This window comes from Anser cygnoides, chromosome 2 (assembly GCF_040182565.1).
Source record: "Anser cygnoides isolate HZ-2024a breed goose chromosome 2, Taihu_goose_T2T_genome, whole genome shotgun sequence".
NCBI lineage: Eukaryota > Metazoa > Chordata > Aves > Anseriformes > Anatidae > Anser > Anser cygnoides.
In genome coordinates, this window is record NC_089874.1 from 97565596 (window position 1) to 97637684 (window position 72089).

The following is a 72089-nucleotide window of genomic DNA, read 5'->3' on the forward strand; positions in this document are numbered from 1 at the left end:
CAGGCAAGGTATTAAGGGCAAGATTTTGAAGAAAGTGACTGTAAGTTCCAAGTTCCAAAGCATTTCATAAGGGTGACCGAATGTAAGGAGCATGGTCACTAGTTTTCTTGTCACTAGTATAGTTACTAGTAGCATGGTAATAGCAATAGCAATAGTTTAGTCTCTAGTAGTACCAGAGTTACTAGCATTCATTCAAGAGTAGACTACTACTTCCCTGTATGACATACCTTGCCTGAAATACATTGTGACACTACCAAAACTAACTAGATTGATATGGTGTAAATTAGTACAGCAATTAGCCATTCCATATTATATATTTAATGAGAACTAGCTGTTTACAGATTCAACAGATCCCTTACAAAGAGATATTAAAGGGCAAAAGAAATTGAAAAAAAAAAAAAAGTGTCAAGCTGCCTTTTCAATCTTTATGGCTCAGTTGTAACCTACAGTCCTAGCCAGAGAAAATGGGGCAGTGGTCTAGGCCAAGCCCCCTTCTCTAAATCCCTCTTGAAATACAGCAATGGAGCACAACTAGGCTCACTTCTGTCCCTAAAGCAAAAGGTCTGTATGCTTCTTGCAAAAGCATTAAGAGTGGATAGTGCCAGTGCATATGTTTATATACAATAGTTTTCTAACATTCAAAGAACAAATGCAAATGTAAAATATGCTGTGATGTTATTCTCAGAGAAAAGTACTCCTGAGTTACACAGCATATGCATTTAAAGATTATTTCAGGAGGATTATCACAGTCTCCTGCAACATCAGGCTGTAAGGTTTTGAGTTTTAGATGTGGCTGACCAGACTGACTTTTACATGATCTCCTTGTCATCACACACCACACTCAAGACTAAATAAATAAATAAATAAGTAAATAAAAAATCCACCCACAAATCAGAAGTAGGTTTTTGTCTCTCTTTTCAAATTTTCACATATATATATATATATTCATGCCATGTGCATGCTGACAGCTGAAACATCAACCACCAAGAAACAGTAAGCAAAGAAAAAGCAGAAAAGCAGTCTGCAAGTAAGTTTGGACCAGCTCTAAAACTGTGGTAATTTAAATGTACTGTCAAAATGCATAGAGATGTCCTGCTTCAAAAGACAATGAGTTAAAAAAAATAGGAACCCCTAACAACTGATGGTGCTTCTTAGTTGAAGGTTCAGATGTGGACCACTGATCTTGGCTGACTTGAGAGCTGACTTTATTGCACTTTTATATGAACCATTGACCCGCTAAAAGGTTGTTAAAGTTATTATTGTTATTATTGTTAATTTGTCTAGCCAGCTACAGTGCTGGAGAAGAGTGATAAAGCCACACCCCAGGTTGGAAAGAGCAGCCTGCAAAACTTGCATTTATTTCTATTCATGAAAGAAGGAGCATATCCCAAGAGGGAGAAGTTCTTTGTCCCCATCTTCTTTAGGAATGACAGTAAGGACATCATTATATTTTCTGATACCATAAAAGCCCTAGAAGATGTGTTGAAACAATACTACTTGTAATAGCCTATTTGTTACGTAACCTTTTCCAGTCATTTTATGACTGTATCTCCCATGCCCTTCACATGAGTCCCTAACTTCAACCATAAGAGTCCAACTGATTGTGATTCAGTGATCAGAAACTCTCTCACCTACCCTTTTCTGGACTTTTTTATTACACAGTAGTACCAAGTGCTACTGAAAATAAATGTGTGTAAGACAACTTGTATGACCTAACATGTGTCTGAATGTTTTGCATATAGCATGAGGCTGTGGTCTACGCTCCTTCACTAGACAATGCTAGGTTTATCTCAGGTATCTTTCACCCCTTCCTGGAACAAATCACACTCTGTCTCCTGATTACAGAAGGAGCTTAGTGAACTTAAACTTGGCACAGGACCTTAAAAGTAGATAAGTCCCACCCATGCTCAATAGTTTTCCTACTCAAATTCTGGATCATGTTCCAGATTCAGTTTGCCAAGGCTGTTACACAGTAGGTTTCATATCCTGAGCACAGTGCTCCAGGGTTTCTATGTCAAACATCTTGAGAAGAGAAGAAAGAGGAACAGCCATACTTCTTTTATTCATACCACACATACAAATAAAGACAAGTGAAGATGATCTTATCATTTTAACAAATGAAAACAGACCTCAGCTACACTAGAGCAAATTAAGAAAACAGTCTTTCCTTTTGATGAAGCAATATACTTTAGGCAAGTTTTTGACGGCATGTTTAAAGTTCTGAGACTGTGCTTACTGATGAAAAGTTATTCAAGATCTTGGGCTCCATTGAGGTAGGTGCTGGACAAACACTGCCAACTCCCTAAGTCAGAAAAGGGACCATGCAGTCTAACATGAAATGAGAATCAACTGCAATACAACTGTACATGGAAAGTGAACAGGAGTTACAGAAGTTCTTCTTTTTAAACATTCTTAAGAATGTTCAAATCATTTTCATTTTGTAAATCTGTTCTGTTTTGCCAGCTTTCACCCAAAAAAATGTCTTTTTTTTTTTTTTGAATGCTATAGTTGATACATCTCTTCTTTTAGTCCTCCTCCATTTTGAAGAGTACATGCATGTACAAGTTTGGTCTTCAGGTACACTAAATGCAATTCCATAATACAATCAGTCCAAACCTATGCATCCTACTAGCATAGCTTCAGTTTTCTTTAGTAAAAAGTTTCATAACCAAAACCAGATTCACTACAGTAGAGGGCCGCCTACATAACAGAAATGAGAATTTTGCAATCTTATTTTTAAAGTATTAGATAACGGCTCCTTTTTGAGGCTTAATGAGTTGATGTAGAGATGACACAAAAAAAGCTTCCTCCAAAGCTACACAGACTTTGTTCATCATGTGTGTGGGGAAGCAATGTGTTTCAGTATCCTCCCTTTCTTTAAAACAAATGTTGAAGGTTTGTTAAATTACATGAAACTTTTTTTTTTTTTTTTCCAGCTTCTTCCTGCCTTCAGTAGAGGAAAAAATGCTAAAAGATGCTGAAAGAAAAAGAAATGTGATTTTATTTGTCTCCACAAATAACAAAGACATGAAAGATTGTCAGGGCAGGGTTTCTTTTATTTATATACCTATCTTACTGAACGGGGTACAAGACAAAGAGATAAAAGAACAAGGTTGTAGTTGACTACATATATTCCTCATAAATCTGTAGAAGGGCTGCTCAAAATTGCAGGTTTTGCACTGCATGTGCTCTGATAAGCATAGCTTCTGTTCATTCTTGCTTCCCTCAGACAGCAGACAGAAAATACGTGGGGAGGACATGCCTATAGCAGAGCAGTTTCACGTCTTGTTTGCCACTACTGAATAGACTAAGCACAAAACGTGAAAAGCAACTTTGAAACAAACAGTCTGGGCTACCCACTTCTACATGCCAGAACCTCATCTGCTCTTCAAGGCAACAAGGTTCTTCTAAAGCCCTCCTTTATCTGAAAACACAACCTGAAAAATGCACTAAAAATTCAAACTGTCCTTGATGTGACTCATTTCATGTCTTGTACCCCTCCCCAGCTATGTAAATCATGGAAGTAGTTCGTAATTTCTGCTATACAAGAAGCTGTGAAGACTAGTCACTAGTAGTATTTAAATTCAGGGTTGCAAAGAATTTGAGTCTCTGCATTAAAGATCAGACTTGAATGTTATCTACTTCCCTGTAGGACAAACCTTGGCTGGAACAAACAGATGCAGTGAAGTATCAGATGCACTAAAATGCTAGGACCCAGAAACATATCAATGGAAATATTCTTTGGTGCAGTCCCAAACTAGTCAATTCATAATTGGAAGACAGAGAGGGGGGAGGGGAGAGGAGGGAAGGGGACCCTCTTCTTCTCTAGTTATGTACAGTACAGACGCAAACAGATTCCACAAAGTATATCTAATTAGCTGAATAATGCTTAGAAAACTGAAAGGCTCCACCAGATGGGCTGCAGGACCCACTGCAGGCTTTGATCAACCCCTGAATAACCAGTGGTAGATTTTCTAGTTTAACCATCAGGTTTATAAAGCTTAATTTTCAGGCATGTCTAAACTAAGGTGAGCAGTATTTCTTTTTAAAATGAAAGCTTAATTTTGGTGTGGAAGGCACCTCACATTCTGTCGCCATTCACTATGAAGTTTTAGAGGAGTCAGGAAAATGAACCCCAGACTTTGCACTGAGAAGTACACCATTAGGAAACTGTGCTGTTACTAATACTGCAATTTAAATGGTAAGATTTGGTGTGACCAAATCTTTTCTCCTATTTCTGAGAAAAAAAAAAATCCTCTAATAATCCGTAAACTGTTTCTTCAGCTGAAGAGTGTTACAGGTCCCTGACTCTTTGATCCAAATATCCAGCCACTTTGTCACTCACATTTAAACAGACAAAATGAACACTCCAATATATCAACACTCCTTTTCTTCCATGAATGTTTCTACTTGTTGTTTTTATGCATTTGTTCTTAGAAAGTATTTACTGATTTGTAAACATTTTTGACAGAAATTAATTTCCACAACTATTAATTAATGTGCTAGAAAGTAATTTCTGATTAATATCAAGTGGCTTTCAGGTGTCACTGGTCATATGTAAGTATGCTGTACTAATAATTTTAAATTTACTATGCAATATACAATTAAAAAGAAATTAAAAAGAAAGATATCAATCTTGGGGCAAAATATGTTCTAGTGAACTTTTGGCAATTAGTCTTAAATTAGTATTTGTTCTTGAACTGTCAGGAGAAAGACAGGTAGATGGAATTAGGTCACCCCTGGGTCCACTAGCAATTGTTATCTGTTTTCCTTTCTTCTTTATTTATTCAGAAAATTTATGCTAATAAATATATATATATTTGTAGTAAACAGACCATAAAATTTATAATTTTACCCTCTTCTAATGTACATCAAAAGTGCACAATGTAACCCAAATACATACAAACAGATGCAGGAGTAATGAAATGCTACTAAAAGCTGTACTTCAGTGGCCTAGGTGTTAACAGGTACAGTATTGCAGTAAGGGTGTCCTTCTTAACAGAAAGATTACCGAGAACTTTTAAGCCTTACATCCAAAGTCCTGAGATCTAAGGAGAAAATAAAACAGACTAATCTTGTTTTCTATTGCTTTAATGTATCACTTTCTGCTAATTGAATTAACAACAGTAAGTTTATCTTCTCTAAGTCTGCCAGCTTTGTTTCCATTTAAAGTGATAAGGCCTCTTGGTTTTGAAAAATTCATTACCTTACAGTTTCAGACATTGAGAAAGTCTTGCAGAACTCACCACCACTGCAACACTAAAAAGCTTTAAAAACTTTGATCTTTATGAGTGACATATTGCCAAGCAAGGCTGAGAAACAACAAGCCTGGCAATCATATGCAAAGCAGAGGTTCAAGCAATGGTCACCCAAAGAAGGGTGGATAGCTGAGTGACGCACTTGTTTTCTTTAGTCACAAAACTCAAGGAAGAAATACAATTTCATAAAGATTTGGTTTTCACACAACTTTAGAAGGAATTTCTGGCAAAGCAATTCTCCTATTCTTTGGGGCTTCATTCAGGCTTTGACATCTTATTATGAATTATTACTTAATATAGCTGTGAATTTCTACTGAGGAAGCAGACTACCCATTCTCAGCACCTCAGGATGCATGCCAAAGCAAGTACGTAAGAAAACACAACTGATGGAGCACTGCCTGTGCACATCATTGTAGGTTTTTTTTTCCCACCATTGATGCTCCACCTAATTCACCTCTGGCTGGGTTACTGCAGAGGAAAAAACATAATTAAACACGCAGTCTATCATGGTAGCAGGGCTAGCTGCATCCCTCTTCCCTCCCTTATTTGTCTGAATATATCTTGCCCTCTCCAAGGATATAATTCTCCAGTCTACCCTCTTTGGATGGACTGCTGCACAGCATGTGCTTGCCTCCCTCCTCTGCCTATGCTCTGAGCTGGCTGGACACAAACAGATCAGATCCAGAAGCTGGACAGGCAGCAGTAGAGTACTGGACTTCCGTTGGTAAGCCCCACTGAGAGACTGGCTCACGTCCACACGGGCAGATACCTCAGCTCCACCTCAGCGTACAGCAGTCTGTGCCTCAGCTCCTACTGTACAGCCTGTTAAGCTGATGTTGGCACGTGAAATTTCTGTTCAGAAATCTATGATCAGCACTAAATAGATCAGACAGACAGACCACCTTATTTAATAATACCTTGACATAGAAGAGTAAATTTTGTATAACAGATCTGAAAAAAAAGAGCTTACATTCAACTCCACCATAATTCAAGCCTTTCTGTTCTTGCAGTGAATAGTACAGCAAGCTTCTTTGGGTGCCTCAGATTATATCTGTACAAGAGCCTGGTTCTTCCCCAAAACGCCCCCCATCATAAATTGCTGCAGCCCTCCTGGTCATCTGGTTTCAAAGTCTAAGATCTACCCTTGGAAATCAGTCTCTGCATACCTCAGAGAAGAGCTAACAGTACACTCAGTTCTAGGTTTTAGGGGGGATAGATACCTAAAATGTGGCTCTGAGTGTCCACCTATCAATAGCATGACTGATGCTAGCAACAGGAATGGATTTCAGTAAGAACACTGTCGTGCTATATATCATAACTAACTTCATATATAAATTGCTTTTGTGAGTCAGAGCTCTTAACTGATTGGCTGCGTTCAAGTATTTCACTGCTCTGGAGGAGGCAGATCTGGTTAGCTGTCTTTAGTCACAGTTCAAACTGACAGTGAGGTGTTGTAGAACAACAAGAGAGTCACAATAAGCTCACCCAGGTAATACTGTAAGCACTTCAGCTAAACGTCAAAGAGACCATTTTGTGTCTTAAATTTAAACTGCAGTTACATATCAGTCAAATTTCACCAGATGCTGCTCCATGAAGGAGATTTTATTTCAGAGGGAAAAAAAGTCCTACAACTTGCCAATGTTTCTAATGACCTAAAGAGCGCAAAGAAAAAGATGAGATGAATTAAAAAAAAAAAAAAAAAGAAGAAAAAAAAGAAACATATGCTAGTGCATTATTGCATATGGTAAGTCCACTGTGCATTGCTGATCCTGCTCAACGTTCAAAGCCATGCACCATGTTTTGCCCATCACTGAGGCCCTAGACAGGACGACTCAGTAGGGGTGGGGTTGGTGGGGTTATCATGGAATAATCACACCCTTGGGTATTGGGTATGCAACCACATCTCAAATCTCATAACACCCCAGAGGTGTGATTATCTGCTGTCATGCTTTAATTCTTAATTAAAACAAGAGCTGCAGCTCAGATAAGATCTGTGAGAGGATTATGGTCACTCTTAGTTAGACAAGGGGGAACATGTATCTTTGGAATTAAAATTCAGGTGCTTGGGTGAACGCTGCAACGCTGAGCTGTTCTTGAATCCAGCTTGTCTAAGTTTTCCCTTTGATATGATTTAACCAGGAGGCAGCACACACAAAAAGCTGCAGTCCCCAGGAACCAAACACTGAGCAGCCCCATAAACTGCACAGAGCTGCCACCATTTGAACATTCTTGCACTTCAGTACCTTCTATATTTTGACTTAAAAAAAGACCTGTAAGCTTAAAGTGTGCTTCTAATGATGCTAAAAAGACTGATTCTTGTTACTAAACATTAATACAAGCCACAGCAGCCATAAAAACACTGGAGGAATGTCATGATGAAATGTGTACTAAAATACTCAACTAGCAAATATAAAGATGGATATACGGCCCGAGGAAAAATGAACATAAAGCACTTTTGTGATTTTTTTTAAACATAATTTTATTTTTAACAAATATTAACCCAACTTAAGGTCTCTTTTAAAGGTTACATTTGCATTTACAAAGAACTTTCAAGCAATTTAACTACAATGAATTTTAACAAGGCAGCTTCCTGTCCTCGCTCCTTAACTATTTTTAAATTTTATGAGACTCTTCTGGCAGAGTTTTGTAGCTGTTAAGATGAAAGCCTGGATGCATGCATACTTTAAAAGTGGAGGAGGAGGAAAAAGAAGAATAAAAAGAAGAAAGGAAAATAATCAATTTGGTATCAAATTTATTCCAAAGCCGAAAAGTGCATTTTTTTTCTGATTGTGAAAGAAGACATGCAGGGAGGTCAAAGGTCAAGCAAAGAGGAGACAGTATTGTGTAGGAACTGTCACGCATCACCACCTATTTTGACATGCACAGGGCCGTTTGTTGTCTGTCGAACATGCAAATTAAGTGCCTGCTGTCATAGCTAGCCGATATCTGAAAGTGGAAAATGAGACCACCTGTAACCAGTGAATGGAGTGATGGACAAGCATTCAGAGCTCGTCATTTCCAACGCCATTCACACCACCTCCGAATTGCATATGACATGTAAAAATCTTTTCTTAATATTCACAACCGGGAAGTTTGGGGAATTATGGAGGCTTCAACTGCTGCATCTAATGGGTTCTCCAAGCAGACAGCTGTGACTGTGAGCTGGCTTGATAATTAGGTGTCCAGGAAGATTTTATGCTATGAATCAGTTAAAAGGGAGAAAAGAAAAAGAAAATAATGGCAAGCAAAACTCGCTGGAATGGAAATCATATTAACCCTTGCATGCCTTCCTCAGCACTTGGCTTTACAACTCCTGTGAAGCAAGATTTGCAGAAATCAGACACATAATGATTTGTCTTCTGTCGCTGAGCAGCACTCTCTTCCTACTCAGAAAATTGCATTCCAGCCCTGTTTGATGCTTTGTTTTCCTGAAGAGATCTTAGAAGCATAAAATCTAAATATGCCATTTCCTATTCTATATGAAAGCAAAGGCAAGACTTAATTTGAATTTCTAGTTAATATGGTGCACAGAATTTTAAGAAACAGATTCATTGTACTAAAGTCATGTCCTGTCATGTGCCTGTACATATGAAAATCAAATAGTTTAGCTAGCTCTTCTGTAATCCTTTGTATGTTATTCCCCACTTTTGTATGCATATCTGTCTTTGTGCATGGGACACCATAAATACTGCACGCAGTGTAATGCCAAGAAAAAAATGGGATCTTTCTCATTTTTACTTCCACTTGATAAATATAGCTACTCTAAAATGTTTAGGATAGGAGAGTATAGATATACCAAGTAGCACAATAAGCTCACAAAGCTTGATATTTTATGCAGGGCCTAACTAACTAATGCCAGTGTTCATTCCTAAATAAAAAAATAATAATAATAATCTCTTCAGTGTGCAACTTCTGTGCTGTGTTCTGAAAGCCATTCTGGCTGGGTTTCCTCACAAACATAAACAAGACATGCATATGTACAGCAGACAGCCAGCATTCATAAGAGTTATTCAACCCGCCGAGGACGTCAGAATTCAGCCATGGAATATTACCCACAAATGTTTCCAAGAATAACCAGAGAGTTTGTGGACCCCTTCCTGCTGCACAAAGATTGCAGCCCTGCTCCAGAGTCTCAGGGCGTGAAGCCAGGTTCTCAAAACCAGAGGCAGGCGAGAGTTACTAGTACAGGCTGCTCTCAGTCATGCAATAGAAAACCCATATTTTAAAATCCGTCTTATTTTTTAAAAAGCATTATATCTTTTTTTAAAATTATTATTATTTGTGTTGTGACAAACTTTAAAAAGTGGTAGCTGTCCCACCATTCCCTATGACCAGTGTTCACTGCTTCTCTGATTTAGGTCTCTGGTGCTACTCTCTTCCCTCCTGTAGGCAGGAAGAGTTTAGAGAAGCTGAAATGGGACTCACTCACCCCTCAGATGGGGCAGGGAGGAGAAATCAGAAAAGGAAGGAACGAAGAGAACTAGTGAATAGAAACCCAAGGAAAAAAGAGCAGGAGAGATACCGGACAAAGATAGATCCTAGCTGCACAATAATCCTACCTGTTCAAAAGCCATCCCTATCCCACCTTGAATAACATGGCTACCCTGTCAATTCTTCTCTGTTCTTGTCCCACTTATGTGCAAGCTTCTTGGAAGCGCTATTTCCCTTAAGTTTCCATATGCTCTATAGAAAAGAACAAGACAAGCATTTCAAGGAGTCCTGTTTCCCAGTCACATGCCAACAACCCCCTTTGATGGTTTACATCTCGAAGACTGTTGGGAAACAAAGCCGGATAGCCTGAATCTGATACCAGTTTGTACTACACTGCCAGGCACAGCTGAGAAATCTCCAAATGCAAACCTAAATACAACCCTGAAATGCTATCATTCTGTTTCCTTGTTGCCCCAAAACCCCCTTAGTTTGCTGCTGGGCAGACTGAAATGGAAAAGACAAAAAGCTGGCAAGCTCCTCCATCCCTCACACCCACTCCAGAGAATGAGCTTGTTTCTCTGTGCCTGAAATCAACATCCACAGGAGGCTTGAAGAAGGCAGCAGGAGGGTGGTGTCTTGCTAATCAAATTCTAATCTACACACAATAGAAAATCTAAAACACCAACAGTTAAAACCATCCAAAGGCCACATCTCCAAAGTCCAGAGTGCTTGGCAACAATGTCAGATTAAGGATTTCTTCTTCAAAACACCTCACAATTACTATCCACTTGCAACACACAAACATGCCCCAGCAGTGCCTTCACAGCTGCCAGACTGTCAGTGTGACCTGGGTTGAAAATATCCCTCCTCTTTGAGCATATTCCAGCCTCTTATCTTATTGAACTCACTGTAAAATGATGAGAAGAATAAGCATAAGCCTCACTGACTGTTTTCTGATGTGTCCCTGAGCCAGCTCACTGCCTGCAACATCTGTGCTGGCACAAGCAGGGCAGCAGCACACTGCCATGCAAAAACAAAAACCTGCAGATCCAAGCAGGACTTAAACTGGCATTGTTGCTGAAGGACTCTGCTTCATAGATCTGCAATCTGGGGCACACTGTTCGTCTGCCTACTAGGGAGATAAGTTGGAGGCCAGAAAGTTGGGCTCCACTTCCCAGCGTGGCCCTACGTAGTCAGTTCACCCCCAGGAGCATGGGAATACCAGGGCCCTCATGCTCTTAATGACAGATAGTCACTAATAAAAAGTCTTATATGCATTTTACTTTTTTCTATTTTACAAATTAAAGCTTTGCTTTCTACATACAAGGTAGTAAAATATGACTATAACATTCAACATTTGCCAATGTATTCCTCAATGTGTCTTGCTCCAAGTTTCAAGTAAGAGCTAATCATTTTCAGACATGGTAAAACTGGCAGTCAGGTAACACCAGGTCAGTATATCCATTACACAAGAAGTCAGAGAGAGACCAAGGTCTGTCAGAAAGCTGTTATACAGGCAAAGAGGGAGATGTGACCATCACCTTCCTTCAAGTCAAACCAAGGAGGGACTTGTACACTGCAGTCGGGTGACAGCAGTGAGACAACCAAGTCTCATTCAGGCCAGACTTCTTAGCCAACCAACACATTTCTTAAATTTTAATTTCAGGTGAATGGCTTCAAACAGGTCACAAGTTGTCACTAAATGCTTTTCCAGTACACATCTAAGTATCAGAGGAAAGGGCGTGATTTTTTAAAGAGAATTCTAATCATTTCCTAACTATGTATTGCAATTCCAGGAACCCAAAACAATCAGATCTGAAATGTCTGCCTGCATGCTGCCACATGTTGCCACTCTTCCCATGCAATAAGCAACATGCCAAGCAGAACACCTGATCTGCATAACGGCACAGGTAATAATGGTAGAGTATTTGTGGAAAAAGGTCTTATGGACACAATTTACAATTATGTAAATCCTACTACTCACTGGGACAAGTCACAGTCCTTGGAGCAGATCCAGAAAAAATAGTACATGGGGTGAAGTGTTATATAGCCCAACCTTGTCTGACTTAGGCATGCCCAGGTCAGCATAAGCCACCAAATACTCATCACTTCTGAAAATTTATCTGCTACTTGCATTTCTTCAGTAAGTATTTTACCACCTAATCTGGGGCTTGTGTTTCTGCACATTCCTTCTTGTGGAGGCTTTATTTGGTTTTCTTAACTTATTTCATGTGCCTGACTTGAACAGTCATCTGGCTGGCATGAAGACAATCCATGGGCCCAGAAGTTCCTTTATTCTAGAAAGATTTGCAATATAGGTCGGGCAGACAAATACAGCCCTTCACTTTTTATGATGCTTCTACAGAAAGGTACTTATTCTGTCAAAAGTATCTGTCACTGAGGAGCAGCAGGACTGAAAAAGACACAGTAGATGACAAACTGAACTTAGGGAACTCTAGGTTCAACCTTAAATGAAATGAGACAATTTGTCTTTCTATACAAACAGAATTTACCGAAATACAAGACATGTCTACCACTCAAACACAAGTCCCACTTAACCCTAATACTAATAGCTAAGCGTGACTTAAAGTGGTGTAGATACTTTGAATTGTCTCTTTTCTAAAGGCAAATTTTCATCCTAATTAAAAAAAATAAAATAATAAAAACTCTCAAGAGATCTCCAGTAAAATTTCCAGGCTACATTACCTATTATACATTATATTATCTTTAATATGCATTTACACCACTATCTGTATTAAGGAAAGTTACTTTAAGCTTGCTTTGGTACACACAATAATTAAAATACGCAGTTACTCTTAATATTTAGAGCATCAGCAGAAAATTTTATTCCTACATTAATTTTTCTGCTTATATTATTCATTTTCCAAATAAATATACTGAAGCTTTCTGTAAAAATTTTCTAATGGTTTGTGCTGTAAGAAGGAAAAAGAAAAGGACAAATATGCTTTTCTACTCACATTCCAGATAAACTTAACTTCTCACATCATTTTTAATTGATGGTTTTATAAGTATTTCTTCATGTGACTTTATCTCTCTCTTTTAGAAATACTCTCACTACAATCTACATATTTCTGATACATACAAAAGCAAATGAGAAGAAAACAGCGTGACTATAAAATACACTATCAGAGGAAGTAAATAGCAACAAGCTAAATAGCAGCAACAAAAAAGTGAGCACCATGCATTGTGATGAAGTCCTCAAACTGGAGTTTTATGATGGCAGCTTAAAGTTTCTTACATGCCCTTGTGTTGCAGCCCTGAATGAGCCAGGGACAGCTGCACCAATTCTCCACAATTAGTCAAGGTCAGACAGTGGAAAGGGAGGACATTCACTATTTGTCAAGAGAACAATGGCAGGAGGCTCAGCCTTTCTCAGCGAGGAATGACTGTTCACTGCATTCATTCAATCAGTGGTGAAATTATGCCTGGCTTTTTTTTTTTTTTTTTTTTTTTGTATAGTAGAGAGGGGCAACCTTTCTAGACAATCGAAGTGTAAGAACTAACAAGGCAAAGCAACAGCACAAAAACAAGCTTGTTTTAAGTACTGAAAGCATATGTTCTTGACACAAATTAATGTTTTGACACTTGCAGAGATGAAGGCAGTAATTTCCACAAGCTTCAAGTAAAAATACTAAACCCACTTAAACCTGTTACTTTATTATCGATCACTGGAGTTGCAGATTTAAAGAAATGGTGTTTTGTTTTAGTTTTTGTTTTAAAGACATGTTTTTCATAAACCTGCAAAAATATTCAGAAAGAAAAGAGTTACATTTTGGGCAAAGACTTTCCCTTAATGTAAGTAACCAACTAAAGGTGGAAAACTTGCAAAACAATCCAAAATAGCTGTCATTAGCAGGAGGGAAAACAAGAAAAGTTAAACATTTTTATTAACAATGAAATTTTATTTTAGTGTGTAATTCTTTGCACATGGGGCTGCCTTTCGAGTTTCTTTATGGTACTGCACAAATACAGAAGAGCCAAAATGTAGTTATAAATAATGGATATGAAGTAGTAGTTTTGATATAAAACTCTCATGGTACTGCACTGGAATAAACAGCTTTACTTGTGTAAATCCTGTCACTTGCATGAACAAGTGCAGGGTGCAGAATGTGCTTCAACTGTTACATGGAGACTATACTGAGACCACCTTTTTTAAAACTGCGATGTGAATTTAGATATATTAAAAATTATCCATATTCATTGTAAACAGTATTTAAGCAAGTTCATTGTCGTACTGAATGCTAATATGCTTTTAAATGTTTTGTCATATTTGCATTCTTCAAAGGCAAACAATTTTTAGATACTTACGGCAGGAATTCTTACAATTAAGGAGTTTGAAAGCATTACTGTGAGTTTGTGTAATTAAAAACATCAAAGGGTAAATACTGTTTTTCTGGACACCACCTGAAAAAAATAGATTGCATTAGCTCTAGAAGAAAGGAATTTCTCCTTCAGGTAGTTTTTGCAGCTACTAAGGCTGCACGAGCCACACCTGTACTTGCACACTACCATAAAAGAGGAAAAGATGGAAATCCATGAACCATTGTAGTATCAACTTCTGCGGATTACTTCTACTATGACCCCAGCCATACTTACCTCTTTTGTTGTTGCTCCCCTGCAGACACATCAGGATGTTTGAAAACATTAAAAAAAAAAAAAAAAAAAAAAAAAGCTCACCATCTGTTTGGTGGTTTTTCCTCCAAAAAATCTTTCCCCCCTGTGACCCAAAGATGCATCAACCCTGCAGTTAAGGATCCATCTGCCCCAGCTGAAAAACTGATTCTAGAAAGATTCTGTAACGGAAGGAAATGGGAGAGACTTTACCTTTACTTAACTTCACAGCCCAAATATTCTACATTCGTGATAAGGCTTTACTGAATTACATCTGAAAAAAATGGGTATTTTAATACATTTACTTTAGAACATCCCTTTTCACCTGAAGCAATTCCAAGAAATCCTTTAAACTAGTATGAATTGAATTCTTCATATATCTAATAAAGACTATGAATAGACTGCATGAACTGTGGCTGTTAATTGAGACAAGAAACAAGTGTACTACCTTCTAATTCTGAATCTTTAACAGCACTTTGTTATTGCATTGTTTACAAAGCAAGGCATCCTTGACTGGTTTCTTTATCATATTTCCTAGGTCAACTGAATGAATTAGAACAAGAGAATGTCAGAGTATAAAGTACCTTTTCATGCCATTTGGATAGATTCAGGCAAAATTACCTCTTTTCCAGCCTTGTGGATCTGCAGGAAGTTAATGCTTTTTTCTTCATGTTTAGCAGCCCCTTCCAGTCTGTCTTTCTGTAGAAAGAAGCCCTGCAAGGTAAATGAAATCTGCAAATGGGAGTAAACATTGAGGACATCTTTAAGCTGCTTGTCATACACCTTCTGTATTGATAAGTATGGTTACTGCTTCCTGTGATGAGACTTTGAACTTTAATTTTGTTCGTTTTAATCTTCCTCTCCCCCAACCTAAAGCAAAAGCTTTGCACCATCCTCCCCACATTAGCTGCTATCTATTTGCTAGAAGGTGAAAACAGCCCCCCATGTTTGAAAACAGTGCTGATCAACAGGAAATATCTGTCTCTTCTAACACTGAAAAAAAAAAAAAAAAGGGGAAATGTATTAGAATAAGAAAGACACCATTTCTTAACCTATTCCAGTCTTTTCACTAAATCTATCATAAATCAAACCAACCAAAAAAAAAAACAGCTTGGGAATTATTGGATCTGAGAAAAAACTTATTCAAATGAATTCTTCTAGCTAAAGGCAACTGTTATTTAACTGCATATTTTGAATTTTTCAGACTGAAAAACTAGATATTTCTATTTCATACTGACTTTTCATATATTTGGAAGGCTGAATTTTGAAACGTCAGAGCACATTAGGCGATAATATTTTGTGGCAATATTGAGAGTTGGTTTTTTTTTTTTTTTTCACAAATGTGTCTACTGCCATATCTGGTATCAGTACCTGACTGGCTTGCAAATTTTTGCACACAGCCCAAAAAAGGAAAAGTATTTCTTGAAACTTTTATCGAGTATAAACTATGCAAGTCATAGCACTTTACATGAAAGTTTTACCCACAGGGAAAAAGAAAAGAATAATGAAACTGATATTAATGTTGAATATCTAATAACTTACAAGCTATTTTTACAACCTTCATTTAAAGTCACCATGTCATCTTTTCTCTAAACACCATTAAATCTAACTAGAAATGCCTCAAATTAGAGTAAAATTCTTCCTGAACACTGAGGGCTGCAGAATGTTCCCAATATATCTATTCAAATATACATGTTGCCTATAAAAAGTAAATAAATCTTTTTATGTGATTGCAAAACATGTCTAAAATGTTTTAATTCATCAGCATAGTTTTATGATAGATGTGTATTCTCTTTAAAACTAGGTCTAAGACTGATGGATGTACAGTTTACCCACACAGTAATAAGAATATACAGTAGCTTCAGGTAGTTTATAAAACAGAAGTCACTGATGGTGAATAAAGTGCTATAAACGACATTCAGCACAGTATCCAACCTGCCATTTGGATAGTACATTTATGGATTTGATAGTGAGTGTCTTTTCTTATGGAGGTTAATAGAGTCACAACTTACGTATTGGCAAAGTTGAACTAATCTATACAGCCTGTCAGGAGAAGGCCAGGTGGAAGGGTAACTTAGAAAATATTGAAATAACTTTCTGCCTACAATAACAAGAAGGCAAGTTAGGAAGAACTAGGATTCTGAGTATTCCAGTTCCCTCCTGACATTGCTCAGTGTGTACTAACTTCTGTCCACATCAACCCTGAGAGCCTGAAACACAGAAAAGTCACAGAATCATAGAATGGTTTGGGTTGGAAGGGACCTTAAATATCATCTAATTCCAACCCACCTGCTATGGGAAGGGACACCTTCCACCAGACAAGGTTGCTCAAAGTCACCTATAAAGACCTGGGTATATAGCAAATTATTTATGAATGGAAATGTATACCGCAAACACACTGTTAAATCTTAATGTACATCTCTATGAACCCAAAATGTCACTGACTGCTGAATTTGTTCATTCTAAATACTATGCTGTACTGAAAACCTATGAAATTAAGCTGTTTGAAAGAGAGCAAACTGATCAGGTACCAAGACTTGATGGACAGACCAAATAAACCACCTTTATTTAAACCTATTAAACTATTTCTAGTTTAACAATATTCAGTACTAAGGGGAAGCACTAAGGCAGGCAAAATGCAATTCCCACAGAATTTATATCACAAAACAAATTATTATGAGAAGAATTAGCATTCTTTAAAGAGAGGGGGAAAAAAAAAAAAAAGGAAGCTGAATCAAAATTGTAACAAAAATCTTTTTTCTGGCTTTCTAAAATCAATGGAATCACAACCACAAGTGTGGTAGAATCCTGAAATTCGATTCTAAACTCTCTCTGAAATTTGTTATGAAACAAGGTCAGAAATTCTACTGTAGAACCAAATAAAAATAGGAATCAAGGTTAGAAATTCTACTGTAGACCCAAATAAAAAATAGAATTATACTATAGATCCGAACATAAACTCTTCTTTTCAAATTACTAAATTGTGAGCATGTATCACTGTACACTAGCAATAATTTCTGTTACTATTAATTTTTGCTGCTATAAATCCTATAAATTGATATACTACTATAAATTGCAGAAATGCAATTTGAATAATTTCACACATATCTGTTTGTTGCCTGGAATAGTTGCAGGAAGAAAAGAACATAAGAGTAAGAACATTTATCAAAGCATCTAATTTAAAATCAGGATTAAAAAAAAAAATTTAGAATGTGCATTTATTAGCTATTACCTCCAATATCTGCTAAAACCAATGACTAAGATAAGACCTCAAGTTCTTGGTATTCAATAAAGGGCCTTGACTTTCAGAGGACAAGTGCTCACTGCTTTCTGAATCATTAAGTAGAAAATTAAGGGCTGTGCTCCTCCATCCTGGCAGAAGCATACCATATGATTTAGGTGATGAGTCACTGAGCTGGAATTTCGATGATCAAATATTCACAATGAGATCCTTGAGAATGAGCTACAGACCAAGACCAAGAATTATTCACAGAAGTTATCGGGTGAACAGTTTTAAATAATGAGCACATATGAGAGTCTTTGCTTATACAATTTGTGAAGGAAAAAAACCCAACACATATAAATTGTGGAATAAATTACTAATTTTAAAATATGCATCTGGCTCCAAAACATATTTACTACATTACAGTGAACTAAAAGCCTGTAGACTGACTGCCCTTTGTATTTTCTAAGCATAAAGTTTTCACAACAGCCATGCACTGCAAGAATACATGTCTGAGTTGAAGTGATGGTGAGAGTTGTTGTGGAAAACATAATGTATTGCTTCTTTGATCAAAGGTCAAACCTAGAATAGTAATGCAAACACAAAGTGGCTGGGCATAGGTGAGAAATCTTTCATAAATCCAGCAGAAGTGAAAGCTGTCAGTAGTTTCTTTTTATGAGCTTGTCTGATGACAGTGGCCTGAGGTACCAATTAAAGGGAGTTACTTTATGACATTATTAGTGCAAAGTGTGTTCAAAGGTGAGCCTATTTGTCATGCCTGATTAGCACCAAGTATGGGAAAAAAAATTAAAATGGCAACAAACCAAGCAAAATCTGTTTTTAAAAAGATCCAGTCAAATTGATTTGACTTTCATTTGCTCAACTACAAATTCTATTTCCTTCAATTTTTTTTGCATTTTTTTTAATTAATGATTCTGAACAGAATTTTTTACCATCCCACTGGTGCCATAAGACCTATTAATACTCTAGTGCAGATAATTTTATTGAGAATTTGGGTGGGAGGTTTTGATTTACTGGACTGTCTAATCATGCTGTTATTCTACCCTTTGCTTCTCTCATTCTAAGCTATTTGACCAACACTCCACAAGCCCATGACTTAAAAAATTGAGCATGTAATGCAAAACTTTCAGCAATTATACAAATTAATAATGAGGCTTGGTATGAATATTTTCAGCAAAACTTGAAACCCCCCTGAAAAACTCCAAGACTTTTGCAAACTCTTCTTGAGAGAGGGTCTAGAAAAACATTTTTCATCACAAAGTCAGGAAACTGGATGAAACTTTGAGAGCAGACCTCCTGTAAGGACAACCTTTTCCTAGCGTAAACATCAGTAGGGCTTTCCCATTTTCCCTCTTCCTCAAGTAAAGAAAGGAGGTTTTGTTAATCACTCCCCATAATTCCTGATTTCAAAATCTGAGATTGATCAGAGGCAGTCAATAGGTTTCCATTTTATTAACTATCAATAAAGCCACCTTCTCTTCCTAGCGTGGAACCAAAGCAAAGCATTACAACCAAATGCAACCATACTTCAGACAGCTCAAGAGGAAAGGGCAGTTCTATTGATTTAAATGTTGACAGTTTTTTTTTAAGTACAACCTATGAAAAGTTGCATTAAAACATCATAATTTGCCTAAAAGTCATCTTACAATGCTATCTAGAATTTAAACTATGAAACTGACTCTTCTTGCCATCTTTTTGGCTTGACAAAAGCCAAAAAACCCACCCCCAAAAAACAGCACCAAACCTGTCTGGCCATTTCCCTCCATCCACAACATGAAAACAAACCTTTTGTGCCATTATGAATCCTAACCATGAGTCTAACTACAGAATTCACTAAGGTGAGCGGCATTTCCTAGACAGTAGCATTTTACCTGAATAAACATGCTTGAATCTAGTCCAACATTAACAGTGGTTGCATCCAATTCATGTTAAGTAATCAGGAAGGATGTGTACATACAGAATGCATGTCTCAGGTACTGAGAATCTAGTCTCAATAGGTATGCAACACAGAGTCCCCTACAGATTTGCAGATGGAATACGTAACGCATGCAAACAGAACATCTAGAATGTTTTCTACTGAGTCCTTAGCTAACTGGCTGAGATCATCTATACAGAGGAAACTCAACACACTAAGATAAGCTCTACAGCAATGTCTCAACTGCCTGTCCACCACAAACACTGAAAAGGCCGCTTAAAATTTGTACACCCTTCTAAAAATTGAAATGTTACTGCTGTCATTAAAATTAATAAAAAAGCTAAAGGTATAAATCTGTAATCAGTTTGGCTGCCCTAAACTGTTTTAATATGTTGGGATGCCAGTGTAAGACAAGAGAATTCCATTCAAATCAATTAAAAATAAATCAGACGCTAAATAAACAAAAGTACAGTGGACAATGAGAAATGTTTTTCCTCCTTTGACAGAGAAGAACAAGTCTTATTTCAGATTTTAAAAGTCTAACCACATCTCTTAGCTGTGTACCTGTGCAACTTGATAGGAGCTTTTCCAGGGCTTTTAGTAGTCATTAAATGAGTAAACCTACAGTAATTCTTGCTCTTTCCTTACCCTCTCCTTGCCATGAGCAAGGATAGTTGCAAAAGCTTGATAGTTACAAAAGTGACATCACGCTCTGTCCCTCATTTCTGTTCTTAGTTCCTTTTTTATGTCTCTTCTTTACTTATCATTTGTTCAGTAGTATCCAGGTGTCCTCCAAATTTCCAATGTAGAAGTTACCAACAATCTCACATATTAAAACCATTAAACTTAAAAGAAGTACTGAGGAAAATACAGTTTTCAGCTTCACCACATTAATTACAAATGACTTATGGCTCCAGTGTGGGTGTGAGTCTTGGAGCACTTATTAACATGGGAAAATAAAATACTGAGAAAAACTTTGAGGCCAGGTAGAGACAACGTACAGGCAAGAAAAAAATTACAAAGGAATTTCTGGGAGTACCAGTGCAGTACAAGCATGGGTAGTGGAACTTGCCACTTAGTTAGGTCAGAGAATGAAAACAAGATTATGAAAACCAGATAATTACAACATCTTGTAGAAAGCTATTCCTTCTAATGGAAAGGCCAACCAAAAGGAGATGAAGTAGTGGGGGGTAATCACACCTAAGCACCATGTAGGAACTAATAGCAATGGTAAAAAATTTATTCTTTCCTAAAAAGATTGAGGTAAATTGAGTCAAAACAGTCAAAAGATTTACAGAGCCAGAGAGAAAGAGGTGATAGCAGCAGCAGCAAAGTAATTTCTCATTTTCCCTCAAAGGCTTACTTTTATTATTTACGGGAGATTGACTATTGACCAGCTACTTCAGAGAAAATTAAACTAAGGAAATGAATTTTGCATTCTTGCCTGAAACTGTGGAGTCTGTTGCCATTCTCGCAGGAGGAAGACAAGCTAGGATCCGTCTCTGTCTCTTTTGGGCTCTTCTCTTAACACCTGAGAGTTCTGTTGTCCCTTTACACCATTTTACCCATCACCAACAAGTCAGTGCCCCAACATCAGCACTTTTCTCCACTGACTCAAAAATAGTAGTTATGGTAAAAATATATGAGTATGTGGCACTAGCACCAGACTGTTATCCTTTAGAAATCATGTTTTCACATTTGTATAGTAAAAAAGTTCTCCAGTGGAGATGTTTATTAAGTATTAAACAAGTTCTGAAGACTGCGAAAAGCAGATTGAGACTGCAGCTCTTCTCATAAGAATGCCAGAGTAATTAATCCAAAAAAATAAATCATCAGAGCTTCAAGGGGCTCAATGAAATCCAAGAGAGCTGAGCCACACTAACTGTTCAAAGAATGTGACCAGCTTAGGGACTATGTAATAGTTAATGCTAAATATACTAAATACAGTAGTAGTCTTCTACTACTCTGTCTAGAAGATACTCTGAATATTTGTTGTTCTATGCTGAATTCAGGTATGAAAATGAGTATTGTCTTCCAGGCCCAACTGCCCATGGAGCTGGAAAAGATTTTTCTCCTCTTTCACTGCCTATGTGGAGGTCAGGACAGGTTAGAAGCATCAGAGACCACCTACCATCAGAGACAGAGGTCTCTGATTTTGAGCAGTGTGAAAGAACACGAGACGAGGCAAATGCTGAGCATCTTCTCCCACATCTCTGTAATTCTTCTCGTACACATCATACCAAGCATTAAAGGTGTGCTGAGAAGGAATTATCACCATTATCATCTGGATCACAGGACTACCCAATACACAGTAACATAGAATCACAGAATTATTAAGGTTGGAAAAGACCTCCAAGATCATCTGGTCCAACTTAATACCAATGTCACCCACTAAACCATGTCCCTAAGCACCACGTCCAACCTTTCCTTGAACACCCCCAGGGATGGTGACGCCACCACCTCCCTGGGCAACCCGTTCCAATGCCTGACTGCTCTTTCTGAAAAGAAATGTCTCCTAATTTCCAACCTAAACCTCCCCTGGCACAACCATTCCCTCTTGTCCTACCACTAGTTATCTGTGAGAAGAGGTGAACCCTCAGCTCCCCACAGCTTCCTTTCAGGCAGTTGTAGAGAGCAATAAGGTCCCCCCTGAGCCTCCTCTTCTCTAGACAACAACCCCAGTTCCCTTAGCCACTCCTCACAGGACTTGAGTCCCAGGCCCTTCACCAGATTCACAGCCCTTCTCTGGACACATTCCAGGGCCTCGATGTCCTTCTTGTAGTAAGGGGCCCAAAACTGAACACAGTACTCAAGGTGCGGCCTCACCAGAGCAGAGTACAGGGGGATGGTCACCTCCCTGGTCCTGCTGGCTATGCTATTCCTGATACAAGCCAGGATGCCATTGGCCTGCTTGGCCACCTGGGCACACTGCAGGCTCATGTTCAGGTGAGCGCTGAGCAACACACCAAGATCCTTTTCTTCTGCACAGTGCATGGGGTTGTTGTGGCCAAAGCGCAGGACCCAGCACTTAGCCATGTTGAACCTCATCCTATTGGCCTCTGCCCATCGACTCATCCAGTCCAGGTCCCTCTGCAGGGCCTTCCTACCTTCCGGCAGATCAGCATTTCCCCCCAGCTTGGTGTCTTTGGGATTATTTGAAGGGATCTTGCCTAATCACTTCCCTCGTATCACTGAGGTATTTGCAATTAATGATGTCCCAGTCACTCCTGTTACTAATCAACATGTTTTTCTAAGAATCACACTACCTGCTATAACCAATCTGTAAATCTGTTGCAAGGGATTTCTGGAGCACTTAGAGCCTTGCAAAGCACACAGAGAGGATGATGTGAAACCCCTCTGGCCCTAATTTCAATGTACCTCAATGAGACTGGAAGGTACACTCTTTTTCATTGGGTTAATGATGCTAAACAAAATAAACACCTGGATGTACTGCCTACACATTTCCCAGCACACAAAGAAAACAGATTTCCAGCTCAGTAATGTTGCCTGTACCTCAAGACCTATGCACGTTGCCAATCACAAACAGAGAGCAAGGACTAATGCAGAATTATACTGCACACTTAAAAAAAAGTTAAACTTCTGCTGAAGCAATAATTGATATTCCTCTTTTTATACATTCTCTTTAAACAAATCCAATATACCAACATTACTTAACTACAAAAAAATTCACTGCCCTAAGAAGTCCTGCTATTCACAACAGAAGTAACTTCCAGACAGCTAGTTCTCCACCCATGATCTTTTCTTTTGTTTCAGAACTTCAAAATGCTGAAGGTACTCTGCTCATTTATCTTAACATGCTAAATTCAGGTGGTTGAGAAATACCTAAGATAAAACTCCATACTCCTATCATGATTTTATTTTTTTTTTAAAGTTACCTTCCAAAACTTATTCCAGCAAAGCCTGCTGGCATTACAACACAGAAATGAACAAACATTTCATTCTGGGCTTTCCTATGTTACATTCTTTTCTTTCAGTTGTTTTCAGTTCTACAAGACCTGCCTCTTTCATATCAGTTACAAAAATATCCAGATAAATTCCAAAATTCTGTTACTTAGTGCCCTTTAATAATCACTGAGAAATCTTCTAGGACTTTTTTTTTGCAAGTCTTTCTGTTTTCTGAGTTTAGATTTACCATTTTCAAATCTCAAAGTACATCTTCATGGAGAATCATCAGACATAAAACATAAAGAGTAAAATTTTACGTAGTAGTTTCACTATTTTATAATCTAAGAGGAAGGCTTCTGAACCTATTCTAATTTTACACGATTATCTAGCGTGTACCAATTTGAACAGGAAGCCCTTAATGTCCTTCTGCAATGCTGATAGTCAAGGTGACAAAAGTCTTGCTTACTTTATTGTGCTGCAGTTGACCCTAGTCAATGTATTTATGACTTCTTTTGAAGTGTAATTCAAATTTAAGTGTTCCCATTATATTGCAAACTCTGTTTGGTATACTAAGTGATATAAGTCTGTAACTCCCAGATAGGGTGACATATTTAGAACAAGAATTCTTAACACTAAGGACATGAGATATACTCTTAAACCTAGCTAAATCAATTAGAAACAACTTCCATATCTTAAAAAATCTAACCAGCAATCTCATCTCACATAGTATGATGAAGGCCCAGCATCACTAGGAGAAACAAAAATTATTATATAATACAACATTATTCTGCCTTCTTTCCTTTTCAGCCCAGGATTCTAGAGGAAAACACAGAAGTATCCTAAATTGCCATTGCTTCATATATCACTTTGCTCTTTAAAAATGAGAACACAGTAATATTTTAACAAACAAAATGGTTAGGTATTTCCAAGTATATTCAGAGAATAACTCATTGTTTGATCAAAGACATTTTTACACAGTTGCACAATGAAAACTATCTGTATGTATGTAAACCGAAAATAGTGAATGCAGCACAATGGAAGAGCCATTTAACCTGTGAATTGCAAGGTTATTTTTGTAGCTGTGTCCTGTCTAACCAGTGCAGCAGATGATTTATGGTCTCCAGCAGAGCTTCATCATCATTGTTCTCACCTTTATTTCCATCATAGTTAATTAAAGGGAAGGTCATTGTCACCTTATGTTTTAAACCTTCTTAACATAATATATCACCCTGGGTATGCTTTAATAAGGGGACCTGTGAAGGAATGCTGTTATAAGAAGAAAAAAAAAAAAAAGAAAAAAAAAACTTTACAGCATAATCCATCCTGTTAACAATTACGCCTTAAATTTACACATAATGAAAGTTAATAAGCAGACAAAATGAAGGCTACATCTTGATACTCATTCAAATCTTGATTAATTGGCTGCACGATCTAATGAAATAAACAGTACTATATGCTTTTCCTGGCTTCAGGCGTAGGTACAAGAGTGAGTTTCAAAAGTAAAGATCTTCCCCTGAAATAATTTTTGCATACAAAACACTGTGCCAGTAAAAAGAAGAAGAAAAAAGCAAAGTACGTATTTTAAATATTACCAGAGAAACCTCTTCTGATGTTATGTGTACAAAATAAACCACCTTTAAGTTGAAGACTGGCTCAGACAGATTACAAAATATTCAGACAATGAAGACAATGGTTCTTAATACAGTTTCAGTAGGTGTTAGCGTTTTTAAACCCCCTAAGGGAAAAATTCAAACTGACATATAATTACCTACTAAAGTGAACCAACTCTCTAAAACACACACACATCTAAGAGAAAAATTGTTTAAATATATATTTAAATACTTACTCCAGAAGATCTCCAAAACTCTTCTATGCTTAATCTGTTTTAAACAGTTTTCAAACTATTATGCTGTTTAAATGATGGGCCAAAATATGAGCTAAACATATATGGAAAATGGAGTTCTCAGTAGCTGTGTTTCACAGAATCAATATTCTCATTAGCCACAGACAGTTATAGGAGTCCAGAATGCTGAGCACTTTTATGGCTTTGCAAGCTCATTTCCATGCTGGAAGACAAAGCTGATTTTTATTACAGTATTATTGGACCGTAGTATAAGCCCTAAAAGAGGCAATGTACAAAAGTATGGTCCTTGTCATTTGTATGCATAGTACCTGCTGTCCTCCCGTTGTAAATACAGCAGCCTTCAACTTGCCTAAATGGTGTCAAGCTTTCGGCTGAGCCAGCTGGCCTCTGCAGGTAAATCATGGACCACAGAACCAGTCTTTTTACTGGCAGCTAAAAAATTGGATTCATGGATGAAAGTCCTGTCCATCAGTTTAGATGTTACCACTAATTTTGTCTTCCTGTACACACCAAAGCTTCCCCATCTGTGGAGAAAATAATTGGTCTATATAGGACCAGAAATGCCGATTCAGCACCTGCTTGTCCTGGTTGCTACTGCTGCTTCCAGTGGGGAAGTATGCACCTCCGACATATTATTACACTTCTAGATGGTAGCTTCAAGATCTGTCTTGTGCCTCTGTGGTTTGAGAAGTCAGCATACAATTCCATTATTTTCCAGGAAGGGAAATTTTTATCAACACCTTCCAATGATTGTGCTGGAAACATCTGCAGAAGAGTGGCTAATAACCTGCCCCCTGGACAGCTTGCTCTTGACCCCAGCTATGCTATTAAAAGTAACATATACCTGTCCAGACAACAGAAGTATGACATTATTACTCTCTGGAGACAATATAAATACATTATCTCCTTATTTGTCTTGATTTGTTTCCTGACAACAGTAATGAAAGCCCTAAAGCTGAGATCCAAGCCTGTGAGCACTTCCACGAAGAGTCACAGACTGGGTAATGGCAGCATAAAAAAAGGTTGCCATACAATCATGACCATACTGAAAAACTCTGGCACCTGAAGACAAACATATTAGGATACTCATGCAACAACAAAACTCATTCATGCATGTGCAATATGTTGCTATGTAATTAGAAGAACTGTGAATTAAGTAACTCCATACACTATTCAGAAGTAGACCGTTCTAAATACAGTGATGTAAAACTTACACATCAACAAATAATTTTGATTAATAAGATAAATAATATACTACAATAATGTTGATCTTTTCAACACATCCTATGCTTTTATCTAGCCAACACTCCAGGAGCTCCAGACTCAGTATTATGTTATACAGCAGCAAAAGAACAAATCGGAGAGGTGGATGAGGATGAGTCCAGCTTCCTAATAACCTAACTGGCTTATTCTGCTGTGTAGTTCTCAATCATAATCATTAGAGCAGTTCATTTTGCTTCAGGACTAAAGTATGTAATAGAGCAAAGCCTAAAACCAATGTCACTGCTTTAAACATCCAACTAGATAAATCCAATAAAAATTATACTCATTAGACAAAATAGAACAGATCTTAAAAAGAAAAAAAAATAAAAGGAAAAAAGTACTGTGGAAGCCATACAAGAGGCAGAGCACTTCAGTTTTGACTAGTGACCTGAAGACAATAGAGATCTAACTTAAAGAACCACCTAAGCATTGACCAGTGCAAGATAAACTAAGGGGAGCAAATAGGGAAGGATGTTTGCCAGTAGCTTTTCTGAAAGAAAGTCCCTCCTCATCAATGCCATTTCTTTTAGTCAACATTTTACTTTGGTAATGCTGAAACAAAAGTGTTTCTTCTACATTTTTCGATAGGCAAATGTTATTTGCCAAATTTTATCTTAATTTATTAAGAATCATAAGCTGTCTGAAAAAACTTTATATATTAAATTAGCCAGTAATTTGAATTTTGCACACCTGAAATAAAAATGCAAAGAGAGTGACAATCATATATGGCATCTTCTGCCTTAGAATAACCATGGAATCAAATAAGACAGCTTTCTGCCTCTTCCTTTTTCTACCCTTTCCCCCTTTTCTGTCTATCCACAGGATGCTGTCACATTTTGCATGACCCTGTCACTCTTCTACCCTCTTCAAGAACCAGTTGAGCTTGCCAAGTCATCCAAAAACTCAACAGACAAAATAAGGTCAATAATTTCCTGCATAGGGAGTGGAACCATGTGAAGTTCAGTAAGTGCAAGACCCATCATAATGGAACAGGACAGAAGAAAAGGATGCTGAGAGGACAGAGTATAACCACCTGAAAATACAGAGGCAGTCCTTGCCATATGTACATCTCTTCACACACATTCTTAAAAGGAATCATGGCCAAAAAGCTTAATCTACCCGATGTTTTAGCTCACATCCCTGGCCTTCCAATTGTGTTCAGTTCTCCTATGTTATTGCACAAAAAGAGATATTTAGTTAAAGCACATCCTCTGTATAATCGGTGTATTGCTTCAGCTTCTCCTGAGATGTGAGGAGATGTCTTTTAAGGCATTAATGTCATAAAAACAGAATATCCCAAGCGGGAAGGGATCCATAAGGATCATCGAGTCCAACTCCTGGCTCCACACAGGACCACCCAAAAACCAAGCCATGTGCCTGAGAACGTTGTCCAAGCACTTCTGTCTAAATGGTTCTGATGTAACCCCCATTTACTATAGGCCTTTGAGCCTGACCCATCAGCCAATTGTTCACCCATCGTGTTATGTATTTGTCTAGCTGTATGCTGGACATTTTGTCCAGAAGCATACTGTGAGAAAACTTTGCTGAAATCCAAAAAGTTGACGTATTCTGGCTTCCCTTGGTCAACTAGATGGGTAACCTTGTCAATAAAGGAAATTAAGTTAGTTAAGCAAGACTTTGCCCTCCTGAATCCAAGCTGGTTATGACCAATCACTGCAGTTTTCAATAATATTTCTCATTTAAGACTATTATTATCTGTCTCAAATATTCAGGTGTTGTGAGTCGAACAAGAAAAATCATGACCCGAATGCCTTTAAAAAATATACCTCTATTACACATTTGGCAAGTCCTCTGACCTCGCGTTATGGAAGGTGTGTGCAAGTAACTGCACCAACTCTGCCTGACATACAAACATAAACCTGGCTCCTGCCTCAGAAAGTTCTGCTCATTAACAAGTAGTACAGAACTTACAACATCTTATCAAATCTAAGGACTAGTTAACTAATTACTAATTGTATGAAGCTTCTCTGCTCTTCATACACCCATCAAAGATCTATAATTAATATAATTTCATAGTTCCTACATGGCTTTGCACCCCTTTGCTGACAGCAATGCACTCACTCCTTAGTTTTCAGGGGTTCCCCTTTCTCCTCTTTCCCTCCCCAGGCTTGGCTTGGCATTAATGGATTAATGGAAAGGATGACCTCTACTTGCTTTTCACAGTGACCTTCACTATGTATTCTCTTCCACACACACACACACACACACACAAAAAAAAAAAAAAGACAAAAAAAACAAAACAGGGAACAGGAGTTGTCAGGCAATCAGATTAAGTGTTTTTACGGGCATGGAGGCTGGCACTTCCCTCCTCTGACGGTGCCTGCAGCAGAAGCCAAAATCAAAGTTATTCAATATGTCAGCTCTGACAGACTTCCTGCAAGGGAAGAGAGATAATATGCTAGCAAGCACAGAGCCTCTGCCTCAGAAGGATGGGGCAGTTCTGCACAGCCACACAAATCAGTGTCTTCACCTTTTTGAACTTTGCAGAGATGGATTTGTTGTGATGTAAAAAAGTCTCCTCTGCAAACAGCTTTGAAAAAGGTTCTCAAGGTTCACTGTCTGCACACCTAACAGAATTTTAGTACCCCCACGAATCTGCAAAAACTGATTGACCCTGACACTGATTATCTAGTAATAGCTCCTGCCTATCTTCATGATCACTTGTGTGGTGTCTTAACGTGAGATTATGAAAATAAGACAGTTGCCTGCAAAGAGAGACCACAGGATCTCCCTCCTAAAGCAAATGTCCTGTACTCAGGTAAGTGATCCCCTTAAGTAGTATCACCTCTCTCTTGGTACCTGTCAATAAGCCCGCCTCTGTTAGGAAGCTCTTCTTAGACAGGAACAAGCAATCCACAGAGTGCAGCTATGTAGTGACCTGAGCCTTCAGAGCTGCTGTGGGACAGGTAACAGGAAGTTTTCTTAGGCTGTCTTTGACATGCAAAGGTATGAACCAAGCCTCCTTTTTCTCCTCCACAAATTAGAGAACCACTAAATATTAAGTACTTCAAGGAAGAAGTTTTGTTTGGGTGGTTATCATCAGCAAGAAAGGGATGAAAAAACATATTGCAAGAGAAGGTAAGTCCTAATATGCCTTAATTTATAGTGGAGGAGAGCGTGAGTGTTTTGGCCTGAGGGACTTGGAGTCTCTACTTGACACTGGTATTTAAAGTGACAGATGATTACCCAGAAATGGAAATACAGTGACATTAAAATATTCCCCAAGACATGTATCATTTGATACCCTAGCTACTCTGAAAAAAAAAATAGAAAAGAAAATAATAATAATTCAGACTGGCTTGAGAGGTAGCACATGCAGCCTGAAGTGTGCTTAAAAAAATATGGAAAAAATAGTGAAATGACTCTATGTCTATATCTAAGACCAAGATCTGGTCTTCAAGGCTAAAAAAGACATACAAAGGTTGGGTAGAAATCAGTAAAAGGATTCACATGGGAACCATTGTGAATGGACTCTACTTACTCAGATGCCCACTTTTTCCCGATATGAAAGATCTCATGATCAATACCATCCCATCTATCAGTCTACAGAGACAGAATCTAGTGTTATATGTAGCAGTACATTCTCTATTAATACCCAAAAAAGCACACTCACAACTCACTGATAACATTCATAGGTTGTAAACAAAGGTTTGCACCCCTAAATATCAGTGATCTTCTTCCTCTACCCATCCTTGAAACAACCCTTTTTCCTATTCCCTCCCAAGGAAATTCATACAGTTCAAAAGCAAAGCCAGAGAGTTCTTCAACAGACCAAATATCATCTATCAAAGCCCCCACTTCTTCTAGATCTCTATGGTTTAAAATATAACACTAGTGCCACCTACTAATAGTCTGAGGCTGTTTTTACATGACTTTTTAAATTTCCCTATTGTTATGTTTCAGAATCCTAGCTGGTCTCATGGTTGTCTGCCAGTTCGGCATGCCCTTCTCCAATGTGAATGATTTATTGGCGACAAAAAGTTAAAATTTGTGAAACAAGTTCAGTTTTCACCATTACACAGTGGAGTTAGAGAATAGCTAATGATAAAAATATATATATTTCAAGCACTGTTTACTATTTATATCTTTATAAATCATGTATAGCATCCTGCTGTATTCATATTTTTACAGCATAAATTACGTAGGTGACACGTTCTGACAGTCATACAAAATCTGATTCCATGACACATTTCCACTTTCTGCTTTTGGTATTAAAAAAAAAAAAAAAAAAAGTTAATGTCATTCTGCTTCATATTTATAGTTCCTATAGAGCGACATGGAGGAATTTCAGAGTAGGTTAGTCACATTGATATGCATTTGTTTTCTTACATAAGTGAGACTGCTTATACATAAAATCTGTAATTTTACTGTAATCCACATCTCAGCAAGGCAGAGCTTTCTATACTAATTTGTGTAAAAATCCTGTACACTAAGAAAGGTCTATAAATATTCTCCTTGGGATTTCTAAATACACCTGCCTCTTTCCAAACAATTCACAATTCTCTAGTGATTCTGAGGAGAAAACACACAAAACACATAATGGAATATTTCTATTCCCCTCAAAGCGATCAGCATTATGACATAAGGTGGTGAGAGCAGGACTAGGTACTTTTTAACTGGATGAAATTCAAAAACCGAGACTAATCAGTTAACACTTTCCTCTGACTTAGCCTACAAAACATTAAAAAAATAAAAATAAAATAAGTGCCTGGATGACAGAACTCCAAACACAAGTCAGACCTTCATTTTTCTTCAATCAGAGAAGCACCAAAATACACTATTAGCTGTCTCGGATATACTAGAAAATATACAATATTACTTATGTGTCCAGTCTCTCTTGTAAAACATGTAGCAGCAAATACAGACACTCAGTTAAAAAAAAAAAAAAAAAAAAACAAACAATCAATCAAACAAACAAACAAAAAACGCATTGGTTTTTATTACATTTATTAAGGCAAGCAACACACCCTGTAGACTTCTTCAAATTATGGCAAGAAGCTATGGAGAAAGTGATGATGTTGTTGTCTGGCAAATCAGAACAGCTTTCTTGTTCCTAGCACAGAATTGAGAAGTGTTTCAGGGTCCAACAGAGAGTTAGCAAAACAAAAGACAGAACTCAAAAAATCACGCCCTTACTACACTTGTTTAGCACCAATGGTGATAGGTCAAAATTTCAGTTATGATGCAACTTCTCTAGACATCTTAAAAAGGAAACATGCCAAGCAGGTGGCGGGGCTCAGGAGGACTTGGTTGTTTGGTCTTGCTTTTTGGTCATTATTTTTTATTTAATGGGCTTAGGCTTGTTTTGTCTTCACTTAGTTTTAAGAGAATGTTTGAATACTAGTTTTTGGAGGGTTTTCCTCCCACCTGCAGTCTTTAACATCTTCCAAATTTAAGCATAATACATGATACTCCCTCCCTCTCTGGAATGCAATTCCTATTTCTTTTGCATTGAGAAAATAAGGGTTCAGAAGTCCATGCTAAAAGGGTTTTAGGACTGATTGTCCTAAACAGGAAAGAACAGAGGAACCCAGGATCTAAGCCTGTAAACCTGTAAAGGATCTGTAACACAAAGTAAAAATGAAAAAGATAAAATGCCAACCCTCCCTCTACTGGAGGTTATGGAATCATTTACTCCTTTTCAGACAAAGACTTCTTAAATAGCTGTATGAAGAATACGGATTGAATACGAAGCAGAGATATACTAAACCTTACTGATATTTGAATTATGAATAACCTGTCTTCTGCAAGTTCGATAGGCACTCCCAAGTTAAATACCATTAACATAATTAGATAATTTGCAAGGCAACCATATAAAACTGAGTTTATCAGAGACAAGTTTTGAACATTTTTTGATTACTCACTTTAATGCTACATTACTTACAACTAAAATGCAAGACTGACAAAAACAAAATGATGGGAGCTGAATTTGCTTTTTAAATTGAAGATCACACAGAGACACTGTGAGTCCAAAGGCTTCATACCATACCCAGCAAAATAAGGTCTTTGCAAAATTTTAACAACCAAAGCTGCTGGGTGTGACTTAATTCAGGTTTTAATAGGGCTGAAGGATGTATAAGCCTCATAGCTTCAGTCTTGAGACTATATACGTAGGAAGACAAACTAGCAAATGTCCTAGACTCTAGAAGGCAAAACGTAATGCTTAACAAACATTGCCTACTTTTTATTAAACAAAACATTTATTTTCTCATTAAATGTGTGATATTTTATGCATCTCTCTCATTTTATTCATCCAAAAACTATTCTAATGGTCCAAGGAAGCTTGCAAAGGCACAAGCAAACATGAAATCTACTTCAGTGATGGGAGGCCAAAAGATAAAAGCTCTTATAAATCTCACTACCCAGCTTTACTGTGTAGTTTTTTAAATAGGCCTTTACAATGAACTCTATTTTGCAATGAACTTTTAATCTTTCAACAAGTTATTTCTGCAATTCCATAACAGGACATAGTATGTCAGCCCTTTTAGCCTGTTTTTCAGATAATATGCTAGAGCAATGTTACCCATGTCACTTGGTCACAGTGTTTATTAGAAGACAATCCCTATGAAGAAAGTAAGTACGTTGGAAGAAATGCATTAACTAAATGCAAAGGAAACTAGTAATGACTATGCAACATGTTAATCTGAAAGTACTATCAATATCTCATGTTAATTCTGTCTCAAAGGAGCACCTTCTTGTATGACTACCATATGCTTTTATCCTTTAAAGATGTCTGCCCTCTCTAGTGCCTATTAGAAGGATTTCTCCCAGGCGTTCTGATCATGTTTCAAACCACTTATACTCTTGGACAGCCAAGGGACTGCATTTGCCCTATCAGAAACCTAATGCTGAATACTCAATACTTCAATGTGTCAAATTTATGTACTAGCATGAATTAAAAAGCACCAGGCAGTGAACTAGTAAAACTTCAAGGAAAACACACAGTACTATTCTAATCTTATATGAGTATCTCTGACAAGTTGCCATCTTTTCATCAGAAACGTTACGTTCATCAGAACGTTACGTGTCACCAAATCCAAACCATAGTACATTGGCTCCATAAATATTTTTGTTATGTTTAAATAAGTCTTGGCTAAAAGTTATAAACATATATTTCAATTCTCTTGGCTTAGAAAATAGAATTTGATTTTTTTTTTAAACTTGAAATCTGCTAGGAATTTGTCTTCTAATTCTAGGTGGAAGATGACCCCCACAAAACAATAAAATTTCCTCAGTGAGAACTGTCATAGAATCTTTGAGACACAAAACTTAGCCTGAGTAGTATGTAAGTACACAGATTCCAGTTACTCCACTTATTGCTGTTTTACAGGAACATCTCATGATTACAAGTTGTACATTTCATGTATTGTGCTTCCTATAATTTTGCTTTCTTTTACATTGAGCACTGCTTCGTTGCGCAGCCCACCCCTGGTCCAATCACAAAGGAAAAGTTGTACAAAGTTTTCTTCCAACCTTTACTGTTCAACTGCTTAACTCTTGTCCCTATCCATCCTGGCCTGAGATGTGACTCCAGGAATACACGAGGCACAAACAGCCTCTCCCCGACTCCACTTGGAGGGCATGAAATCTGGCCACTCAATACTCTGGCCACAGAGTTTTGTCTTCAAGGCCAGGATTTCACACAATGTGTCCATAGCTGAATGACACACACAAAAGAACTTCAAAAGTGCCATGCTCTTAAGATAGATGTCACGGCTGACAGTTATGGTATGGAGCTGTCAGCTGGAGCAACAATACATTCACTGCTTAAATATTCTGCTCTCCCTCCACCCTAGGGCTGGTGCCGCCTAACTTTTGAATAACTCCAGGCCAGGATTTGGTGCTTAGGGAACAATTCATGAAAACCTGCATCTTCAGATAATTCATCCCTTACCGTAGATCACCTCTTCAAGTTTTGTGAGCTCTAGGCTAAAATTACAAGTTTGGAGCATGCTTTGTCAAGCTTGTGCTGATCAAGGGAACTGACAGCATAATTGCTTTATCAAGATGAGTATCTATTTGATGTTCTTTTAAGATTCTGCCCAGCTGGACTGCTAAGCAGAAATTTATGAGGTTTTAGAACAGATGTAACCAGGCTTAGAGCTATGGGGATCCTTTTCTTCCTCCAGATGTACATGTACTCATGTACAAGAGTTTTAGATTTAGTTTCATCTCTCTCTTCTGCCCTCTCTCTCACACACACAAACACGCGTTTCTTGTGCTGCTAATGCCAGGGACATTTTAATTAACCCACAAAATGCCTAAAATAATATACTATGTTTACGGGATCAGGGGAATTTAAAAATTAATAATACTTTAAAATGCTTTCAGCCTCAGTATACTTTGTTTCAGGCCACAATTGTCCATTAAAGTTGCTAGCAAGTTGCCAAATCTTTGTATCTGCCTGCATGCAGAATGCATGGAAAGAAAGTAGTACTGGAGATATTTTAAGACTAAATACAGAGTATTCAAACAAGTATTAGGTAACATATTGATCTAAAAGGTCAAGTATATTTCACTGTATGGCAATACTATGAAGTTTAGAAGAGCAATTTATTAACCAAAAATGTGTGAACCTCAATACTATACTTTTAATAAAGATATTTGAATATTTTTCTCTATGTAATGATTGCAGTCAGCCCAGATTCAGAGGCAGTTAAACTCACATTGTCATTAATTTTTTATAACTGAATTTAAAATACTTTAACAAGAGAATCCCTGGGAGGAACATTTAAAATAATTGCATGCTTACATTAGTTAGCAGCAATTCAGAACGATCACTCTCAAGTACAGGCACTGAAAGAACTTCCATGAAGTTAGGATGAAAGCTCAGAGTCTATCACATGCACAACATTCACAGAAGTTTAATGAAATTAAAGGAAATTATTTAAAGTGATATAAATAATCCAACATTATATGTATTTATCTTCTGTAAGATTCTTTTGTGGAGATACAGAAGAAAGATGATCACAGCTGGAAGATCTATAGGAGGATAGGTTTGATGATTGAGCTTTGATTATGTCTTGCGTTTCAGAGATAAAGGACAAGTCCTTTACTAACCTGTTTACAGTCCAGCAACTAAGGGATGAAAACTACATAAAGAAACCACCCAGTGCAAGATTCAGAGAGATGCTGTTAGCTTATCAAGGTAGACTTCCAGCTAACAAAATACAAATATATTCTGTGATAATACTAAATACTAAACACTAAAAATACCAATAAAATAAATACAAAACATTATTTTAGATTATTATTGTCTCATTTAAAGTAATTTATTAAAAGAATTTTGATTCAAATATTGACACTTTAATTCTTAAATTCTTACACCCTTTTGCTATGATTTTTCCCAAAAATAAGAGGTAGCTGACTGTGGACAGTGAAGGGCATTTGTTGAAGCTTTTTATACATTATGGGATAGAGTTCTTTCTAAAGATTTTAGCGCAAGAAATGTATCAGTGAGTTCAGGTGTTGCTAAATTCTGAGCAATGATGAGCTGAGGAAGAGTCATTTGGGTTATTCTAGGCCTAAGGCCAAATCCTGGCTACAGTTTTAATTCTGATTCAGTACTCTACATCTTGAAAGATACTCTCAAGAGATTTTGGCTACATCCAAACTGAAACCAGGAAAGGGTCTCTTCCAATTTAGGAGGCAATTGTAAGAAAAGAAGCTGGGGTACAATCAGATTCAAATCACAAAGTAATCACCAGGCTCCATCTCCACACAATTCAAAGGAGACTTGTTCCCTGTGTTTTGTCTGTTTTTTGTGGTTTTTTTTTTGTTTGCTTGCTTGCTTTTTATTTTTTTTTCTTTAAAGAACAGCAACAACTATTTTACCTTTTCATCTCTTTCTCTTCCTTGCTGCAGTTTCGTCTTTAGCTCGTATAAACGCTTCCTTCCCTGCCTTCTTACTCATTTCTTACCGAGCATTATGCCACGGCAGGTTCCCCAGTCTTCCAGAGATGCTTCTGCTCAATACTTGCAAATCTTTTTAGATGACAAAAGAGGACAAACAAAAAAACCACACATGAGAAACAGAATTCCTATGTGTATACTCCTATACTGGAATTCCTTGAACTGCCATGAATAAGAGTAGATCTTCATCCAAGTGTTGAAACTCAAAGACAATTCTAATACAAAAATTTACAATGTAAATTGTAAATAATTAATTGTAATAATTACTCCCCCATCTCACCAACATAAGATCTTGCACCAGTTTTGAAAAGAAGGCAAATAGGATGTTAAAAAAAATAGTTTAATAAAATCCTGGACTTGTGTGTGGAGGTTTTCCGTTTGAACTCCTTTCTTTCTTAATATTCTACTAAATAAATTGTGAAATCATTATATGATCTGAAATAAAAAGCCACTGGTTCAATTCTGCCTAATTTTTAAACACATTATTGCAGTGAATTTAGTAGAAATGTATGATGCTTAACTCTGGGCAGAATATGGTCCGTTGTAAATGACTACTGTTTCTCTCATGGTAATTTAATTCTGATAAAACATAAAAGTGTTTTGTGCATCTATATTCAAACACAAGTTAAAATGCATATTTGACAATGCAGCTTTGTTTTTGGACTGTTGTGCCAAGCTCTAATTTATTTTTGGTGTGAAAACATTTACGCATGTAAGGAAAACATTGATTAATTTGTCTGACAATTTAACTCTGATTTCAGAATTAGCTGGAATCAATTCTCCTCATCTGCCATATGATTTAAATTTCCATTAATATACATTTTAGAAGAAAAGCTAAATATAGAGATCTTATTCACACATTGTTTTCTCTCCTGCATCAGTATAAATCAAAACCAAAAAAAAAGATTAGATGGCAATACAAAAAAAGGTAGGATCTCTGTAAGACCCCATGTTGCAGCTATAAATGGAAAAATATATGAACGTGTTCAATGGAGCTGAAGTTTAATATTACTATCCAAATTCCATTTTATCCCACTGTCACTGCCACCAAAGGAGGGGTTTTATGTTGGAGATAATATGATACTGCAGTATAAGCCCTCCTCAGATTTCAAACAGGTCAACTTGTCAAAGCTTTTTAAGGGAGCCAATTACATTAATTTTCCACAGCAGAGAAATACATATTTCATTTCCATCTCCCACTAGAGATGGGGCCCAGGGATTCTGTTTCGAAAGGCTCTTATCACTAAGTAACATTCGTACCCCCAAAGGAACCTTTGGCAGTCACTGGTCCATTGATATAATTGAGCAAGGTATGAGCTGTCTGACACTGCCATGGCATTGCTCAATAGCGCTGTGCACTAAGCATTCGGAACAATGAAGCTTCAGCAGACGGCCGCATTGTCAATAAATTTCAATTACACTAATTGCCAAGAGTTCAATGAGTGCACTTTGAAAGGGGAGGGGGAAGGACGGATGGAAGATTAAAAAAAGCCTGTGCCTACTAGGGCTAAAGAATAGGATGCAATAAATAAACTGCAGCTTTTAATGGGGGCATTAATGTATTTTTTTAACATGGCTTAACAAGATTTTACAAGCTGTACCAGTTTCAGGGATCCTGTTTTACATTTCTTTGTTACTGTCTCCAAACAACCTATACAGAGACTCAATTATGTGGCATTATCTTTCAGGGAAGAATCATTTTCTTAGGTTTTTATGTTGTTCGTGTTCTGTTTAGGATGGATAATGCATTTGAAAGCAGAATGCTGTAATGTCAATTTCATGAGCAAACGAGGCTGTTCACTGAACAGGCAGAGAGCGACCAAGTGCCTCACCTCACTGGAGTGACACAGCCCCATATGCCAAATTAATTAGACCTATGTAGGAAACTTGCATATACACATGTGTATTCTCTCCAGTCACTGTTCATATTAAGCACACAGCAATGTGCACACTGTAGATATAAGTAACTGGGATATTTACCTTGTACCCACAGCTTATTTACTGCAATGTCTCAACTTGCATAAAAATACTGGTGACTATTCTGAGACAAATATGGGAGCATTCAATTTGCCTCATATGGGCCAAGAGTCTCCAAACATATTTCCTGTGATAATAATTCTGCTTGGTTTTTCAATATAGTCCTCTGTATAGAAGGGAGCTCAGAGAAAAAAGCACTTTTTTCAAAACTATAAAAATTCTAAGTGAGTAGTTAAATGCTTAAATTAATAACTATAGGATGAAATGATATGAGAACTTACAGGACTGTTAACAGTTCCCACTTCTCTATGAAGTGTACGTTTGAATGTATGTATGTATGTGTGAATTGTTTATGTCGGAAGGGACCTCAGGAGGTCTCTACCTCAAACTCCTGGTCCAAGCAGGGTCAGCTCTGAGGTCAGACAGGGTTGCTCTGGGTGTTATCCCGTTGGGCCTCAAAAATGCCAAGGACAGAGACTGCCCAATCTCACTAAGCAACTTGTTCCAATGCTTGACTGTCCCTGTGGTGAAAAAGATTTTCCTTATAACTTCTTGGATGTTCTCATGTTTCAACTTAGGCATGTTGCCTCTTTTTGTCCCACAGTGCCTCTCATTTATCTGTCAGTGAAAGTTCTTGTTCTATACACAGTTTAATTGCATGGACAAAATTCAACAGTTCCCACAAACCTATAACACAAAAAGGCACACCTAAAAGTGTGGCAGTATCAAGATAATGATTTGAAAGTTGAAAGTGGGTCTGCCCCAGTCCACACTACTGTCTCTACAGGTATTCAGGAAAAAAAGAAAAAGAAAAAAGAAATAATTAAAAAAAAAAAACTGTATGTTAACTTTTTCAAGATTTGTTTCTTTTATAAGAAACTAAAGAACATAATAAAGCCAGTTCACTTTTAAAAATTAGGTCTTTTACATCCAATGCATGACCCCTGACAATAATGAGTAAAGCTTTACATGCCTCCCTAAGACATCAGAAAAACTCACAGAACTCACAGTACACTAGCTCAAGGCACAAGACTATTAGGAACAGTCACTTCTCCACTTAACAGATTTTTTAACAATTAATTTGAAAAACATGAGCAGATCACCTCAGTTTTCTGGGTAGAAAGAGCAAACAGAGAGGAAATGAAGCAAAAGAGAGGAAATGAAGAACCAAATGGTAGAAGCAACTTCCTGTTCTGTTTTGCTTGCTTGTGTTTATGAGATGATAGACATCTACAGATTAATCCCCCTTTTTACAGCACAGGCTAGTGTGCTATGTAGTACAGAACTGGAAAACAGCACACAGTATAGGAGGAAGGCTCAAGAAAGAGCTTGCATCACTAATATCACAGTTAATTGCACTTTAAATGCAGAGTCGAAGTGAATGTGGTATAGCGTCAGAAGGCCAGAGGTAAGGAACTTCACAGAGAGCACGAGGTTGTGGAGAATTCCCTGGACAACTCTAGAATTGAAGAAATGATGAGTATTTTCAACTTGAAGGGCAAAACAAGAAGCAGAAATAATAAACAGCATTCTAGAGCTATTTACAGCAATTTGTTAAAATTCCAAAACACTCAATTACCCCAGACCCCAGAATCACCGAATATCCCAAGTTGGAAGCAACCCACAAGGATCATTGAGTCCAGTTCTTGGCTCCACACAGGACCACCCCAAAATCAGATCATGTATCTGAGAGCACTGTCCAAGTGCTTCTTGGTCTCCGGCAGGCTCAGTGCCATGACCACTGCCCTGGGAAGCCTGTTCCGAGTGCCCAACCACCCTGTGGGTGCAGAACCTTTCTCTAACACCCAGCCTGACCTTCCCCTGTCCCAGCTCCATGCCGTTCCCTCGGGTCCTGTCGCTGTCCCCAGAGAGCAGAGCTCAGCGCCTGCCCCTCCGCTCCCCTCGTGAGGGAGCTGCAGGCCGCCATGAGGCCTCCCCTCAGCCTGCTCTGCTCTGGGCTGAACAAACCAAGGACCTCACCTCAGCTGCTCCTCATGTGTCTTGTTCTCCCTTCTTATATCAGACCCTTCACCATCTTTGTAGTCCTCCTTTGGACACTCTAATAGTTTTATGTCCTTCATATACTGTGGCACCCAAAACTGCCCACAGTACTTGAGGTGAGGCCGCACCAGTGCAGAGCAGAGCGGGACTATCCCTTCCCCTGACCGGCTGGCAGTGCTGTGCCTGAGGCACCCCAGGACTAAACCTGGCCCTTTGGGCTGCCATGGCACACTGCTGGCTCATGTTCAACTTGCCATCGACCAGAACCCCCAGGTCCCTTTCCATGGGGCTGCTCTCCAGCCTCTCGTCCCCACGTCTGTACATACAGCCAGGGTTGCCCTTTCCCAGGCTCAGAATCCAGCACTTGTTTTAGTTAAACGTCATATTGTAGGTGATTGCCCAGATCTTGTCTCATCTGTCAAGATCTCTCTACAAGGCCTCTCCACCCTCAAAGGAGCCAACGTCTTACTCAATGTACCTTCAAGTCCTACATCCAAGTCATTTATGAAAACATTAAAAGGAACTGGCCCCAAAATGGAGTCCTGGGGAACCCCACTGGTGACTGGCCGCCAGTCTGATGTAACCCCATTTACCATAACCCTTTGAGCCTGACCTGTCAATGTAACAGTATGTGTAATAAAAGGCTGTGCTGTTGTTTGTTTGTTTGTTTTCCTAAAATTACTGCAAAAAATAAAAGCACATTTTGATGCTCCTGTCTTTTCCTCAACCCAAATAAACCAAATTTATTGGTTCTCACTCTCAGACTCCTCTTTCCCACCCATCTTTCTGCATTCAATGTCCAACTGCTAATCTGGAAGTGGAATTCAATGGGAAAACTGTGAAAATTTTAAGGAGCCTTCTGAAAAATCAGCGCTTGCAAGGAGGAATAGGGACCAAGAGTTTTTTGGCCCCAAAGAGGTGAGTAGTGCAGTGTGCTAGCCACCCTGCCCACCTGCACATCTAGCCTCATCACGGCTTGTAATTTCGCTTATTTAAGGCAGGGTGCTGCAGCCAAAGGACACAAAGCTTGTTTCTCATTCAGCTCACAAAACAGCTTGTTCAGGGTAAGAATTCTGTGCCAGGCATTTTTGTTAACTCCAGCATTTCCTTAGCAATTTCTAAACACTTTTAGGAACTGTTAGTAACAAAGTAACTGTTTCACTGTTTTGAAGTGAAACAGGGCAGACTGTTTAGGTTCAGCTGCATTAGATGTTCTGATCACAGATTTTTTTTTGACTGATGGCACAAGTAATATTATTAACAGCAACAAGAAACACCTTGGCTTTTACACAGAAAGAGCACCAGCTGATAAACAGATTTTCTCTCTTTGTGTTTTTTTCACAAAAATTTTAGATACCAAAACCAGCCCAAGTATGTCTCTATTTCTCATGAAATTATGCCAAAAAAATATCACCACAAAAATCTAGAGAGGCAAACCGTTCTTTCATCCGGGCATTTATATAGTGCTAATCACAGCAAGAGGAATTATTTTTAGATTCAAGATCAGGATTCGTCATGATCCTGTATTTCGACATCCTGCAGAGGGTAGGCAGTACAATGGCACAGAATCATTCCTGCATTGACCAAAATCTTCTGGTTGAACAAAAGCTATTTCTGATCAGATATCTGACCTTGATTTAACAACTTAGTGACAGAAATTCCACCAAATTTATTGGTAATGTTGCCAATGGTAATTTTTTCTTAAAAATGTGTACTTGGTTTCTGTTGTTGCCCTCACCTGTATGCACTGCTAGAATTGTGCCTGCTTGTTTGAAAAGTCCAGCAGGTAAATACGGATGCAAATAAAAACGAAAGAGCATCAGAGGTGCTGTGTGCACCTTTGACATGAAAATCTCCCCTGAACCAACACCTTCACATCTTTTTGAAAATTAATTCTAATATCAAGTTGCACATGCTTCCTGTTTTCCATAGAATATTTTGTTTATAGGTTACAGGATCGTGCCTATAGAAAAATCTATGTGAAATAGCTAAATCACATATGAATTAAATTATCACACTTATAACAAGTTTAATTTTATACTTATTATATCAATCCTGGATAGTTATCCGTCCACTGGAATTTATTTTTCTAAGACTGAATTTTGTGTACACTGCAAGGTACTCCACTGGTAAAACCGAATTTTCCCCTTTCAGTGCCACACTTATGAACAAGCCCTGAATGATAACAAGGTGGGAAGAATCTCTCCATTTTCACTTCAGAAGCGCAGATGTTCCCTAGTGAAAGAAAAAAAAAATACTTGCTTGTGAACTGTAACAAATAATGTTTGATTTCCTTTTTATTGTTTTGGAATATGCTTTCATATATGTCCAAAAAAAACCCACCAAGTAATAGTTAATGGTACTTAGACAAAAGACCTTCAAGAAAAAGAGAGGTCTTCTGTAGGAAGGTATATGTGATGCTATAGCATCATATCAGCATAAATAGTCTGGTTTACATGTGAATATTGTGGTTGTGTGCTTTCTGATTTTACGGGACAATCATGTAAATTCATTGAACCAAAATAATTTTAAGCTTAAATCATGATAACTCTGGATATACTAACTTTCCAACTGGAACCTTTCTATTAATATCAGCTTTTGAATCTACAGTGCTAGACTTCAAATTTAAAAAACAAACGAACAAAATATTTCCTGGTTTAACCCCACATTTATAAGACCTGTGAGACTTAATGACGTCAAATGATTCCTGATGTCTGAGAGTCAGTTTTTTGCTTCCTTCCAGTTACATAATAAAGCACTACTTCCAGGATAACAGGACATAGCTATATGCAACTTTCTGCGTGATCCTGCAGCTCTTTACAAGGTTTTTGCTCTCCACAGACATAAATTCATTTAACAGCATTTACTGTGTACCCAGATTGTAGTAAAAACTCTCTTTTGAACTGCTAAATACTTAGTTCCTCTCAGAACTTTTATCTAAAAAAAAATAAAGCTTGTAAGTGTTGTTGAAAATTCTGAGAATCTATGAGAACAGTATCCTGTCCAAGTGTACTAGAGAAGTGTGATATATTAAACCTGACAGGATGATGTTCATTAATCTTTGAAATGTAGTCGGGACACTGGTAATTCCAAGAGGCATTACATTAAAATGAAAAGCCCCCTTATGGCAAATGAAGCTGGTTTTTTGTTTCCTGTCATCATCCATTTGTAACTGCCAATAGCTGCTAGTTAAATCAATGCACCTGATAAATATTGCTTGGCTGAGGAAATCTAGAGAATCATCATTTCTTTGCACTGGGTATTTATCTTGTTTTCTTATTGCATTTATTTTTCAGCAGCACTGTACTCTGAAAACCTCCTCATACCATTTGGCTTTTCAGCAATTAACAGTGGCCTAGGGGCAAATTGAGGGAGAGATGGTTTCAGACCAAAGCACATAGTACAGCTGTTGCTTTACCACTCTTCCTTGCAGAGGAAGAGGCTTGTGGACAGAATTTTGTGATGACTTTATTCGCTATCTGCCTCTCTCAACTGTACGGTAACATTTGGGACAATTTGGAACAGAAAAGCTTTATTTCTCCTTAAATCCAGGGAAATACTGCATCTATAAGAAAAATATGGAAATGGACCCATATACCAGCATCAAGTGAAAACTGGATCTAGTCAACAATTCACCCCTCCCTCATCTTTAGACCATTACATTATCAAATTTAAGGAGAAAAGATGAAACTGTTTTACTGTTTACAGTTTAACCTTTTCGCTTCAAGTCATGTAGCTATGACTTGTAAAGGAAATGCAGACAAATGAGTGGGGGCAAAAGGTGTGTATACTTGATACAGTCTTTAAAACTCTCATTTGTTTATTGTTTTTGCCTGTGGTATACAAAATATGAATTTTAAGGCTTATCCATATTTCTCTACACTATATATTTCTAGATCTTGCTTATGAAAATATAGTGTTCTTGAGAAGTGCCCATTTACTCTGATTGCTCACTTATTTCATGTGTCTAGCCTGTGATCTTGGCAATCCAGTATTAGTGATAATTTTTAATTGTGGGCACATCCATTGGACTGAGTTTGCTCTGAATTAAAATTTTAACATAATTTTGCGTAGTTATTCTGTAATACCTGTTGTTGTCAGAGTTTAAAAATGCTGATATGCTTTTGTCTATTTTTCTTTAATGGTTAAATTCCTGAGATATTAAAGGTTTCCTTCAGTGACATGCAAAAACTTTTACAGGAGGCAAACTTTTCATCAGGGCAAGTGAAAAACTATTTTATTTAATTTTCAACAGAAAGAAGCTCTCTCTAGTGATTTACTGGTGGCATTTATTTTTCAGATATGTAAAGAAGCAGAGAAAGCAGTACTTTGAATGCTGTTCTGAAGCATAGGGTCAATGGTTTTCTCTACCAGAAATCTCCTATTTGATCTTGGGCAAGCCGATCTGAACACTAGCCCTCCATCTTTCAAACAGGTTAACAATTCCCCCTGTGATGCAGTAGTAGTGTGAACACACAGATATTATACGACATGAGGCCTACAGCTAGCAGCTCTGAGAGCTGTGTGGATACAGACAATATACCACCAAAACCAGATAATGTCTCAAGACAAAGTTATCTGGCAAAAGAACAAGATCCACTTAGCAAATCTGCCAACACTTTTGGTCTAGAGTTGGCTATATCCACTGCCAAATCCAATACCATTCTTCTCTCCCAAGACAGAAAATGCATTAGAACTTAATTTTGCCTCATTTTCACAAGTAGGTTTTGGTCCATGACCTCCATACTAACTTAGCTGGACATGTGTTTAGTTTGAGCCATACTTTTACCTAAGTTTTTATGGGCAGATTTAGTCCAGGTTTTGTACACACACCACAGTAAAGGCTTCATCTAGCAAAATAATTAATGCATAACTTGAAGCATTAAAATAATGTCACAGAACTCAATGCAGCTGACTATGTATTTAAGGTTGCACATACATACGTGCCCTGTAACTGAAGTCACAAGTTTGCAGGGCTGCCCTCTGCATTAATCCCTTCACACCACACCATGGAGAGGGCTACTGTTTTGACTGAAGAACCACGACCAAATCCTTCAGCACATGCTGTATGGCTTTCCTGAAGGTCAGGAACGCCAGGGAAAAGAAGGGCGAAGAAGACTGTGCTGCTGCCTAGTACTACACGAGCATGCAAGGGAAAAGCTGCCCGAGGACTGCTCGTGCTCTACTTCCAACACTGTGGGTCACAAACATAACAACGCAGACAATGTCATGCACGAAGGACATGAAAAAAGCTATTGAAAAGCAAAATCTTAACACACTGAGAAGGAAGAGCAAGGAAGCACTGATGTGTTTTATTAGAAATAACCAATCTTAATAGCATATAAGCATATAAATATCCGCATCCCATTTTTGCATCACCCTTTATTATCATTTGGTAAAGTCTTGCAGTTCTGTCATCCCTGCCTTTCAACGTGCTTTACCATAACAGTGGCCATCATCAGGAATGCTATTATTATCTCTGCCATAAATACAAATCTATCATCTCTGTAGCAAGCTTTAAGATCGGGCTTAAATACAAACAATACAAACTTACACCACTCCACCAATCCCCTTGAACCTTCGAAAACTGTCAGCCAATTCAGTGCCTCAGCAGCCAATTTTAATGGAGCTGCCTTTAGAAATCCAACTGTGGCTGACTGGTATTCACTGTCTTGCTCACATCCTCATTTTCAGTCAGGAATAGCTTGCTCCTAAGTTTGACAATATATATTTCACATTTAGTAATTATTCTTCATCACATTATCATAATGTACCATGTCCTAAGGGCAACAGCCCTTTGAGATTCAGTTCCCTTGGCCTCTCCCATTAATACAGGCCTACTGGCTGTTTTACATGACTGAGGTTTGACTCACAGAAATACAAATAACATAAATTTAGGCCACTGGCTTTTTAATCTCCCCTTGGCTCCCCAGAAAGGCAAATGACAGTATTCTAATCTGTTTTCCATTATAATTAAGGCTCTCATTTAGTTTACGGTTTTATAATTGGAGCACCAAACCTCGAGAAAAATCACAGGTCCTTTCCACTTCACAGGCACATCAGGGCAATTCTGCACGTAACAGAAGAGGCCATAGGCAGTAACAGAAGAGATATTTATTTAAGAGAAGAGACATGGTTCATAAGGTTCACATTTCCAAGGTGATGAAAAGCATGTCTACACAGCACAAGTGGACACATACTAGCACTGAGCAAACCACAAATAGTTCATATCTGGTGCAGTAAAAGCAACCCCTGCCCCATGCCATGCCCCATGACATGATTTAAACACGCTCAGAATCACAGAATCACAGAATCATCTAGGTTGGAAGAGACCTCAAGATCATCTAGTCCAACCTCTGCCCTAACACTAACAAGTCCTACACTAAACCATATCACTAAGGGCTACATCTAAACGTCTTTTAAAGACCTCCAGGGATGGTGACTCAACCACCTCCCTGGGCAGCCCATTCCAATGCCTAACAACCCTTTCAGTAAAGAAGTTCTTCCTAATATCCAACCTAAACCTCCCCTGGTGCAACTTTAGCCCATTCCCCCTCATCCTGCCACCAGGCACGTGGGAGAACAGACCAACCCCCACCTCGTTACAGCCTCCTTTAAGGTACCTCTAGAGAGCGATAAGGTCACCCCTGAGCCTCCTCCAGGCTAAACAACCCCAGCTCCCTCAGCCGCTCCTCGTAAGACTTGTTCTCCAGACCCCTCACCAGCTTCGTTGCCCTTCTCTGGACTCTCTCGAGCACCTCCATGTCCTTCTTGTAGCGAGGGGCCCAAAACTGAACACAGTACTCGAGGTGCGGCCTCACCAGAGCCGAGTACAGGGGGACAATCACCTCCTTAGACCTGCTGGCCACACTGCTTCTTATGCAAGCCAGGATGCTGTTGGCCTTCTTGGCCACCTGAGCACACTGCTGGCTCATATTCAGCCGACTATCAACCAAGACTCCCAGGTCCTTCTCTGCCAGGCAGCTTTCCAGCCACTCATCTCCCAGCCTGTAGCGCTGCTTGGGGTTGTTACGCCCCAGATGCAGGACCCGGCACTTGGCCTTCTTGAACTTCATACAGTTGACCTCAGCCCATCGCTCCAGCCTATCCAGATCCTCCTGCAGAGCCTTCCTTCCCTCGAGCAGATCGACACACGCACCTAACTTGGTGTCATCTGCAAACTTACTGAGGGTGCACTCAATCCCCTCATCCAGATCATCGATAAAGATATTAAAGAGGACCAGCCCCAGCACTGAGCCCTGGGGGACTCCACTAGTGACCGGCCTCCAACTGGATTTGGCTCCATTCACCACGACTCTTTGGGCCCGGCCATCCAGCCAGTTTTTAACCCAACAAAGCGTACGCCAGTCCAAGCCACGAGCAGCCAGTTTCTTGAGGAGAATGTTGTGGGAAACAGTGTCAAAAGCCTGACTGAAGTCAAGGTAGATCACATCCACAGCCTTCCCCTCATCCACCAAGCGTGTCACTTGGTCATAGAAGGAGATCAGGTTCGTCAAGCAGGACCTACCTTTCATAAACCCATGCTCACTGGGCCTGATCGCCTGGTTGCCGCTCATCACAGTAAAAATAGTTTGGGATTTATAATAGTGCTTCCCTGAGACTGGATCTTTCCAAGAAGGTAAAGTTCTCATGTGGACTTTGGGGAACTCTAACTTTGTTGGCTTTGACTGGGGGGATGAAGCCAGCTGAAAAGATGGTTCTTCTTACAGCAAGGAACTATGAAAAAGTGCTCTCAGCTGACAAAGACAAGCAGCAGAGATATGCCAAAGGCTGGACTACATATCCCATAACAAATAACCTTGGTTTTGTTCTGAATGAGGTATTTTAGTTGTTAACAACGCCAGGAGACTGGAGTGTGTGTTTGTTCTTTCTGCTTTGTGTCATTAACGCTATTCCAGAACATGAAAACTTCACTCAAACCATTATCAACCTACACGCATAGTGCCAATTAAAAAGAATACATTTTGACATGTTTTAATTCTAATCATCCACAGTTAGGGCAATACAAGTTCCCAAGGAAGAAGGAAGTGACAATACAGGATTTTTTTTCTCCCACAGTCTAAAGAAATCTGTAAAAGAAACTTAGGGAAGCAACAGTGAAGTGACACACAGATATGCCAGCTCATACTTAGGAGCAACAAGGGTGAGACTGAACTGTAGGATTACAAATGCAATAGGGTTAATGTATGTGGCAAAAATCATCATCCATCAGCATGGGAAAACCAGGCACGGTAACAGCAGCGTGCACAATGAAACAGGGTTAAAGAACTTCCAGTTCTTTCAGGATGCCTACAGCTCCTCTATTCCACAAGGGCCACGACCACAGAGATGTTGGTTATATTCAAAACAAGTGTCTGCCAAGAGAAGTACTGGTGTATTGGCATCTCGGGGGGGATTTCTGACCTGCATTTTCTCGAGTAGCTGAGCTTTTCCCAAACTGCTGGTGTATACTCAAAGCTGGTGCTTAGTGAAGCAGATGCTATTGTAAACGACAGGTGAGCTGGTCTCTCTGAGGCAGCACGGAGGGGTGCATCTTTATTAAAGTAAGCCAGCCCCTCTTATCATGAGATTGTTCCAGGAGTCAAAACATGGTCCCAGCAAGGACAATGACAACGGGGTTTGTACTGTAAGCCTCTTCAAACCCTAACTTTAAAAACCAAGGCAGGCATTGCGTGACATGATGGCTCCTTGCAGTTTACTGCCAGACATGCATTTTGACATGTATCGTCCACAAACCATATGTCACTTTCTATATCCCCACCCTCTCACTTATAAGCTCAGTTTAAACTAAAAAGAGCTATCATTCTTTATCCAACCTTTAGTTTGGGCAAAGCGCTTCCATTTTTTTTTTTCTCTTAGTCCTCGGTGGTATCAGTTTGGGTATTATTTACATGATGTATAAAAAATAATTACAAAAAGTTGTTGGAAGAAAGCTATTTCACTTTGCTTCCAGAGCAGGGATTAAAATCAACTTCACTTCAAGTCCAACGCTGTTGGCCAGCAGTCAAAAAACTACGCAATGAGGTGATTGTGACTTTGTTGCTAGAGGAGCATGTTTTTAAAAGAATTACATGGGAAATACACTACCTGCCATACATACCACAGGAGATGGCATGCAGCACCGCAAATGTTCAGAGGGAAATGGGATGCACGTACCTACTGCACAATAGCTGTCCTCCAAAGAAGCCCATTGTTGAGATGGTTCGATGCTTCTCCACAAAAAAAAAAAAAAAAAAAATAAAATAAAAGGCCTTTAACCTTTTTCTAACAATGCCAAGGGAAAAAAAAATGATTCAGCTTTTCAAATGGTAAATTAAACTATCTACCAACTAAGGTTCAAATTGGAATTATGTCACAGTCAGGAGAGAAGAGTCTGGAATTCTTCTACCTGCCCTTTTTTTTCCCTTTGATTTGACATAAAATGAAATGAAATGAAATGAAATGAAAAAATAAAAAATAATAAAATAAAATAAAATAAATTATAATAAAACAAAACAAAAAAATAAAGCAAAATAAAATAAAATAGAGAGGGGTATTTTTACTCATTTTTTTATTGCTATTCTGCAACTTCCTCAAACTGTAAGAGGCTCTAAAATTGCAGAGCAGTAAAAGGAAAAAAAAAAAAAAAGGAAGAAAATAAATCACAGATATTATCAATTTCATTGCAAGAAGAAAGATAAGGATGAGAAAAGAACATGTTAGGCCTGCATAAGTTTGATGTTGCCATTTCATCTAGTCTATAGTGTTTCCCACAAATGGAAAAAAAAGATGAAGATAAAAGTTGCTCTATTTATATCATGTTAAAGGTAAAAATTTTGAAGTTGTTTCTATTTTGGAGAAATTGTTCTGCCATTTTTCAGCACAATCTACTGACATGTTATCTGGCTTCATCAAACACATGAAAGAGCCAGGAAGAGAAATGGTTTGAGCAGGTTTTCTCAAAAGCAGTCAAGTATTTCCAAAGACTATTTATGTCAATAACATAAGCAATACTTACTATATAAGCCATAGCTCAAGTGGCTGCAAATCAGCCTTTATAACCCTAAAATCTTACCACCAGCTACTGACCGAGTGGAACGGCGTTAACTGAGTTGAACCATTTGATTAAATCTTAGAGGTCATATACTTCAGTGAAGCTGCTCAAAGACTGCAATTTTTGCCAGATTGTGATACCTGAAGTTACCACTGAGCTACAATGAACTTAGCAGTGAAGCAAACTCCAATTCTACTAATTTTGACACTCTAAAGTTTATAGAAGCTGAACTTCCTTCATCCTTCGTAACATGTTTATGAAGTGATTTGCCAAACTTCACTACAGCTTCACAGACAAGGCAGTAAAATGTAAAAGCTAATTTGTAACAAGAATCTGCAAATGTTACACACATTTATAAAAAAAAAAATGATATGCAAGTTAATCTGACTTAAACAAAAGGGAAACAGCATGTTTATGTCTACGGCAGAAACCACTGTAGCTTTGGGAAGACGGACGAAGACAGACCATCAAACATAAAATCTGACTAAGCCAGCAATGGTTAACACTGAATATCTGAACCACAAATCTTAAAGCAGATAGTACAAAAGAATTTATTGCAGCCCTGGAAAATGCAGGGGTGAACATGTGCTTCACATAGTGTGACAATATCTGTAGATTCTGTCATAGGGATGAGATGTTACCTGTAACTCATGGAAAGCCTAATTAATGCAATTACCTTGTGCAACTAGGTGTGATATGTTTAAAATTAATTCATAAGCAAGTTGTGGATGTGAACACTCCACAGCCTCACAAAATCAAGGAAGCAGAGAACACACCTGGTCAATAATAACTTATTGGTTGTCAGATCACTTAGAAATGTGCTCTAACATGGAGTTTCAAAATTTTCTTATGATTCTGCATGACCAGCCAAAATTATAGGCCAGGTCTTATGGATGCATGGGCTAAATGAAGCACTTGAGATACAGGAGTCCTAACACAAGTCAACGACATTAAACACAGGAGTCAGGAAAAAAATCAGGAATTATGGCAAAATGCTCTTAAAAGGGGGAAGTTAGAAAAGAAAAGGATCATTGGCAAGTGAAGTGGCAATAAAAATTAAAATCATTTTATGACAGAAATATGGGCATAACCCCAGAATTCTGACAGGTACATTTTCTAGTAAATAAATAAATAAATAAATAATCAAATCTGATAATAAGATTTCCATGGGAAATTTTTCTTTTGCTACTGGGTTTTTAAATTTTACTTGTCTTCCTGTAAGGCACTGAGAAGAAACTGCAACGCTGGAAGCCAACAAAAGCTAAACTGTTTTAAGGTGTCAGGGGCGGACACAGCCACCAGATGTATAACTAGAAATATCCACCTGTACAATTTGTACTCTTATATTGAACAAAGATGCACATGTTTTCCTCTCTGGTTCTTATGTATAAGGTAGCATCAGAAACGCGAGACTGACCTGGTACATGGAAATAAACTGAAGACATGGCTCCACTGTAGTGGGCAGATGACACGAACACAGGCGATGCACAGTAAGTGCTTTTTTAGCTTTGAACACCAGACTTCTTGTTCTGGCACAAACTTGTCATCTACCAAGTCTAATACACTGCTCCAACCGTAGCCAGCACCAGATGCTCTGGAGAAAGATACAAGAAACCCCCGCAGATGCAGGATAATCTCTCTCCCTTGAAGGTCTCATCCTAATCCCTTTAGTTATAGATTCCCTCAAATCCTGATGCATGAGGGTTTTTATCCCTTCAAATACTCTTTTTTAGCATTACTATCATAACTCTGGATATTCTTGTTATCCATATAAATGCCCCTTCCCTCTTTGAAGCTTGCAAAACTCTTGCTTTCCTCTTCATCCAGAGTCAATGAGTTCCACAGTTTATATAGACACCTTTTGCTAAGTGCTTCTTTATTCTCAGGAGACAGGGAAATCTGCGGTCTCCTGAGCTTTGTTCTCTGCTGCATCACTTTTTTTTTTTTTTTCCTAAATCACATACTTCATCACTCCGACTCTCATCTGACTCCTCAGGTAAAATAATTTCAGGTATTTTTATGTCACTAGCCTTTCTCATTACTTTTATCTGAACCTGTCCAATTCTGCAGTATTTTTTCCAAGATGGACTTCCCATTAATGCCCAATAAATCTTCAGTAACACCACACTGCTAGATGAGAGAATGCCTGTGTGTGCAATTACTTTGATTTTTTTCCATATTTCTTCAAAATGAACGGTAACTTAACATATTATTTCACAGTTACCTAGTTTGACTGTGTTCATGTGATATTCCGTAAGGTTTCTCTGGAGTTGATTAACAAGTAACCCATGAGGAGGTTATTTAAAGTAACGTCGTTTTGCTGCCTTATTTCTCCTTCGTCTTCCCAGATAACTAATAAATACATTACACCACAACAGACCTAGTACAGAAACTTGTGGCTATTAACCTTTTGCCATGACGAAAATGGACCATTTGTTCATGCTTTGTCTCCTGCCTCTCAGCTACTTTTTGATCCATGATATTACATTGCCTCACGGCTACTTGGTTTCTTTTAGCAGAGATATTATCAATCCCCAACCTTCAAAAAACCATGCATCGCTACCCTCAGAATCACGCGATAGCTTACAAATCATGACATATTAAGACATAATAACTGTTCTGTGTCTCTTGGTGTCTGATTTCTGAGCTAGACTGATTCATGACTGTAAGCTCTAATCCTCGAGCTTCTGGACTTTTTTTTTTTTAAAGAAACTTTTCCTTTTTTTTTTTTTTTTTTTTTTTTTTACAAAAACTTCTCATTCTTCAGTAATGAAGAATTTAAAAGAAACAGAATCAGGTGATATGAGACTTAAGAAAAAAAAACCTAGGAGCTAGCAATGCTGAGTAGTCTCTCACCTATGACTCTGTCAGAAGCCTTCTCAAAGACATACTTAACATCCTCTCTATCCATTTGCTGACATGTTTAAAGATTTTAAGACATTAGGTTGCCAAAGTTTGCTCTGCAGAACCATGTGATTATCTATACATTATTATCTTCCAATTCCTTCTCCTATTTTGTTACTGCAGCCAGTTTTCCAAGTACCCAGGAAGGTTTATCAATGAGTAGTCCCACAGAGTTCCTCTAGAGCCTTTTTAAGAACATGGTCAGCACTGCTATCAGTTAGCCATTTTTAAGCAACCTGTTTTTTTTGTGTGTGTGTGTGGGAGGGGGGTTGTTTGTTTGTTTGTTTGTTTTTTGTGTTTTTTTTTGTTTTATTTTTTTTTAGAAGTTCAGCCTGTTCACACTTACAACTTCTTCAAAACTCTTGGATATATCCCACTTGGGCACAGTGACTTATTTCTTTTGAAATTATCACTGTTTAAGTACGCTCTTCAAAAGCGTAAGTTGAAAAAATTATCTGCACTGTTACAGATCATCAAATTGCAGACAGAAAATCTGTGTAAATAATCAAGGACTCTATGTGAAAGAATAGATGAATTACATAATTTTTTTGGAATGAATTCAAACTGAACTCTAATTGTGAAGGGGAAAAAAATGACAGAATAGAAGCAGAGAAAAATGACAAGATATTCTGGGCAAAACTAGCAACAAGGATTACTTAAGCAATTTCAGAAACCATACTTATGACTATTTTTTTGTTTTTTCTTTTTTCTTTTTCTTTTTAGTGCTTCATGCACATTGCTTTATTTCCTCTAGCTATTTAGTCCGACCTGTTGGAGAAAAAGAGATGTATCATACTGAGATAATACAATGCTATAAGACCTAGATGAGGTAGGAAGTTTTACAACATAGCTTACAAAAAAAAGTGTGCGCTCTTTGGAAAGACCCATGTGCATTTATGCTTTTAGATGCAAACTCTAAGGCTTCACTCCTCAGCTGTTATTCCCCAACATCTTTGAATTTTTTGCAGTTGTGGGTGGATCTGTGGAAGAACCCTGGAAAACATGAAAGTCCCTATAAGAAATTAACATCCTTCAGGTCTGAAAAATCACACAGGATTAGATGGTATACAGGATAAAACTTGGGCTGGTCTGCGTAATTCTGTTACCTGCAGCACCTAAAAGCAGACCTGTAAAAGTTCTGCACAGACCATTGCTAGTCATCAGCAACCAGGAAGATAAACAGATGAAGAAAGTAGGCCAGAATTTAAAGGAGGAAAAAAATAAAATAAAGATAAATAAACAAGCCCTCTCAGACAGAGTACTTGATGTGGGGAAGGAAATACGGTTCCTTTCCCAAATCACTAATACAAATATTGGCAAGAAGTTGGGAAACATAGCTTGTTTGTTTCACTTAATAAATAAAAACCTTTTGAGTTCAAGCTTTAAGGTTTGTCTTGTATCTCTGTACTTGTTCTACCATGTATTTGACTTGTGGGTTCCAGAAACTCAAAGTTTCAGCTCATAATATTTGAAAAGTGAGGTTTCAAAAACAAGAAAAAAAATGTTCTCTTGTGAACTTTTACATGGCAGACTGTGTAAGTTGTACTTACCAAAGTGCACAAATCAATAGGAAATTCTGCCATTTTAGACCCTACCCTGATGAAGAACATCCCCAGAACTGGTCACTCCAAAACCAAAAACTACAGAGCACAACAGAGCACACTGGTCAAATCTTGCCATCTCTGTAAATCTCCTGAATTTGTACTGTACATTTTTATATCGTTATTGTGGTCTGACAAGGTCACCATGCAATGCCATACCTGATGCTGCTATATCAGTTTGAGAACGAATTGCTTAGTTCTCCTGTATCTGGAAAGCACACCACATAGGAAATATTGGTTTACATATAATTTTAAAGCAAAAGCTCATTTCCAATAAACACTGTAATTGCAAGAAAACATGAATTTACTCACAAATGCCAGACAGCGCTTACAATTTTCCAAGATTTTTTTGGCACAATAGTTATATTACAGTGCCATCCACTGACTCACTCCTGCAAGTACGTGCACTGACACAGCTGCTGTTTTACATCGACTTGGCTTAATTCCCACTAAGGGCCAACCATCCCCAGACAGATATATTCCCAATTCATTTCCTCCTGCAATGATAACTGTGAAATTTACCCAGCTCACAAAAGAAGAGAAATAATTTCTCTAATAGCCTTAATGGGTTTTTAGAGACCTTGGCTAGCAGCCAAGTGAGACTTAGACATGGCTTTGCAGGCAGCGTGAATGTAAAGCTTACTTTCATATGTGTGTGCATACGCGTTGTGTGCAGGGTTTTATTGTAAGATACGTTTCAGAAAAAAAAAAAAAGTATTAATTGAGCCCCATCAGCACTGATGCACCCACCAAGAGTTTTCCCTCACTGACATCAAGGGATATGAATGAAAACTAATTGTGCTTCAAAGAAAAGGCAAATCACAAGTCTGTTGTAGGATTAGGTTTTTCTTTAATTAAGATTGTTGAAATAAACAGCAAGAGAGCTGTTACGGACTTTTTCATGTATAGTTTAGTTCCAGTTTCTCTATTGAAATGTGAGACTATCATGTTATTACAAAAGGAGATCAAAGAAAAGAATATACTAGAAAAGCCTGAAAATCTTTCAGAAAAAAAAATAAAATAAAATAAAGCTTTGCTTAAGTAACACTCCCTGAAATAGTCCACCAAAGAGTATTTCACTTACAAAGAGTTTGATAAAAAAAAACTCTCACAATTAAGATTTCGTAGTATGTGCCTTAATCACGCTTTTATGCAAACAGAAGAGAGCATGTAGAAACAGATTTTAGAAGAAATAACTTTGACAGTTCAGGGGCTGTGCTTTACCACAGTAAAATACATTCACTCGTTTTTTGTTATAATGTATGTCCATGTGTGTTGTACACTGACTGGCACACATGTCAGCATGGGAGAATGCATAGGCAAACCAGCATAACCACACCGCAGCGACTCTGCAGTGCTTTAAAAAGCCTACAGAAGAGGATCTGTTTGTGTGACAATTCCCATGCTTAGAAAAGGGTGACAGAGCCACGAGGAGCTTCAAACTAAGAGCACGTTAGGCAGAAAGGAGCCTGAGGAGCAGAGGGTAGTGCAGCTGGTCAGACTATTTTGTGGCAGTTCTGCACCACACACACAGCATGCTGTTAGGGACAATCTGGGGTTATGCACTCTGCCATGCCTGTAATGAGTACAGTGTGAAAAGAGCTTTAAAAATCCTCCTCTGTGGCAGACTGTCACAACAGCATTATTGCAGTTCAGCAGTAGTACAATCCCCACCACCACTACCACAATTTCCTTACATCTGCTGGCACTATCCTTCATCATCTTATTTGCCATTGTAGAAAAAGAGAGGAGGGCAAGCACTGTCATAACAGAGGGAGTCGCATATCCAGAAATAAATCTCCCTCTGTGGTTGCAATGACACAAAATTCAAGAAAATATTTGGCCACAAACTTGTTGCCAATCACTTTGCTAGATGACAATATCTGCTATTGTTTCTCACTGTCACAACATCAAGAACAAATTAGTAATTAACATATAAAAGTAGCTTTACAGCCACAAAGTAGTACAGATTTCTCCAGCTGCAATATTGCAGGTTTTTTAGCAACTACAACTCTTTGCACGTAGTTGGGGCAAACTACATATCTATTACAATTACATGAAAGGTTTTTAGTACACTGATATTGATGTTTTCGTAGTGGAACACAGAGGAGTTGAAAAGGCTACCCCGTCAGTTCATTAAAGCTGGAAAAAGATGTTGCAACTGGGAAGTTTTCCTTAGGAAGCTAAGTTCTGGTTAATGTAAAAGTAAAAACTCAGCACCATGGGTTTCAGGTCAGTTTAGTGACACCCGACTGCAGAGTCCAACTATGCTGGAGATCACCTGCATAAACCCAAGAAAGTGTTAGACATAAAACTAGAGTATTCAGAAGGAGAAGGGAAAAAGAAATCTATTTGAACAAAGACAAGAGTCATCAAGCACTACATTTGCACTCCTGAATCCCGAGACACTGCCTTTTAAACTGTTCCTTTTAGTATTACTGGAATAGAGTGGTTTTATTTCAACTAAACCTCCTACCTGGAATCATCTTGACATTTTTGGTCTCAAAATATGTGAGTTATTTTTCACAATGGCACTGGAAGCACGGAATAATCTTGCAGAAAAGGAACAAAAGTCCCAAATTCACCGGTTTTGCTTTACAGAAACATTCTTTCCCAGACCTCTAGTCTCAGCATACCAGAGATTAAATGATGGTTTAAGCTTGACTCCCTTGAGACAGACACTTAGAGTTGTTTGAGCATTTCTGTTTTATCCTTTTTCTAAGACCTACAGTGCTAAAAAGAATTCTCTTCCTCAAAGACCACTGAAGTCTGACAGAGATAGTACTAAAAAATTGGTGGATTTTAGCACTCAGGAAATTTGGAGACTGAGCATATCCTCTAGAAGTAAGCCATAGATATGCATCTCTTCAGGCAAAATTGCCATGTGTCTGCAGTAATCATTTTTGTACATAATATTGTTCCCAGCATCTGGAACCCCATCTTCTGTTTTCCCTGTTTTTTTTCCAACATCTGTTTTTGTCTTCTGCTGCACATGTATATCAATTGGCCAACGTATTGCTGTCATCTTTTAGGCACAGAAAACTCAACTTTTGAATAGCCATTAAGTGCAGTACATATACTGCAGTGCCTAAACTGACAAACTGTACAATGAATGTCTGTGATTGGAACATAATAGGACACATTTTAGGTCTATAGACTTTAATATCATATCCCTAATACTGCTTATTGTTCAGAACTACTGCAGAAATCCACAGTCCAGTCATGCCAGTCAAAATCAGGTGTCCACGAATACATCTAAACTGTCACTTGAAAGGAGCTCTCTCTTCACCAACTCTATAGGTAGCAACTCTGGACATGAAGCCCCAGCAAAGCAGAAGGCCATCCCCTAAAACATGCAGAAACCTATTTCCCTGCGGACTCTGGAAAGCTTTGTATGGTTAACGTGCTGCCAGGCATACCCAGGCAAGGTTTTCCTCAGCTGCTTGCAATGCCCAGGAGGTGGACAGAGTGCAGTACACATCATGTCACAACCACTCTTGTGGCCACTTATCAGAAAAAGCTGTATAGATGTAAGCAACAAAAAATAACCTTAACTTTAACAAAGAAAACACCCATTCATAACTTCTCCTGAATGTTTTTTTCCTTTTTTTTTTTTTTTTTTTTTAATTGATGGCTCATAAGATCACTACTCTACCTATTAAGCTGTGTTCCAGTTAGGTTTTCTTATCTATATTCCTCATGTGGCACTTCTGTTTTTGTTCTACCTGGTTAAAAAACAGTGACAAAGTGGCTTAATACCTCTTCCAAAAAGATAGTGGAGAGACCAAAACCACACATATTTAGAGTCTCCAACTTCTGTAATTGCCTCCAGATCATACATGCAGAACATCTAATTTGTCATTTCACTTTCTCATTTAAGTTCATCCATTTTCTGAGGCAACCATTCCTGTTTAGAGGCTGTACTCGTCCACATATGTGAAAATACGCAGGTGCTGACCTGCAATATCATGTTCTCTTACTAGTTTATAGCCACAGTGATGGTTGCTCTGACATCCATCCTCTCATAGAAGAACGTTAAACCTTTCCTTTCTCGGGCCAGTTTCAGAATTATCAATCTTCTGTTAGGATCTCTACCTACATTAGTTCTCCTTGAATCTAAAATTTGAATGCTATTTTTATTCTGTTTAAGTCAGTAGGTAGTATAGAAATGTTTTACTCACATTTAGAGGAAATCTGACCAAGCTAAGCAGTCCATGCAAGTTGTTTTTGAAGCATTTTTTTTTCCCCTGAAGAGATTATGGCTTAGAAGTATACCCTAGATTCATACTGCATAGTCAGGCATCCAGTAGTGTGTGAGGGGCAGAAAACAGGATGAGAAAACTCATGGATCAAGATAAAGACAGGGATATTGCTTACCAATTACTGTTGCAGGTAACACAGACTCAACTTGGGGAAAATTCATTAACTGCTCCATTGTGGGCTTTTCCCATGGGCTGCAGTCCTTCAGGAAAAAACCTCTGCTGCAGCATGGGCTCTGCACAGGCCGCAGCCGTGCCAGGAAGCCCGCATGGCTTGGCATGGGGAGATCTGTCCTGGCATCCTGGAGCACCTTCTCCTCCTCATCTTCCCCCTGACCTCGGTGTTCCTTCGGCTGTTTCTGACTCTTGTTATTCCCCTCCTTGCCTTCCCCCAGACTATGCGGCATTTTGCCCTTCCTTAAATGCACTTCCCTGAGGCGCCGCCATCTTGGCTGCAGGGCGCAGCCATCCCCCACAGTGTGGTTGCTGGGGCCATTGGGGCAGCCCCGCAGCCCTCACTACCAGTGCCCAGGCACCCACACCTGGTACAGCCAGAAAGTTACGAACCAGACAGTAATAAGGCCAGAAGGAACTAGTAGAAGGCTCAGCCTAACACAAAGTTTTACATTTTACTCAGATAGGCCCTGCGCTGTCTAAAAGCTTACATTCATCTTCAAGGTACTTTCCAAATGGTAGCCATTTGGGGTTTGAAGACTGCGAGTGAGAATACACTGCTCATCAGCTTAGTTTGTTTCACCATTTCAAAAGTGTGCCTTAATTTTCATGTGAATTTTCCTGGCTTCAGTTGTGTTTCTTGTTCTCGTTAGTGACAAGACAGTATGCAGCACTCCCATACCAGCCTTGGCAGCTCTGCATACACGCTGCTTCTGGTGCTCTGAAGTTCTTACAACATTCACTCCACAACTTCTCAATAATACTTTACCAAATCTCTGATAGCATAACATTGGTCACTGTTTTCTCATCTGTCACCAATTTTACTAATTTTTCACTAGATTTATCAGGTAGAACAAAACGTTCCAGGTGCAGGGCTGTCACCTGCATGTTCCTACCATACAATTCCATACCAAGGACTTATCTGATGAACACTCAGAAGCTGAAAATCAAAGGAAACATCAAAATCCAGCTGTAGGGTATATATATACATATGTATACAACCACCTATATATAGGTGTTTTCAGGCACAGCACTGAAAATATAACTCTGCTTCACCAAGCACAGCAGAGGAATGGCTCACATACATGGAGGAATGACTTTCCTACACAATGCAATACATTGGCAAGTGTGATGGCAGACTGAGGTGCAAGTGCAAATGGACGAGCTACATGGGCTGAACATTAAGAAAGCATATGTTATGCTTTAAAGATGAAGAATGTTAGGTCACCACAGAAGGCAAGGCAGGCATCTGATGTAAAGCACACTTGAACAAACTTTAAATGGGGCTTTCAGAAGTATTTGCTGACAGGGTAGCATTGGTCCAATGTCCAGTGCTTCAGAAATTTCAGCTTACATTTTTTATTTTTTGTGTCATCGCATCCATTTTTCTCTCTCTTTTCTTTTGTATATGAGTGACTATGCTTGTTGATTCCTTAATTCGGTATCTTTGTTGTTGTTTTGTGTTTTGTTGTTGTTGTTGTTTTTGTTTTTGTTTTTCTACTTTCACTAAAGTATTATTTTGTTGGTTCTCAGGTCTCAGGAGACGCTTCTCAGGGGTGGTGTCTCCCACTCCTGGTTAGCAGTACTGTGTATGCCCTCCTGAACTCAACCAGGGATAGAGAAAAGGAAATAGCTTCATATTAGAGTAGGATGCACTTAGTTGAAGGATTCCTTCTAACTAATAATACAGAAGGCAATAATCAGGATGACTTACTAGCAATTTTTAATTTCCTTTGCATTGCTAGTCCGTAGTGGGGTATCAACGTACTCTAAAATCAGAAGTGAATGTCATTGCTGAGAAACTGAGGCACAGAAGGCTTAAGTGACTCACACCAATGTACACAGCAGAATAATTATGAAGCCAATTAAGGAACGATTTTCTAGTGCATTTAGATCAGAACCTGGCTAGCAGGTTCATACATTGCTGTACAGCCATTGTGTTACATAGATTTGTGTAGATTAGAGATGAAGATTCCTGGGTTTTAGGAATTTAGACCCCAAATTCTATCTAAAATGTTAGACATACAGCTGTATATTTCTGGTGTAGTTCATATAGTAGCTAGGTGTGATGCTGAGAACTTTATTATATTACTAAATCACAATATCTCAATTATGTTCTGTTATTATACTGAAATATTATAGTATTCTTCAATCCCAAGTGACTAGAAGAGACACAAAAAAAATGCTCCACTGTACATAGCATAAAAATTAATTGGCCTCCAGATATAGAACTGTATCTGGAGAAAAGTGGAATTGTACTGTAGATAATTAGGTCAGACTTGAGGGGCTCCTAAACCTGCTTTTGACCCTTAATATTTTTAACTCATGGACGCAGTTACAGTCAAACTGTTATACTCCAGAGGGACTGTAGATTTAAAGGTCTTTGCTCATCATACCGTTTGGGATTTTCTCTCAGATAATAAACAAGAGAGACCAAAATTTGTAGGACTGAGGAGTTAAATTTTATATATAAGCATTGCAACTGATCCTAATAACATTGTTTCACAGCTTAGAAGAGATGCTAATATTAATACATTTTAATGTATTGATTGTTACAGTATATGCAATGCTTTGGAAGTTTGACAAACGCTAACACATTTGTAATTCCAGATTTAATTAACTTGTGGAATAAATATATTTATCAAATCCTAAACACCTCGCTTCACCCCTCTGCTCAACCCACTCACCAATGCAAGCTCATTCAAAGAAATCTAACAAGTAGAATTCAGTAAACTGCAGCTGCTGTTCTGTCTGCCTTTTTTAACGAGAAAGTATAATGAGACTTTAATTGCGTTCCATGACTATCTAAAATCTAACACACAGCCAGCCTACTTCCATGAGCAATGAGTATGTCTGTATTAGTGTTTTAGTCAACTGAGGAATACACCTCTGAAGCAAATGTCTCGATCCACCTAAGTTACTGTGTTTTTGTTTATACTGTGTAGTGTCTTGGAAAGTCTACTTGGATTAAATTAAACTGAAAGATGCCTCCCAAGAGCACACCTAAATGCCCATCAGGTGAAATCAGGCATTCAGCCCACAGGACTACACTAGAAGTAGCCAAAAGTAAACCTCTCAAAGTACGTATAGTATGGACGTTGGATCATTTAGCCCTACCAGACTAATCCTATTAGGCTGGACTAATTTAATGACCAATGTAGACATAGCCTGCGAAGGTGTGCCCATAGATCCAAATCCTGATGACAGTTCATATTGGCATGCCTATGCTTTAAACTGCATCGATTTTTAAGGCTACAGTAGTAGATTATAGAGTAGAACAACAGGACAGTCCAGGCAGCTAGAGCCCAGTAAGGCGTAGATCTGTACTTAAGTACTATACTTCCCAGATGTTTTATTTTATATTTTATATTTTATATTTATTATACTTTAAATCCAGTTTCTGAAGCTATGTCCACAAGCTGACTGTTGTTCAAAAAGAATGTGCTGTGTCACTCAGATGCAAGGTATGCAGTCTGTCCCTCTGTAAAGACTGGGCAAGACAAATCTTCACTGAGTAAGGAGGGGAAGAGTCCTGGTCTCCCACATCAGATAAAAGCACAACGCTGAATAGCTGAGCAATCACGGTCTGAACTGGCTTGGATTAATTAACCCTGCTGCTGCTCTGAATGCAGCTGTTTACCTAACATGCATTTGGTATTGTAGTGAATAAAGCTCAAAGCTTTGAGCTCCAGGGATAAATCATGTAAAACCTATTTTTCACACACCCACAGAAACACATACAAACATAAACACACCCATTTCATTTGAATAGCTTTCTCAGACCATAATCACACCCCCCCCCCCCCCCCCCCCCGCCCCATCCACAAGGCCAGTACTAAACCTGCTAGTTCAGTTTCCATCCCTCTAAATCTAGTGGATGGTGGACTAGAGGAATTGTGTCTCTCTTTGATGCCTGTTTTTCATTGTTTCCAGATTTATCAGGTGAATGCAGCATCTCCTAACTCTTCCACATTCATTACACCTCTTTTCAAATACCTTTAGCCAAGATTTTTTTTTTTTTTTAAGACACTGAAGTCAGTCTGGATCTAAACAACCAGAGATGCCCCTGCTTTTTGAAACTCATTAAGAGCTTAATAGCTTCCACTGTGGGTTTTTTTTTTTTTTTTTTTTTTTTTGAGCTGTTGATGGCAGAAGTGTGGAGCATGTTACCCCTTAAACGACAGAGAAAAATTCCTGAACCTCCTGAAGGATGTAGCCACGTTGCCAAGAAAAACACCAGAGAAGAAAAGTCTACCAAGTATTACACTAAATAGGTAGAAGAATCAAATCATTTATTTTTTTTCCTGTGGAGTAAGCAGTCCTGACAACTTAATTTTCAGAAGATATTTGTGGTATGTGAACTAATGCAAAATATGCACCATTCCCTGGTTTAGTGTACTAGCAAGAACTACTCAAATAGCTGGGTTTTGCATGGGTCTTGCGTACCCAGAGTTTCTGTGACTGCTCAAATGGAAGACTTCAAAATCTCTAACCTGATAAAAATAGAATTGGTCAGTTAGTCTTTGTCAAATATATTATTCAAACAGTAATGCTGTTGTTCATCAGTACCATTATTCAACAAACAGCTTTTAGCAGCATTTGACCAATTCCATAGCTAGCTGAATATTATTCACTGATTAAGTAAATTCATGCATGTCAATATTTGTTGAATAATTTGTATGAGGAATTTTTTTTCAAGAATGTGGCAAGCTCCATTATATACCAATAGAATCTAAGACATCACCTAATTAAAAATAATTAAAAGTCTGTTTACAAAAATTGGCCTTATTTATTGGTAAATTGTACGTGCTTTATGGCATTTTACTGTCTCTCCGTTCCCAGATAAAGTTTAGATAACCAAGACAGGAAAGAAGACTCAGACAGTTCTGAGAGCTTTCAACTCATATTTTCACTATTTACACAAGCCAAGACACACAGAGTATACATTGAAAGATGCTGTGTATATATCTGTATCTGTGTAAGATTTCTTTCAAATTGTGTGACTTACATTTCAGGCCATTGACATAATATAGAAAATATTAAGAAAATTATTTTTAATGGATTACTAGCAGTAAACACATTTTTATGTAACAGGTGTTGGTTTTGTTTTTGTTTTTTTTTGTAACTGTCCTTTTGTGAATTTTTCTATGGAAGCTATTTTAACATTACATTAAATCTTATGTTATAAATATGTTTTGTACAGTATGTACACATACATGTGCAAGTATAGATGCGTACCCTTGTACATACTCATTGAAAGATGACATTTAGATTTCTATGTAGTTAATTTCCATTGAAATTATTATGATAATTGCAATCTCCATATTCCACAGCCAATAGATAGATATTAATAAATTGAGTAGTGATGTATTAATATTATTCAGAAGCTTGTCCCTCTTTTTGTCACCGGTATTTGAGTATGAAACCACTTTTGAATCTTGCAGTTCTTTCATCTATGTCAGTGGTGATCAAAACATCAGCCTGGTTCTCTATCGCCTAACAAAGAAATTATGCAAAGCACGAGGCTAGTATGTCATTAAAATCTGGTTAGTCTTAGGGGAAAACTAGATATACACAGGTGAGATCCATTAATTTAATAGATAAAAATGATTCACCCCTTAAAGAATGGTGAGAAGGCAGCAGAGGGAAGCTGTTCACAAGATTAGCCTGTTGGAAGGATTTTCAGTACATGGGATTATCTGTAATGAGATTAACCACTGGGAGATCAAATTCTGAATGGATGCTTCAGGGAGACAAAACGCCCACTAAAACAAAAGAGAAGTGGGAGGTAAAAGGTACTGGATTTAAGATAAAGTCTGATCCTAAAAGTCCTGTTGGTTGGGCAGCAATAACAGGAGGAAGACTGGTTGGCTAACCAGCCAAGACAACTGGAGAGAGACACAAGAGACACATCAGTAAAGGTCTAAAGGCAGTGTGAGGAAAGGGTTTCTAGAGGATGGAGCAATGTGGAAATGTGGTAGAATGAGGCCACCAGTTCTTCCGCATCAGTGAGCTACTGAGAATTCCTATGCAAACAGAAAAAAAATGATGCTGCAAACAATCATGATGTGCATTGCATTTCCTGTACCATTATGGAGATAGCTCAGACAGGATTTTAATTACGGGCCTAGAATAGCCCATGCATTAAAAACTGCAAGACGTTGTAAAAAAAACAGTAAAGCTCATTCTTAACACCAGGCAGAAAGTTTGTAAAGAGGTACATTTGGCAAAGCGTTAGTGGTTCTAGTAACTAGTCAGTAAACAAATTTCTGAACTTCTTTTCAGTGGTGCAATATTTAGATAAAGCAAGTGATTTGGGGGGAGGGAGTTATCGGCATATCATAAAAACATATGGAAATGAATTGTCACTAAATCTAAACTAAGGTATAAAATGAAGAATTTGCCAGAAGTTTCAGTCCAACCCAGCATTTTGCCACTTCCAATTGACATCAGGTGCCACTTGTGGGTAAGGTTAAATTTTTGAGGCATAGCCTAGAGAAGAGGTAGACATTGTACTTCTGCCCAGAAATGCAGCTCTGGCTTTGCCACTCAAATCCTAGGCATTGTGCATATATTTTCCTGTTCTTGACAAAGAATTTCCTGCCAAAGACTCCTCACCTGGCAATTGCAGCACACACATGAGAAGCAATAGAATGGGCTCTAAACCATATATAACTTAAAGGGATTAAAAAAACACCCCCCCACACACACACCATAGTGTCTGATAAGAGACTCCAAACAGGAAGGTAACTATTTTTCCTTGAAAATTTTGTTTCAATGAATATTTTAGGGGAATGACATTTAGTTTAACGTGATTTTGATAAATCTCTATCTATATGTGTGCGTGTTGTATGCACACATTTATTTTCTTTGGCTTCAGACACACAATTCAGTATTGTAGGTTTAAATTTTAAATGATACCTACTTAATGCAGTTCCATGCAAATAGGCTCTGCAAATCAATTCATAAAATTTTTGTCATGTACAAGTGAAATAAATTTTAAATTGAAACAGTCTACAGAATCCATGTTTATCATGTTTCTGTATTCTTAGCAAGACTGTTTACTCAAGGAAATATTATTCCTACAGTTGTATTAGAGTGAACACAAATTCCACAGGTTTTAAGTAATTAAGATACTCAGGATTTGAAGATTGAAATGTTGTTTCCTCACACAACACTTCTGAAGCCGTATGCATGCTCTGCTAAGCATCTCACTACAGAATTCCTCACAAACACTCTACACCCAGTCTCTTTCATTACTGAGCCTTCAAGAGTGCTTGACATTTTTGTTCAAAAAGTGACTGGATCAGGTAACGGTAGTTTTGTTTGCCAAATCAAAAAGTGAAGTCAGATATTTGAGAGCAATTGTATATCATTAGAGGGAGACTATTTACATTTTTCCTGACTTACCTTTTAACACACTCTGAAAAATACATAATTAGTATTCAGGCACTGGATGTGAATCCATCATCCCCATTTCTCTGTCCTCTGAGAACTTCAGAATTTCAGTCTCATCTGACATTCAATATCTAACTTTTAATAGCTAGGAAAAATTCAAGAATCATTCAAACATATAAAAATAATTTTAGGATTATATACCTCAATACAGTACTTTCTTTAAAGTTGGGAAAAATAAATATTTACAGTAACTAGAAAACTGCAGTAAAACATAATTGAGAATTTTGTTGTTTTCTACGTGATCAAATGATAACTAACCTCTAGTACACTTTGGTACATTATGCAGTATATAAATTTAGTAATTAGCTAGAATTACTAGAATTAGTGCTATGTTGCAGTAGAGGGAGAAAATGATTTAATGGGTAAAATTTTATGAATCAACTCTGTGATCTGTATTTCATGCATCTAGCTCAGTGTGCTGTTAGATCAGTACATTTTTTTAAAAAAATTTATTTTATTTTTTAATTTTTGAGATTAACTTAAGGTTCCTTTATGCTGCTTAAGGATTCTTTAAGCTCAGTGCTGAAAACATCTTTAGTCAACTCTGACATTGTTCTCCAAAGGTTTGATTGATCAATTCAGTCTTCCTCTTATTCACAGAATAGAAGAAATAGAAGAAAAGCCTTAAAAATAACACATTGCTTGCTTTACAGAGATGAGAAATTAAAGGAGTAGGGGACATAGAGTAACTGTATGCACTTTCTATCCTTCTTATAGAAGCCATGACTGTGCAGATAGGGACAAGTAACACATGCCCTGGTTAATGCCCAACCCTGCGAGCATGTATAGGTAAGTTTATAACATGCCTACTGGTAAAGACTGAATAGGGAATTTAAGCCCTGCTCACAGAGTTACTGCTTCCTGCCCCATCAGAAAACATCTCTATATGTGCAGGTGAGAGCAAGTATAAAAGGGCAAGGAAGAAACGAGAACAGCAGGAACATCACAAACTTTCTGGTCAAACTGGAAAGTGTCTCTACTATTACTCAGCTGCTGAACAAAGTTTTTTTTCAGATCACAGCTTTGTACCAAAGTGTCCAAGCATATTATTTATTTTTTATTTTTTTATTTTTTTATTTTTCCCCCCTCTGATATTTGCTTAAGTACAGGAATTTCAACTATTTCAGGGCAGGTGTTTTGCAAAACTAGCCATTGAATCTGCGTATCACTCTGAACAGCCCTACTATTACACTTTGTCTTTAAAAGAGGTGAATTATATCTTTTGGTTAATGGACCAATGACTGAATAAATAGTCACTAACAGTGGCTTATTTTACCACTAACTAGTATCATTAATGCTCTCTCCTTTCTAAAAGGCAATCTTAACCTACTGCCATCCCTCAATGGGAAGTCATTCCTGGCTAAGCTCCTGGTGATTCTGTGTGTCAGGTCAGCTCCTCAAAACGGTGTAAGGAAGGCAGGTTGAATAACTGAAAAGCTTCCTGGCTGTAACATTTCAGAACCCTGTTCATTAACTTAGTACTGCACACATCTGCAGTACACATCTTAGTACACATCTTAGTACATATCTGCAATATGCTTCATTATTTCCTTTTCAAATTGGCGTGACTAGAATCCATCTCAAGTCCAAACAGAATATAATGTTGCTTTCAGCAGCAAGATGCTAGGCTGTCTTAATTTTTTACAGATTCTGCTTAAGAAAATCTGTACTATCACAGCATTTGAAAAAAAGAAAAAAAAAAAAGAATTTACAGGGATATGCAATTAATTTAATACCTAATAGCCCTCACAAAGAACCATATTACCACATAACATAACTTATCAGCTCATACGCTATATTTTTGATGAACAGAGAATGAATTACAATGAAAGGTTAAGCTGAAGTAAAAAGTAGCTATACATCTTCTATTATTTGTGCTTCTTTTTAAATATCTATTTTTCATTTTGGAGTTTCTCATTCCCTTAGGTACAACATGAACTTAAAACCAACCTAGATTCTTCACAGGACTTTTAGAGCATATGATGGATCAATAATTTGTTGGTTTGTTTATGAAATATGCCAACTTACTGGGACAGAGTCATTTTTAAGAGGAAGGAAAGATCAATATATATGTGCATAGATTTATGGGTGTTTTTGTTACAATCAAAATAAGTCCTTCTGTTTAAAGAACCCTAAAAAGGCAAGCTCAGCTTGCTTCTTTTTTTTTCCTTTTTTTTTTTTTCATTGTTACACTGATTTGAGCAGGCCATTTTAATTCTAAATGCTAAGAAATGCTACGTGTGAACCTTTCATTCTGTTAAAGTCTTTTTGGAGCTTAAGTAGAGTTCTAAAAGGTCAAGCAACAAAGATTTCTTAAAACTTTATGATCACCATGACTTGTCCACTTCTTTAGATATGTCAAATGTTCACCTAAAATTATGAACCTTGTCCAGTATTGCACTTTTTCTTCCACCAAATCATATGGATAGAAGGTTTTTAGGAGAAAAAACAGCACTAGGTTTACTAGACAGGAGGAACAGAGGTGCTTAGACCCTTTAATAACCTCCAGTCCCCAGCCGCATCCCACACACAGGACCACAGCTTTTTCACAGCTCTTGCACCAGCAGTGCAGGTGTGATGGGCAGAGAGACTGAGCTTCATAAGATTTAGGTTTCTTACCCTGCAGCATCAGGATACAGTACCCGGTCCATACAGTACAGTCTCTATAGGAGTGGGGAGCTTCCCTGTCCACATCAGCCTTCTGTTAGCTTTCAATACTCTCAGTGTTGTGCTACCCTTTAAATTTTAAATATTAAATTCGCCTGTCTCCTTCCCTTTCTGCTCCAGCTCTGAAAACACAGAAGTCCCTCAGGGTTTCAGTGATGCCAACCCTGTTCTCTTAAGTTTCTGCTGCCAGCCATGAGCAGAGCTACCCACCTCCTGATGGCACACAGCACTGCAGGCATTCTGCACACTTCAGCCAAAATTTCAAGCTAGGTGCATCTCTGCCTATCTCACCCCTAGGGTTGACTTTGGTTATTATCTTGTTCCCAGAATCCATGCAAAACATAACAGTTAAGAGAGTGATAATGCTGTAAAAACAACATATAACTTCTACCCAGTAGAAACAGCATTTCCCTGGCATAGAGGTAAGAAGTCAGTCTTTCTTCTTTCTGGGCAAGCCAGGTGTTTGACCCCACCTCTCATGGGACTATTCTGCAGAAAAATCTAGGAAGAGAGATTGCATCCCCTTCATAAAGCTGCTGAGCAAACCTCTTATGTATGTAGCCGAGGGACTAGAACCTGTTTCTCCTAGGTAGACTACTGTAAGATGATCCTACAAGTAACGTGAGTTTTGTTATCTGTCTGTCATGAACATATCCAAAATCCTTGAAACCCACCCTGGTCACTTAATATCTGTGATCTCACATTTACAAATAGGTGAGATGCATGCCCATACTGAATGAGGCACGTTTAACCTTTCTGTATGTTGCTTCTAGAGAGGATGGATTTGAAAGAAAAAAGTAAAGCTCAATGCAAATCCCACTGCAGTCAGTTTTTCACTGAATCCTAGTCACTGTTCTCTCACTGAATACAACAGATCTGAGATTCAGACCTTTCATGTGATTGCACCTTCGTTGCTGCTGTTATGGATGCATATTGAAGTTACTGGAAAAAATACAGAACAAACTGGCCATTGCCCCTCTTAGCAAATCTGCTCTACTCATGTGACGGGAGAGGTCTGTCTTTCATAACTGTAATCACAGACACAAAAATCTCTTCTTTCACATTACACATGCAAAGCTTGGAGATGAATTATTGCATACATATTATATATTATTACATACATATTGTATAGAAATATAAACAAAATATATATTAGAAAAAATATTTAATGAATAGATAATTACTAAGTGATGCCTTTTTTGTTGAAAATGTCATTAAAGACTTTAATTCAAAACTGATGGTTAAGGAAAAAAGTATACAGTTGCACATTTTTGGTCCTTCATGGAGGTTGTTTTTTTGCACACTTTGTCCATAATTACAGGGTAATTCCACAAATTTTGCTTAGAGAACAAGACACCACAAAATTGGTTTTTACTGCTTGAGGAACTAAGCTAGTTTATTGATCTTTCAATTCGCTGTGTGATTTCAGATATCTCCCTTAAAATACACTAGAACACTTGGGGGTTGTGTGTAAGAAGAGGATAACAATGCAAGCCCCCTACTAAACACAGCTAATTCAACACTGCCAAATTCTGCTCTCTTCCCCACTGAATACATTCGCTTGAACATTTTCTTTCTTTCTCACTTTCCTTCTCCCTGCTATACTAGCCAGAGATTTTAAATTAACAAAAAGAAAAAAAAAAAAAGAGAAAAAAGCAAGATCACCTTGAAGAAATTCAAATGAGCTCTTTAAAAAAATAAAATAAAATAAAATAAAAATAGCTAATAATAATAATAAATAAAATTTAAAAGATACTGTATTATTTTGATTATTTCTATGAAACTGTGATGTTTAGTGTCTGGAAGTGTAACTATCCCAACTCTTCAGTAATATACCAAATGCTTCAAAACTTAGCAGCTAACACAGGGTAATATAAAACTTTAACATCTTGTTATCCTCAGAATTAAAGCAGGTGCTCAAATTATCTAGGAAACATTATTCATTGCTCTAATCTGTTATTTTATTCCTTTATCAACAAAACAGCTGGAAAATCTTAGACTGAATAAAGATTTCAAGGTATTGAGAGTTGCCTGTAACTGTTTATAAAATGTACTCAAGAAAATTTATCTTTCTTGGTTTGTTCTGATTCTTTTGCTGTCCTGGATGAAATTCTTTGTTTCTCTCCTACTGATTAAAAACAACATCAAAGGTGGAGAGAACTATCCAAGACTTTCTGGTCATTCTTTGAATAAAATGAAGAAAAAAGAGCGCATTTATTTCCTTTTTTTTTTCTTTTTTCCCCCCTTCACAGTATTTGTCCAAATCCAAACATAATTCCTTCCTGGGCTTCTTCTACCGCTGCTGATTTTATTTCCTAGTTTGAAATGAATTCATTGCAACTTAAGTAGATTACATATCACAGATAAATATCCTGGATGTGAGTGCCTACACAAGCGGTGGCCCACTTCAATGAATAATTTATAAATATTTACTTTGCTCTACCAAAACATACTACATTATGCTAAATGTTACTAATTAATATTTCTATTGTGAATTATGTCTCTGTTAACTGTTGTAACTACATGTAGTAACTAAGTAAAATATGGG

At 37.9% G+C, this 72089-nt stretch overlaps 1 long non-coding RNA gene across 1 annotated transcript; it reads right to left on the minus strand.

Annotated features, from left to right (window-relative positions):
• Nucleotides 1–14397: 14397 nt before the first annotated feature.
• On the minus strand, nucleotides 14398–36724 carry LOC136790147 (uncharacterized). Its single transcript, XR_010829565.1, has 3 exons — nucleotides 36369–36724; nucleotides 14943–15035; nucleotides 14398–14503 (listed from the first exon to the last, which is right to left on the minus strand). It is a non-coding gene; the product is annotated as an uncharacterized lncRNA (long non-coding RNA).
• Nucleotides 36725–72089: the final 35365 nt, after the last annotated feature.